Source organism: Quercus lobata, unplaced genomic scaffold, assembly GCF_001633185.2.
Source record: "Quercus lobata isolate SW786 unplaced genomic scaffold, ValleyOak3.0 Primary Assembly Scq3eQI_336, whole genome shotgun sequence".
NCBI classification, from domain to species: domain Eukaryota; kingdom Viridiplantae; phylum Streptophyta; class Magnoliopsida; order Fagales; family Fagaceae; genus Quercus; species Quercus lobata.
Window position 1 is genome coordinate 9,022 of NW_022154760.1, and position 72,089 is coordinate 81,110.

The 72,089-nt window shown below is 35.6% G+C and overlaps 4 protein-coding genes and 1 pseudogene across 4 annotated transcripts; all 5 read left to right on the forward strand.

Moving 5' to 3' along the window:
- Positions 1-12,334: 12,334 nt before the first annotated feature.
- Positions 12,335-13,952, forward strand: LOC115973270 (probable carboxylesterase 9). Its single transcript, XM_031093530.1, has 2 exons — positions 12,335-13,633; positions 13,724-13,952. The coding sequence occupies exons 1-2, from the start codon at positions 12,663-12,665 to the stop codon at positions 13,734-13,736; spliced, it is 984 nt and encodes a 327-aa protein (XP_030949390.1). The 5' UTR covers positions 12,335-12,662; the 3' UTR covers positions 13,737-13,952.
- Positions 13,953-24,716: 10,764 nt separating this feature from the next.
- Positions 24,717-25,519, forward strand: LOC115973272 (annotated as a pseudogene).
- Positions 25,520-37,787: 12,268 nt separating this feature from the next.
- LOC115973273 (probable carboxylesterase 9) lies at positions 37,788-38,756 on the forward strand. Its single transcript, XM_031093533.1, has one exon. It carries the CDS (start codon positions 37,788-37,790, stop codon positions 38,754-38,756), a length of 969 nt encoding a protein of 322 aa, XP_030949393.1.
- Positions 38,757-41,612: 2,856 nt separating this feature from the next.
- LOC115973274 (UTP:RNA uridylyltransferase 1-like) lies at positions 41,613-50,422 on the forward strand. The gene is made up of 6 exons (XM_031093534.1): positions 41,613-42,996; positions 43,526-43,894; positions 47,030-47,253; positions 48,096-48,159; positions 49,176-49,372; positions 49,902-50,422. Exons 1-6 carry the CDS (start codon positions 41,797-41,799, stop codon positions 50,110-50,112), a joined length of 2,265 nt encoding a protein of 754 aa, XP_030949394.1. The 5' UTR covers positions 41,613-41,796; the 3' UTR covers positions 50,113-50,422.
- Positions 50,423-60,453: 10,031 nt separating this feature from the next.
- On the forward strand, positions 60,454-63,787 carry LOC115973276 (glyoxylate/hydroxypyruvate reductase HPR3-like). Its single transcript, XM_031093535.1, has 2 exons — positions 60,454-60,950; positions 63,090-63,787. The coding sequence occupies exons 1-2, from the start codon at positions 60,489-60,491 to the stop codon at positions 63,612-63,614; spliced, it is 987 nt and encodes a 328-aa protein (XP_030949395.1). The 5' UTR covers positions 60,454-60,488; the 3' UTR covers positions 63,615-63,787.
- Positions 63,788-72,089: the final 8,302 nt, after the last annotated feature.

The window sequence follows — 72,089 nt, forward strand, 5'->3', positions numbered from 1 at the left end:
GTTGCCAGCGCAACATCATGACACCATGGAAGCAATTCTTTGGGTGAGTGAACAAGCATTGAATCCAAAGGGTGAGCAATGGATTAGAGATTACAGAGAAATTTCAAGGTGTTATCTACATGGAAGTGGTTGTGGTGGGAACATAGCTTTTTTCGCAGCATTAGAAGCAACGAGAATGGAGTTGGAGCCCTTGAAGATTGTTGGGAATATAATGAACGAACCCATGTTTGGTGGCATGGAAAGGAAGAAGTTAGAGCTGCAGAATCGTATGGACCCTGCCTTCCCATTTTGTGCATATGATTTGACGTGGGAGCTCTCATTGCGAAGGTGAAAATTGAGTCCATTGTTATTGTAATCCTATAGCGGAGGGCCCACACACAAGCGCCATCAGCAAGCTTTGTAGGTGTCTTGTGATTAGGTTTCATGGAGACTTGATGATTGATCTGCAACAAGAGTTTGTAACCATGTAGGTGAGGCATGGGGTCCAGATCGATGTGCTGTTCCACCATTCAGGGTTCCCTGCAATTGAGATGGTAGGCCCGGAATGGTCGAATGTTGTTGTGGAAATGATTAAAGACTTCATCGATGAAATGGAAAACAAACCATGGGCCAAAATGGCCAAATGGCCATAAAATCGTAAGTATATAGTTAGTAGACCCAGTTTACAAACATTATAACTTACTAGCATCTTGAATCTCAAAGACTCGATTTTGGGACTATAAATCGAGTCTTTGAGGCTCGATTTGTATGTTTGGATCAGTTCTGATGTGGCATTTTTTTTACGTGGGTGTCCACCTGAAAATCGAGTCTCTAAAACTCGATTTCTAACCCAAAATTTTTTTTAAAAATTTTAAGTCTGTACATGCCGAAATACCCAAAACAAATTTAAGAAACCTCACCGTTACGTAGATCAGATCAGATCAGAGGGAGAGAAAGAGAAACTCACTGCTACTCAGATCAGATCAGAGGGAGAGAAAGAGAGAACCTCACCGCTAAACCTCACTAGCGCGGCCTGGGGCTCGCGCGGGCCTAGGTCGCGCGCGGCATGGGGCTCGCGCGAGCCTGGGTCACTGGTCAGTTTCTGGTCATGCCGCGCGCGCCTGGGTCTCCGATCTCGATCTTCTCTCTCTTTCTGTTTCTGGTTTTCTTCTTTCTTTTTTTTTTTTTTTTTTTTTTTTTTTTTTGTTCTCTGGGTTTTTCCTCTGATGCTTTGGTGTTTGGTCTGAGTTGGTCCTATTTATAGGGCTTAGAAATCGAGTCTTAGAGACTCGATTTTTATGTGGTCCACGTGGAAAAATATGCCACACATAAGATGTAATTAGAGCATGGAAATCGAGTCTATGATGCTCGATTTATAGGCCAAAATCGAGTCTTTGAGACTCGAGATGCTAGTAAATTATAATATTTACAAACTGGGTCTACGAACTATATACTTACGATTTTATAGCCATTTGGCCATTTTGGCCCAAACCATGACTTCAATACTTTGTTATTAATGTGGTATTAATGTTACTAGAATTGTTACTAATGTGGTATTAATGTTAATAGAAGTAGTACATTTACAATATTTTCACTACAAATCATAAGTAGTAACTTGTTATTGGTTTTAATTTAAATTCATCACTTAAATTACTTTTTTTATTTATTTAATTATAATAGTTAGTAATAACTTATCACTTAAAATTTGTTGTAAAAGTGTCATGAAAAAATTATGAACATAGCATTTCCAGTTAAGTTTGTACAAAAGGTTGAGTAAAAAGAGGAAAATCCTCTAACCAAATTTGAGATCCCTTCGAAACATGATCAAACATTAGAAGGCTTGATTTGATTTGCTAATATATATATATATATATATATACTTGAATGTACCGCATTTTATCTGAATAGGAAAAATGTTTATGTGACAAATAAATTGCATTATTGGCAAGTCTAATATTAAAAAATCAAACTCAATGCTAATGAGTCTAAATTTTATTGGCCACTTCAGCACTTAGATGTAAAAAAGAAAAGAAAAAAGTCACATCAGCGTTATATGCCAGCTATGCAATAATTAAAATCCAAATTAGTTTTTGATTATTGTCTAATTTTGTGCCACATATCCATTTTAATTTTCTTAAATTTAGTACTAAGTGACATATTTATAATACTTAGAGCAAAAGTTGAGATGATCAACTCACTCACTTGAGCATTCACATTCAGATTTCTAAAAAATATCTATTTTACACTCTAAAATGCTATTTTATCTATTTTATCAACTCATTTAACAATATTCAATATCCCATTTCTTATTTTTACATAGACCATAATGTAATAATATAAAATGAGAGAGAGAGAGAGAGAGAGAGAGAGAGAGAGAGAGAGAGAGAGAGAGAGAGTTAGAGATCTCGATTTGGATCTTATGATCCTAAGATTTGATATCCCTAAACCATCCTAGATCTCATTAGAATCTCAACTAAAGTAAAATCCGTGTGGGATCCCGATCCGAATCTTAGGATTTTATAGGATCTTGATCTCATAGTGATACTAAAGATCCTCTGATATAAAGGAAATTTAAAAAAAAAATAATAATAAAAAAGGACTCCAAATGTTTCGAGTTGATAAAAAAAAATGTTATAAACAAATTAGCCCAGAAACCTTAGCCCAAATTGATTTAAAAAAAAAACATATATAAAAAAGGGAAAAAAAATAAAACCTTAAGGCTCACGGTAGTAATAAGTTGTCACCTTAACGACTTAACCTAAACATAAAACAAAAGATAAGTGAAGAGACTAGCAAGACTACTAGAGAGTTGAAAGCAAGTGCAAGAAGCTAAGAAATCTGATAGTGAGGCCACTGTGAGAGAAACCATCAACAACAACAGAGTTTTTTTTTTTTTTTTGTTAAAATAGTAATTCCGTTGTTAGTTGCTTTCTCATGATATATATTGGCTGTCAATTGCTTAAATTTTATTGTGATTAATAAAATTAGAATTGATATAATTTGGTACTACTTTTTATTAGTAATTTCAATTATTTGTGTCAAAATTTACTTTTTTTTTTCAATGCTTCTTTAATATATGTTATCAATTATAATTATGAGTATTTTTTAGTATTTTTTTAATTGGAAAGTAGGATCTCCTACAATTTGATTCCCAAACCCTCTCATAAATACCATGTAGGATCTTGATCTTGACAACTACAAAAGTGATAATAAAAATGAATAAAAAATAAATACAAACTTGCTACAATAGTTGCTATAAATACAAACTTACTGTTCACATTTGCTAAAAAGTTATTTTATTTATTTTATCTACTTGTTTAACAATAGCCAACATCCAATTTCTTATTTTTACATTGAATATAATTAAATAATATAAAATATGTGTGTGTGAGAGAGAGAGAGAGAGAGAGAGAGAGAGAGAGAGAGAGAGAATAAAAATGAATAAAATATAAATACAAACTTATTACAATAGTTGCTATAAATACAAAATTACTATTCACATTTGCTAAAATATTTTAGCAATACACACCTAGGTAAGGCTCAATTTGAGTGCATGTTTTGCTAAAATAACCATTTGGGGGTTTTATACCCCCAATGCTAACGCTCTTAAGTACTAGTTCAATGTTTTTATGTGTATAATATGTTACAACATATGAAAGTTTTAATGTAAAATTAGAATATGTTACATATGAAAGTTTTAATGTAAAATTAGAATATGTTACATATGAAAGTTTTAATGTAAAATTAGAAGTAACTTTAAATTTTCCTTTTTCAGGAAATTGAATCCTAAATTTTGATATTTCTTAGATGTGGTGCAAGGAATACTAAAATTTTTACTAGATAACCTTTATAAATTAAACTATCGTATTTTTTTTTTTTTTTTTTTATAAAAAAAAGTAATTCATACCTACATTTATTATGTTATAAAATTAGTCATACACATTTATTTTTATAGTAGTTTATAGAGATTATATATAATTTTGTAATAATTTTCTTAGGACAAAGTTTAGTTACAAAATTGGTTGTAGTTTAAGGTTACAATCTTACTCAATATCATTAACATTACTACATATTTTGAAAATCTAACTGTTGGATTGCATGTTCTTTATGCTCTTAATATATATGTCAAATTTTGTGACAATTGGATATTATTTACTATATGATCTATAAGATTATATTTTATGCATAATTTTAAACTACAAAAACTTGCAATTCAAACAATTTATTGATAACATAACTATTTATTTTTAATTTTCTAGAAATTTTGTAAGTATGAATAATATAAAAAGAAGATGTAATCAAATAGTGGATTTGTCAAAATTCATCTCCAATAAAAAGATATTGAGTAAGGTTGTGGACTTAGGCTACAACTAATTTTGTAGCTAAATTTTGTCATTTTTTTTTTATCCCTTGTATAGAAATGGGCCAACTAAGAGGAAGTAAAATAACTATGAGCTAAATTACTTGTTGGCTATTAGAAAACTATTTCGTTAATGATGCAAGATGAGATCAATGATCAAAGCAGGAACTCAAGGTTGAAATCACTATTTACTCCATATGTCATTACACCACATGTAGTTTCAGTATTATGTATTGTTAAACTTCAAGTAGCTTAGTGTATAGTCTTATTTATTTATTGAAAAATACTATGATTACATAAAGTGACAAGTTATGACAAAAGTTATGTATTTTTATGTAGTCCTAATATTGCTCTTATTGATTAGTTATAGCTTGAGTTTGAGACACATGTCTACGTCATTAGTTAATTAGTAGTGCCTTGTTGCAGTGGGATTTTGGTTATTACAAGGAGTTGGTTAAGTTTTTTTTTATTTATTATTTATTATTATTATTTTTTTTTTTGTAAATGACACTTGGAATTAAACTACTGAACAATAAGTCTGTTACAACAAACAAGGCGAGCTTTATCTCTAGCCAGTAACTCAGCCACCACATCTGGTGGGTTAAACAAAAAGTGAAAATATGTTACAACAAGTTCTTCTCCCATCCAAGCTTACCAGTCAGCACAGCCATTTGCTTCCCTAAACACGTGTGCCACCGAGGAATTAGGGAAGGTCTTTATCAAGTTCTTGCATTCAGTTAAAAGAAGTTCAAGCATTAGATTGACCACTGAAGGTCTTGAAACAAGCTGAACAATAAACTCAGCATCCATTTCAATACAAATGTTCTCAATTCCTAGTTGCTTTTCACGGTAAGTCCATCCTTAAGAGCCCATAGTTCTGCCATTGTGCTAGAAGTGTTACCAAGCTTCCTTGCAAACCTAACTATCCAATCGCCATTGCTGCATCTTAAAACACCACCTCCACTAGCCTTGATCGGATTCCCATACATAGTCCCATCCGTATTAAGTCTCACCCATACCCTAGAAGGCTTGGTCCATTTCACTTGGACTTGCACTCTGCTAGGTTTGGTAGGTCCATTAGGAACAACTGCATAAAACTCCACTCCCTTTTTTAGACAAAGAGCACTCATGCCCTCTTCCATTCTCCTAGTTTGGAATATTGCCTTATTTCTATGCAGCCAAATGGTCTAGATTGCTTGTGGAAATAAGATTTCCATGGCACACGGGGTCTTGGAACATTTTGGAAGTTCTGCAATACTTCTCTAGCCAAGCTTCCAAGTTCAAACCGAAAAAATCCTAGTTATCTTTCTCGAATCCCAAGTCCTTCCACATAGATTTAGCCACCCTACAATCCCTAAGGGTATGGAGAATGGATTTAAGCCCTTCATGACATAACTCACACGTCGGGTCAAGATTTAACCCTCTTGAATCAAGAACTTCCTTAGTAGGCACGCTGCGATGAGTGCACAGCCAAATAAAATTTTTATTCTAAGGGATGTGCAAACTTTCCACACCCATTGAAGAGGACTAGTGTCGAGGTTCAAGAGGTTAAACCCTTTAACTATGAGATAGGCTGATTTAAGGGAGAAGGAACCATCCTTAAAGAATGCCTAGATTAGGATGTCTTCTTGGATAGGATTTGCTGCAATGGGGATGCCTTTAATCTCTTGTAAAATTCTGTCTGGGAGGCTGAGTGAAATACTCTCCACATTGGCAAGCAAGCTTTTGGCCGAGAGTCTGTCTTCCCCTTCAACTAAAGGGCCTTCAATTTGATTCCCGAGGGGTCTAGAAGGAAGCCAGAAATCTTCCCAAGCACTCACACTCTCTCCATTAGCAATGGACCATTTTAAGCCTTTATTAAAGATAACCCCTCTCTCCTTACAAGCTTTCCAAATTCGAGAAGCTGGTTGTTTCCTAACTTCCCCCCTTAGCCGATGTGGGGTAAGGTATTTACAAGTAAGCATTTGAGCCCACAGCATATCTGGACTAAAGGCAATCCACCAACAAAGTTTAGCCAAAATTTCAGAATTCCTAGCTTTCATTTCAAAGATTCTGAGACCCCCCAAAATGATTGGGTAGGTGTCTTTGTTCCACCCAACTAAATGAATTTTCTTCTTTTCCACTGTAGATCCCCAAAGAAAATCCCTCGTCAATTTATTCACATCCTCGCAAACCTTGACAAGGAGTTTGTGACATTGCATAGCATACTCAAGTATTGAGGTCACCGCTGCCTTGATGAGCACTAATCTCCTCGCTGATGATAGACACTTAGATTTCCAACCAGCTAATTTTGCTTGAACTCTTTCCACAACAAATTGGAATTCATTACGTCTCCTCCCCTTGTGGATTATTGAAAATCCAAGGTATTTTCCGAGGTTGTGAGTTTCACAAATCACTGTTTGGTTCACTATCTCCATTTTTTATTCCACGGTGACATTAGGCGAGAAGAAAATTTTAGATTTCTCCTTGCTAATTTTTAGGCCTGTAAGCTTGCAAAATTCATCTAAAACTTCAACTACAACCTCGATGTTACTCTTGTCAGTTTTGGCAAATAAAAGGAGATTGTCAGTAAAAAAAAAAAAAGGGTGGGAAAATCTAGGTCCACTATGAAACGCCTTGATCCTCTTCCAACTCCCCTCCTCACACTTCAAGTCAATTAAGGTACTCAAGAATTCCATGCAAAGAATGAATATGTATAGGGAAATCAAATCCCCTTGCCTCAGACCACAAGATGGGAATATTTCTCCAAGCTGATCCTCATTAAAGAGCAAAGATGCCGTGGTAGTAGAGATGCAACTTAAAATTAATTCCACAGTATCTGAATGAAATCCCAAGCTTACTAGCATACTTCTCATAAAACTCCATTCTAATCGATCATAAGCCTTCTCAAGATTGACTTTGATTATCATGAAATCTTTCTTTCCTTTTTTCCTCTCAATTGTGTAAACCAACTCTTGAGCAATGATAACATTGTCAGTGCCTTTTCTTCTTGAAATGAAGGTTGTTTGGGAAGGGGAAACCAGGGTAGGCATAAGGTGTTTCATACGATGCACTAGGATCTTGGTCACAATTTTATAGATTGTGTTGCATAGGCTAATCGGCCTAAAATGGTTTATGGTTTCTGGTCCAAGTTGTTTTAGGATGAGGGCAATCAAAGTCCTATTGAGGTGTTCAAGAATTTTCTTTGTACAAAAGATTTTTTTGACTTCAAATTTTACAGACTCTCCCACAGTCAACCAAAACCTTTGGAAAAATCCAGCATGAAGTCCATCCAGCCTTGGAGCTTTAAACGCTTTCATGGAGTTTAAAGCAAATAGGATTTTGCGTCAGAAGGGGCCTCTACCAAGTTATGAGCTTCCGAATCAAATAAGCAATTCCCCCAAATAGGGATTCGGTTTGGGGCTTTGTGGCATACTACCTGTTCAGTTCTGTACAACCTCTCAAACCCATTAGTAAAAATATCTTTCAACCTCTCAATATCTTCTTGCCATTCACCATATGCATTCATTATTCAATTAATCTGATTATTGCTCCTTTGGATGAGGGTGGATAGGTGGAAGAAGGTAGTGTTTCTCTCCCCTTGGATTAACCAATCAGTCCTCACTTTAATCCCCCATAACTCTTCTTGCAAGGTCATAATCTTTTCAAGCTCCTCCGATAACCAAGAGTGCATGTTAATTAGTCTCTAACTTGGGTTTTGAGCCATGGCCTTCTCCACCCTTAATAGTCTAGCCATGAGGTTTCTTTTCTTCCAAAATGTGTTTCCAAACTCCTCACTTTCCAATTTCTAGCTTTATGGGTAAAGATGTTGATAGCACCTCTGATGTTTTGCTAATTCCCCTCCCAGGCTTCTTTGACAATAGGAGGAAACCCTTCGTGACTGAGCCATATCGATTGGAATCGAGAAGGCCTTTCACCGAATCTATTGGGAGGGTTATCCAAAGATAAGAGTAAAGGGCAATGATCAGAGTTAATATATGCTAAGTGTTTGACAAGAGCCTCAGGAAAGCAAGACTTACATTCCGGGTTCGTCCAGACCCTGTCCAATCTCCCTTGAATTAATCTAGGAAGGTCTCTTTTGTTAGTCTAGGTAAACTTAGGCCTCGTAAATCCCAAATCAATTAAGTTGCAGAAATTCATACAACTTGTATATTCCTCAACCCTCCTTCTACATATCCCATTACCTCCCATTTTCTCATCACCATAAACTACTTCATTGAAGTCTCCCATATACCTCTCCAATAGGACTTTTAAATTGCCCCACAATAAACATCTTTCTCTAAACCGTGGACTACCATAAATTGAACTTAAAAGCCAGGGTTGGGAAAGGGAGCTAACTTGGACAATGGCATGAATTTTTTGTTCCGTAGCTAGTAGAATGTCCATGGACACAAAATCTGATCACCACAGAAGCCATATCCTGCCAGCATAGCCAATGGTTTCCATGGAGTATGCTCCACCAAAAGGCAGCCTTCTAATGATCTCATCAACCTTAGGACCATCAATTCTAGTCTCCGTAATCACAAAAATAACTGGTTGGTGCCACTCTACCAGGTCCATCACAATCTTTCTGAATGTGGGCTTCATTGCCCCTTTACAATTCCATATTAAAATGTTCATGATCGGATTAGGGGAAATGCGAAAATCAAAGCATGTCAGGGATGGCTCCTCCCCTATCTCCTTTAATTTCCATGCTTGCCTCAATTTTTTCCTCTCCCTGAGTACACGTGGGAAGAGGTTCACAAAATGTTTTAGAATGCCAAATTGAGCTTGGTTGCTAAGGATGTCCAAAGTACATGCAATGGTCGGCATCGAGAATTGGAGAAGTTTGATTAGGGATAAGTTTCCCATTACCACCATCTCTATTGGCCGTTCCAGCAGAACTTTCCTTTGTACGATCACCGATTCCAGATGGATATTTTCCAAAGCACTTAAGAGATTTTTCGTAAAGGTGCATCTAGGATTACTTCCTAAGCTACGTAGACAGAATGCTTACTAGAGGCTGAAATTTTGACTTGTTCATGAGGAAGTGCCAATACGGATTTGGCATGGTGATCCAAGCTTCATCCTTCATTGGAAGATATCCCAATTGAGCACTCACCTCCGTTAGGGGAAAAATGTTTTTCCACGCCTCCATTGCTTCCTCCTCATACCAGCCTATGATGTTTGTTGGGTCTCTTTGAATCCCTTCTATTGTTTTGCCGCCTAATGGAATTACTTTCCCTCTGAGAAATATTGCCCATTTCTCCATTGCAGGTTCCATTCTCTTCAACTCTAGCACCAAACTAAAAATTTAGGCTTAATGGGGGCAAATTGCCTTCAGATGTGGTATTCATTGAGTTAGTGGGGCATGTGTCACTACCCCATCTCTTAGTGCTTGCGTTCTCACCATGGGTTACAGAACTTTTACTTTGGTATAGCTTCAGGGGCCCATATTTAAACAATACCAGCTCATTCTTTTTTTCCTTTTGTACTAGTTGGTTCCTATGGGACTGGCTTTGTTAGGAATGGACATGTCATTGCTCCCTCGGCCCATTCTCAGTGTACGCTTTTCTCTTCCCATCCCTTCCTATGTCAGATTTTGTGTCTCGAGATGCCCTTTGCGTGTGCCAATTAGCTACTTCCCCATTCCTACCCGTTACTCCAATAGAAGTATTAGGCTCACGTGAGCTTCCTTGGTTCCTATAAGGTCTATTCTTTCGTTTCACAACCATCCAATCACCATACTCCATCCCAGCCATCCCAGACTCCCCAACGTCTCTCTATCACTGCCTTGGGACATGATCATACTTGTGTTAAGGTTTTGCTATTGCTCGTTGCTATTAGGACTGTTTGGTGATGATTTCAGTTTTTTGATTATCGTAGGACAACCCTCTTTCCTATTACCTATGCGTTCGCATGCAAAGCATATATCATTTATACCTTCATATTGCACTGCTTGGATCATCTTGCCAGTCTTAGTAGATTTTATTAATGGTTTTTATATGTTAATTTGTACACAAATTCTAGCAAAACAACCCCTTTCCCCATGGATCATGTGGGAGTCAATCCAAAGCATAGGCCCAATGGTGCTTCCGATTTTCTTAAGAATAATGTGGTCATAAAACTCAATAGGTAATTTGGGTAGTCTTATCCATACTGCAATTGATGAACACGAAACCTTTGAGGCCTTGAATTCAGGTTCCCATTGTCTGATAGTTAAGAACTGTTGTCTAAAAAACCATGGCCCTCCTTTCAAGACATCATCAAGGTTAGACTTAAGATCAAACTTGCTCAGGAAAAAATCGTGCTCAAGATCAATGATGTCCATTCTGCCCACTGGTTTCCACATGACTCTCAGTCTAGATGACAAGTGCATGAAACCACATTCCTACCAAATGTGTTCACGATAATGGCCTGCCCCCAGGGTTCTCTGATCCTGCGTATTTCCTCCTTTGACAGCTTCAATGTAGTCATCCCCTCGCAAAGTACTTCCTCTACCTCATCAGACTCTATCTCCTCCTCCATTGACGTTTCGAATCCAAATGCTTGTTCATAGGCACCCGGAATGGATCCCACAAGCCGGTCTTTGTAGCTTCCACGATGGTAACCACTCCTATCATTCTTTTCAAAGCCATTCCTAGAGGCTTCGCCCATCGAGTGAACGTCTTTATACTTCTTGGTACTCCATTCCAGTGTATCTTCCTCTTCAGTGCTTCTCCCTCAAGTCATGTTTTTTTCCCCTCAATTAAAATTTATATTTTGTCTCTTGGTTAAGTTGTTAGTTCTCTATTTGTTTCGAAGTTAATGTTTTCTAGAAAATAAATCATTTTTCACATTTTATTTGTCTCGATGGAAAACCTTATGTGGAGATAGCTTTCCATATTTTCTCGTGTTTGGTAGTATAAAAACATAGGTCAAAGGAAAACTATCGCTTAACTTCCTTTATTTAACAATTGACATATGAGGCTGTTGTTTTCCAATAAAATCTTGTGGGAATGACTCTAATTCATGCAAAACTAAATAAGGAAAATAACTCTATTTTATACGAAACTAAATAAGAGATGTTAAAGATAGTTTACAACTCATTTTAAGGTCATTGCCAAATATATATATATATATATATAAAATAGTTCTGTAAAAAATTCATTTTCGAAAATAATTATTTTTTGAAAAATGTTAATATCAACACAAACAGGGTGTCAAAAAAAAAAAATTATATGTTTTTTTTTTCATTTTCCTATGTTTGTTAGTAACTTTAAATTAATTGAAAAACGATCTCCTCTTAACTTTCCTTATATAGTTTATCATGAGATAGAGTTTTTTTTTTTAAATATAATTATTTTTCTTTGACTTATTTTTTCTGATATTACCAAATATTAGAAACAGTGAAAAACTATTTTCACGGGAGATTTATCACTGAAACAAGCTGAACGAGGGAACGTTGACCAATGATTTTTTATTTCATTGTCTCATATAAACAAACAGTGTATAAATTATTTCATTCTAACGAGAATTTAGAATCAATTCGAGTCTCAATTCTATTCTTTCATCTCAGTTTTATCGTTGACCCATTAATTATTTCCTTTTTTATTATTCTATTTACTACTTTTAGAGAATGTCATTGAAACAAGCTGATCGAGGGAACGTTGACCCATGATTTTTTATTTCATTGTCTCATATAAACAAAGAGTGTATAAATTATTTCATTCTAACGAGAATTTAGGATCAATTCGAGTCTCAATTCTATTCTTTCATCTCAGTTTTATCGTTGACCCACCCATTATTTCCTTTTTTATTATTCTATTTACTACTTTTAGAGAATGTGTTGCTAACGTACAGGGAAGCATGTAGTCGGTGATTGGTTTGAACCTAACTCAAAACTCAGCTATCATTTCTTTTTTCTTTTTTTGCGATCATTCAACTGATTCTTATATCTTATTACTCAAACTCATCTATTCTCATATCTCATTTCTTCATCTTTACTTTTTCCATATCTTACTTTTGAAACTCAATTTTTTGACGAAGTAGTGGAGCTCACACACTGCTTGGTCACAATTAATGGTAACAAGAAGCACAATTCCCTCATATGCCCAGCAGAAACTCAATGGCATAGCTCAAACAAGAATCACAATATCCACATATTTTTCAGTATTGTGAATTAGATAGCAAAAAGGAAATTGAGAGAGAAAGAGAGCACAAAAAATCCAAAGCCTGGATTTGTGTTGTACCCAGATTCAGGATCAAAATTTTCATGCACCTAGAAATTTATTTGAAAACCCAAAATTCTTCTTCATCATCTACCACCAATTATTAAACAATCAAATCAGTATAATCCTAACAAATGTCGTCAGGTATAGATCCCTACGACCACCTTTGCATTTTTCTGAACCCTGATGGCACTCTCACTAGATTTTGGACGCTCCCAAAGAAAAAAGCAAACCCTATTGCCACTATTGGCGAGCCTGTGGTCTCCAAGGATCACACTCTCAATGCTGAAAAGAAAACGCACGTCCGAATCTACATGCCGACCATCAAATTGCCTCCCAATGATGACACAAGGATTCCGATCATAATTTTCTACCCCTTTTCGAATTGGTACTTTTCTATGTGGGACACTGAAAGCAACGACAGGATAGCCTCAGAGCTCGCATGCCAGGTTCCTGCTATTGTTGTCTCCGTTGACTACCGCCTTGCACCAGAGAATAGGTTGCCGGCGCAATACCATGATGGCGTGGACGCAATACTTTGGGTGAGGGAACAGGCATTGAATCCAAATGGTGAGCAATGGATTAAAGATTACGGAGATATTTCAAGGTGTTACCTGTATGGACATGGTACTGGTGGGAACATAGCATTTTTCGCTGCGTTAGAAGCAACGAGAATGGAGTTGGAGCCGTTGAAGATTGTTGGGAATATAATGAACCAACCCCTGTTTGGTGGCATTGTAAGGACAGACTCAGAGCTGCAACATTCTACGGACCCTCTCCACCCCTTGTGTGTACAAGATTTGATTTGGGAGCTCTCTTTGCCAATTGGTGAAAATCGGGACCATTGGTATTGTAATCCGATAGTGGAGGGCCCGCACACGAGCGCCATTAGCAAGCTTGGTAAGTGCCTTGTGATTGGGTTTGGTGAGGACTTCATGTTCGATCGGCACCAAGAGTTTATAACATTGTTGATGAGGCATGAAGTCCAAATTGAAGCACTGTTCCACGATTCTGGGTTCCATGCAATCGATCTGGCAGTCCCAGAATGGGCGGATGCTATTGTGGAATCGGTTAAAGACTTCATAGCAGAAGCCGAAAACAAACCGTGAGTTCTATACTTCAATTGTTGCTAATATATTTTTATTTTTACTTTTAGAGTTAAATTAACGACAGTGGTATTATCAACTCTTAACAGTTCAAAAGGTTGAAGAAAGGAGGACTATAAAACCTGATTTGAGGTCCCTCCCGAACATGAGCAGACTTCGCAAGGATTCAGATCCCCTCTATGTTGTAATTGTCAATTTGAAACTTTGAACTAGAGCAAGTCTCTGTTTCTTTCTTAAACTTTTTTGATAGCAAGTCTCTGTTTCTATTGTTCTGGAGCCGAAGTAAAATAAAATAAAATAAAATAAAAAATTATTCCTCTTGTCGTGCATTCATTTTTGTATTATTTTATGGTTGTCTTGTTTAAGTTTGTTAGGGCAATAGCATCGGTCTTTCTAAATTTTTCCTTCTTTTTTAACGTTGCAATCTAATTTTTCTATTTTATACAAGCACCTCGCAAAATCACTCATATTAATTTGTCTTTCTAATAATAATTTTTATCATTATTTCATATTCCTACACACACTCTCTCTCTCTTTTATTCCGAACATGGTCACTCATCACTCATTCATTTATGAAAAAAATTCTCTCTACCCAAATCTGAAAATTCTCTCCACCGGACTCCATGGATGAGCGCTCCTCTCCTTCACTCATCAGCACTTTCTCTCTCATGGCAGCGGTGAGCACTCCACCCAATCCTCCATGGCAGCAGCATCTTGGGTTTTGGGTTGATTTGGGTTTTCCAAATGGGTTTGCTGTTGGGTTTGCCGTTGGAGGTTTGTTTTGGTTGATTTCAGTTGGGTTTGGGATGGGTTTAAGTTGATTTCCATTGATTTTGGGTTGATTGTGTTTGGATTTTGATGATGTTGTAATGGATAAGTTTTGGTGGTGGTGGTTGGGTTGCAGTGGTGCTGGGCAGGGTGGTCTTTTTCCTGGCCATTGAAGAGATGAGACGAAGAGAGAAAATAATTTGTTTAGTAAGAGTGGAGAGAGAAAAATAAAATAAAATAATTATATAGAAAGCTATAATAGTTATGCATATATGTATGATTACTGTAACAATTTTGTATATAAAGTGTTTTAGACAAATTAATGTGGGTAGTTTTTAGTAAAAATGTGTAAAATTTGCAACTTTTTCTATTTTGGCCCGACTGGTGCAATAGCTCTTAAGGTAAACATTTGCTTAAGCATTGAATAGAAATGGCGGGGAGTTATTTGTTTAGGCATTCCAGCAATTTTGTCAATTAAAGAAGAGGTTAACTCTATAACCATATTTGGACTTGTGATCAAGCCATTGATACCGATAAAAAATAAATAGGCGCTCACATATAATGATCGAAACGTGTTTGGTGGCACGGAAAGGATGAAGTCAGAGTTACAAAATTGTATTGACCCTGCCTTGCCATTGTATGCATATGATTTGGTTTGAGAGCTCTCGTTGCCAGAAGGTGAAAATTGAGACCATTGGTATTGTAATCCTCTGGCGGAGGGCCCACACACAAGCGCCATCAGCAAGCTTCGTAGGTGTTGCGATTGGGTTTTATGGGGACTTGGTGATTGATCGGCATCAAAAGTTTGTAACCATGTTGATGAGGCATGGGGTCCAGATCGATGCACTGTTCCACCATTCAGGGTTCCATGCAATCAAGATTGTAGGATCAAAATAGTTGAGTGCTATTGTGGAAATGATTAAAGACTTCATCGTAGAAATAAAAAACAAACCATGACTTCAGTACTTCAATTGTTACTAATATGGTAATATTGTTATATTTTGTTTTGTGTTATAGAAAATGACAGTAGTGTTATTAAGTACTCGTTTGTTTCAGCGTTTGAAGCCCAAAACGCGCGTTTTCAAAAAAGCCAGCCCAAAAATAGTGTTTGGTAAGTATAAAACGCAACTTTTTGGAAAAAGTTGCGTTTTATATTTGTGAAGAAACGTGCGTTTGAGTTATGGAGCTCTTGAGGTCCATAAACAAAAAGCTCATGCGCATTTTGATTTTGATCCGTTGGGCTCTTCTAAAAATTACCAAATTACCCTTGATAAATCATCAGTTCTCATCTCATCTCTCTGCTCTCCCAACAAATTTCCAAATCCAAACACAAAAAAATCTATAACAAATTCCCAAATCAGCTAAGGAAAAAATAAAATCAATCCCTTGCAAATTAAGATTCCTCAAAATGCAAAACAAAAAAACATCAGAATATAGCAAAATGATAGAATTACAAGACAAAATCGAAGCCGAATGCGTCAACAACACCGAGCTCTGGGTTCGATCAAATTGGCGAACCCCTCCTAATCAAACCCTCCGACTCTGACTCCGACTCCAACTCCGTCCCCATTTTCGATCTCCAAGCCCTTCCCTCTCAGCCACTCGCCGTCTCCGAACTCCACCGCCTCATCTTCATCGTGCACTCTGATGGATTCTACGTCGCCAGAACCTGAGTGGGATGCTATCGATTTCGCCAAGAACCAACAAACGAAGTGCTAAGAGAGAAAAAAAAAAAAAAAAAAAAAAAAAAAAAAAAAAAAAAAAAAAAAAAAAAAAAAAAACGACGAAGAAGGAGAGCTCTGAATGTTCTAGAGTTTGGAGGAATGGCAGGGAAAAAAAAAGGAGAAAAGAAGGATAAAAAAGAAAAGAGAATGGGTACGTGTGTGGAGGAGAAATTTAGTGGGAAAAAAAAAAAAGGAAAAAAAAGAAGAAGAAGAAAGAAATGCCGTATGGAGGATAAAAAAAAAAAGAGGGGAAAAAAAAGGAAAAAAAGAATAATGAAATATTATCACAATTTTTTCACAATAAATTTTAAAGGGTCGGTTATTATTAGCTAATATTGGTGAAAAAAAAATAATTTTTTTAGAAAGAGAAAAAAATAATTTTAATAGTATGTTAAAATTAAAATTAGTATCAATTTTTATCACAATATTTTTACAATAAATCTTAAGTGATAGGTTATTATTAGTTAATATTGGTGAGAAAAAAATAATTTTTTTAGAAAGAGAAAAACATAATTTTAATTGCACGTTAAAATTAAAATCAGTATCAATTTTTATCACAATATTTTCACAATACTTTCACAATAAATCTTAAGTGATAGGTTATTATTAGCTAATATTGGTGAGAAAAAAATAATTTTTTTAGAAAGAGAAAAATTGATTTAAGTATGATGAAGTAGTTGATTTTTAAGTATGAACCAAACTCACATCCAAAAAAGAAGAAGTATGAAATAAACTCTTTTATATATACATTGTCCTTTTTGGTAATTTATCCCTCAAACTGTCACTTTCATAAGTGTTAGCCAAACACTCAGCTTTTTCAAAAAACACTTTTTAACAGTTTTTACCAAACACTCAGCTTTTTGAAAATGCATTTTTTCATTATGCACTTTTTGAAAACTCAACTTTTTCATTATGCACTTTTACAAAAAGCTAAACCAAACTCACCCTAAATCACCCGTTAAGTTTGTACAAAAGGTTAATGAAAAAGAGGAAAATCCTCTAACCAAATTTGAGATCCCTTCGGAATATGAGCAGATTTCGCGAGGGCTATACTTGATTTGCCAATGAGACAGAGAACGTGTATATATATGAATGTGTGATCAAATCATCATTTCCTTTTTACTTATTTGCCAATTAAATACTCTATACTTGCATGCACGTTTTATATGTAGGTAAACAAAATAGGTAGAAATACTTTCTCTTTCCTAAACTTTGTTGATACTTACAATTTGGTGTTAGACCTATTATGAGCTGTTTTTCATTTGATTTATTTGGATTTTTTATCCTAAAGCTGATATGGCATGTTTTAATATCAATTCATTTTTTAAAATATTATTTTATTAGGGACTTAGGTTTTAAGTTTGCCAACTATGGCAATTAGTCTCTTCCAAAAAAGAGAATTGTGCTATTAATTAGTTTGCAACAATTAGAATTCAAATTAGTTTTTAATTATTATCTAATTTTGTGCCACATATTCATATTAATTTTCTTAATTTTAGTGCTTAGAGCACTCACATTAGTGAGTGCATGATAGAAAAAGAGGTAAAATTTACACCATTTTGCCTAAAATCAACCCACATGGGCCACATCAGGTAGTGTATAAGTGTGCATACAAAATAGCTATAATAGTCATGTATATTTACACGTAGCTTTGTACCCTAATATTTTATTAATTTTTATATTATGTTCACTTTATTTTTCTTCTCTCTTTACACCGTGGCTCTCTCTCCCTTCTCAGCTCTCACTACTCATCCTCTCTCTCTTCTTCAACTTCCCTCACCAGTTGGTCTTCTCCTTCAAAGCAGTCAGATTGTCCTCCGACTAAGAACTCAGTTTCTTGGTGGTGCCGACTGATCTTGATCTTTGATGGGCAGTTTGATTTTCACTTTTGGGTTTGTGTATCTACTGGGCAACGCCGATCTTCTCCTCAAGGCAATGTTCTTCTTGAGCATTGATGGATTTGTACAACTCTGAGTTTGATTTTCAGTTTCAGTAGCCCTTTTTTTTTTATTGATTTATTGTTGTTGTTGTTGTTGTTTTTTTTTTTTTTTTTTTTTGGCTAGCTAAACAAATGGGGTTTACTATTGAAGATTGTAAAGAATTGGATATGACCGGGTTTGATAATGAAATGAGCATTGTTGATTTGGTTGTTCTGGTTGGATTTATTTGTTAATGTTGTTAGATGTTGTCTGTTGATTTTGTTTGGCAGAGAAGAAGGGAGAAGAAGGGAGAATATGGGAGAGAGAAAAAAATTGGCATAGATCAAAATATAATAAAAAGTATAATATTTTAATAAAATATTGTGTATAATACATAATTTGATGCAGGTTCTTTGGAAAGTGATCCTATAAAATAAAAAAAATAAGTTCTTATATTAAAATAAACATCTAATTTTACAAAAGTTAATGTAAATGCTCTAAGGGTCCGTTTGGATACAGCTAAAAACTGAAAACTGAAACTGAAAACTGAAAAGCACTGTAGCGAAATAATTTTTAAATGTGTGAATAGTATCGTGGGACCCATTTTTAATGAAAAAGTTGCTGAAAAGTGAAATTTGTAGGTCCGTGAACAGTACACGATGTGCTGTGATTGGTCCAAAAAAATTTGAAAAGTCAAAGTTTGCGGCTACTGCTCATTGAACAGTGCATGAACAGTAGCCGCAAACCCAAAACGCGTGAAAAAAAAAAAAAAAAAAAATGAAAAACGCAGACGCAGGATTGGGCGAAAACGCCCAATCCAAACGCACTCTAAGTGGCTTATTCATAGTACTCATAGTGAAAGTTAAGATGACCACCACACAAACCTAGGTAAAACTGGTGTTCAATGATTCCATGTGTGAGAACATGTTACAACATACTATAGTTGTACTGTAAAATTGAAAGTAATTTTAGCATTTTTCTTTTTTAGTAAATTGATTCCTAAATTTTGATTTATCTTAGAGGCATTTTTAAAAGTACTAAAAATTTTACTACATAACTTTTATAAACAAAACTATCATAAATTAAAAAAAAAAGGAGAAGAAAAAAAAAGTAATTCATTCCTATTTTCTAAATTGCGTGTTGGCTATTAGAGAACTATTTCATTAATGACGCAAGATGAGATTGGTGATCAAAGCTGGAACTCATGGTTGAGGTCACTGTTTACTTCATATGTTAAACGATAAGTGTAGTTTCAGTATTATGTATTGTTAAACTAAAAGTAGCTTAGTGTATAGTCTTATTTATTTATTAGTTATAGCCTGAGCTTGAGACACTACATCTCTGTAGTTGATTAGTAACTTCTTGTAGTGGGATTTTGATTATTACAATTTGTATATAAGCAAAAAGTGTATCAATTATTTCATTTCAATGAGAATTTGAATCAAGTCGAATCTCAATTCTAACCTTTAGGGTTCATTTGGATTGAGGTTATTTTTGCTGAAACTGAAAACTGAAACTGAAAACACTGTAACGAAATAATTTTTAAATGTGTAAATAGTGCTGTGAGACTCATTTTTAATGAAAAAGTTGCTGAAAAGTGTAATTTGTGGGATCCGTGAACAGTGCACGGGTGCACTATTCACAGTTGACTAACTATTGCGACCTGGAAAGGGAAAAAAAAAAAAAAAAACCGCAAACGCAACAATCATTTGAATCCAAACAGGTACTTAATCTCAGTTTTAACGCTGACCATAGTTTTTTTTGGGTTATTTTATTCACTACTTTTAGAGCATGAAGTAAAAGTTGTCTTTTTTTTTTTTTTTTTAGGAAAATGAAGTCAAAGTTGTCTCTTTTTTTTGGTAAATGAAGTTAAAGTTGTCGCAACCTATGGGCTCATTTGGTACGTGTTTAAAGAATAGTTTTCAGTTTTTTTAGAAATACGTGTGGGTGAAAAAGTTTGTGAAAATACGTATAATGTTGTTTAAAAACTGAAAACATATGTTTACACACATATACGAGCATTTCTGAAACTACCTAAAAATATGTTTGGAAACTTTTTTTTTTTTTTTCTGTTTTCAAAAATAATTTTCTATTTTTGAGACTAAAAAACTTGTTTGACAACCCAAAATTGACAAAAAACAAAAACTGTTCTCAAAACTTAATTTGTGAAGGAAACTGAAAACATGCAAAAGATTGTTTTCAGTTTCTAATTGTCAAAAGTCAATGAAAACATATATTTAATTTAATAAATCTGTCTCATTTAATGAGTTTGCATTAGAATTTAAATCCTATTAACAATATATTTTAATATTTTCTATTTTTTTTCTTCAAAAAAATATCTTTTTAATTTCAACTAACCAAACATGTTTTTTATTTCAAAAATACAAGAAAATTGTTTTTTTCTTTATATTTCCAAAAATAAGTTTTTGAAAATAGAAAATAAAAAATGTTAACGAACATAACTTTTAAATTTTCATGATTGCAAACCTGTATTTGTACTAGGGTTTGTGTTATACCCAGATTCAATATCAAAGTTTTCATGCACTTAGAAATTTACTAGTCGTTAACCCGTGCGATGCATGGGAAAGTTCTTAGAAATGCTAAATATTTTTTTTAATCAAATTAAATGCATTTTTAGTCTGGTTGAGAAAAATTTAGTTAACTTAAATGAACCTTTTCGCTTTGGATTTTAAGGAATAACTCACACAAAAAGGAATATACAAATTTCATTAGGATTTGAGCTGGACAACCAAGGTATGTGTGTGTGTCTAGATATATATATATATATATATATATATATATATATATTAATCTGCCAACAAAGCAAATTATTGCCCATTTGAAGCAATTTACAATGTTCATTTTAGGCAGAAGCTTACATACTTTTTGTTGTGATTTACAATTTAAGTAGATGAAAAATAATATGATGTTCTATCACTGGTTATTGCCTTCACAACAAAAAGGGTAAAATTTCAAATCAAAAGATTACATATCACATTTAAAAGAAACACTAACAGAAAGTAAAATATATGACATGCACTAATAACAAATTATCATAATATACAAAGAGTTTTGTAAATCAACAATAAAATCTTATTAAATTGCTGGGGGCAGCTTCACTAACTATATTTTATCAATAAAAATAACCTTCTTCATAAGACTTGTTTAAGTTACCATATTAAATATGAGAAAACAGGTGCAAGCATATTGTTGTTGACTCTACACTATATCAGAAAGAGTCTCTCTTGGATTGCTTCATTCTTTTCTCTGCTCTACAACTAAAGCCCCCCCCCCCCCCCCCCATCATAAGCTTCCTGCCTTGCAAAACTATCAACCATCAATAACACACCCAAAATGATAAAAATCTAAATAGATTAAAATGTTAGATTGAGAAAGAACTTAACTGTTTATTTATAAGTGCCAAAAATGTTTAAGGATTTCCAAAACTACTAAAGTTTGTCAAGGTTAACAAATTTTATACACCTATGGGAATCTAATTCTTTTCAATCCAGTCAAAGAATTAGATAAACAAACAAAAAGAATAGAAAGATATAATACAATAACCCACCTCTACCTCCACTTTCTCCACCACTCCTGCACCTTTTAAAATGCCAAAATAACCCAACGACGTCGTTTAATGCAATATCTTTTAAATTAAAGCATGAACACAATAAAATGAGTGAAAAAGGTCATAAATTTATGTAAACATTCAAAAATTTAGGAATTTAGATTTAGATTCTATAATAAGAACAAAACAGTCAGGTATATTATCTTAAAGGTGTTGTCTAACACAGAACAGATTGGGTTGCCGAGCTATTTGGTGCAATACGTGTATTAATAGCAAAGCAGTAAATGATCTGATTAATGGTTTTATATTGACTATTATATATAACTTTTATGCAACAAGAACTTTTTTTAAATTTTTTTTACAGAAATTGTTAACAAACCTTGAGTCGATGTAGTTAAGTATGCAGCTCTTTATCCAAAAATGAAAGTAGAACCTGCAAAATAAGTATTTTTTTTAGTTTTTTTAATTAAAATAATTTGTAAAAAACAGAATAACAAAGATCAATAATAGTGTAGTAAATGACCACCTAAATCAAGTTAATACCTACTCACAAAAACAACAGCAAGAGAATTAACTCCTACATCCTTTGCAACTCCAAGCATGCAAAAAAGAAAGTAACATAATATATATTTCTAAACCTAGACATGAATTAATATATGTCTGTTTGTGTGTAGTACCAAAATGTTCAGTTTCTCAGAGAAAAGAATTACTGGCTTTACAATCTTTAATAGTCAAAAACTGATTCACATGCTCAGGTGCATTATAATTATAGAGGTATAGAACTACAGAGATTGCAATCTTTAGGACGCAGCAAAAAAATGTGCAAGATCTGGAAGACAGCATCGAAAACAGGTCATTCTAAGCTTTAGTAGTTGGAAATAGATTCACATGCTCAGTAGCTAATGTGATATTAGAACTAAAATCAAAGTCATATCAATAGAGAAACAAAAAAGAAAAAAAAAAAAAAAAAACAGTTCTTGACAATATCTGAGGACCTTAAACAATCATATATTATGAACATTCTTTGTTAACAAAATGAATTTTTCTTTCAAAAAATCACATGCCTAAACATAAGCCTAAATTTTTGATAAATCTAAACATAAGCCTAAATTAAAACAAATTCAAATAAAACGATATTAAAAACTCCAGCAACCCAAAACTAAAACAAACCACAGTAGCAACGCAAAACTAAAACAAACCCCCAACAACTGTAGGAACCAAGCCTAGCAAATAGACATGCTAACTATAAACTAATTGACTCCTTGAAAAATATGCTAGAGTTCCAAAGATTGGTCATTTAGTTGCATCAATGATTCAGATAAAATAAATAAATAAATAAATAAAAAGAAAAAGAAAAGAGAAGAACAAATAATCTATGGAAGAGTATAAAAGAGAAGAAAAAGAAGTTGTCCAGTACCAAAACAATCTCATAGACAAAACATTCGGCTCCATGCTTCCTTCGGTTATGTCAGATCAGCAATTAATGCAGCAATCTCTTCATCAATATCTGCAACTAATTAAGAATCAAACAAAACCAAATTTTATAAATAAAATTTCAAAGTATTTAATAAAGCCACAAATTTCAAAGCACATTGCACATCAAATAGTGTATTATAACCACCACATTGAAATCTGCTGTCAATTCATTCAAGTAAAAAAAAAAGGGTTGACTCTCCAAACTGTTAATTTTTTTAATTTCAAAAACCTCCAAATATAAGAAAGACATTTAATGAAATTAATCATTCACAATTGAGACAATGCATAACCCACATATAAATTTAGGGTAGTACAAACATTAAAGGGTTTTTGAGCTAACCATAACATCACTCTCAAAATAAACTTAAAAATCTTTTGCTAATGTCCATATCATAGTAAAACAGAAAACCTTCAAAACCCAAAACCACTGTCACATTCACTTCACAATAAAAACATTCTAGTTGACAATGAATTAGCAGTTTATGAAAACAATACATGAGGTAGTATAAAATATAGCCCAATCATGAAACCATAAATCCCAGATAGGCAAAAAAAAAAAAAAAAAAAATGGAACTAAAAAAGTGAAAGCAAAACCTATAGGATTGGGAGGCTAAGATCAAAACTGAATATTGCCACCAAGTATATATAATTAACCACAAATCCACATGAGGCTAAAATAATTCAATAATCTACAACAGAAAGTTAATTATTCAATAACTAGATTAATATACTTGCATTTGTATATAAACCCAGAAACTTAAATTAAATCCAATCACAAACAAATGGATTTTCTCGTTGCCAATAATTGAAATTAATAAAACCCACTACGGGCTCCAAACCCATCAATCTAAACTAATCATTCAAAAGAAACACTCCCAAACGAAACCCTAAATCAAATTTAAAAACCAAAAACGAAACCCTAAATTATATTTAAAAACCAAAATTATAGAACAAAATAAAAAACTTACCACTAATGTTTGCGGAGAGAATCTGGTCTGGAAAAGAAAAAAAAAAAAGATATTAAGGATGAAACCCAGATTGTGCGAAGGGTTTGGTTCAGTTGAATCCACCATTAGAAACTTATGAGAGAAACGAATTAGTGAGAGGTTAAAGGGGAAGGTCTGTGTTTAGATGAGAACGAAGAGATAGAGGAGGAATTGTCGAATGGTTAGGAAGGAAGAGACGTTGTGAGAAGAGAGAGTTATAGAAAAAGTATTATCGGGTTTTGTTTTAAGTGGCAGAGAATTTTTTTTTCCGGTTTTATATTAAAATTATAATTTTCTTTTATTTATTTATTTAAGTAATGCTGACATGGAAAAATGTGGGAGTTTCAAAAGTTTTGGTTTTATATATATATATATATATATATATAGATTAGAAAACCCAAAATTCGTCCACACCATCTACCACAAATTATTAAACAAGCAAATCAAAATAACAATAACTTATGTCGTCAGATACAGACCCCTACGACCACCTTAACATTGCTCTAAACTCTGATGGCACTCTCACTAGATTTATCAATTTTCCAAAGAAAAAAGCAAACCCCATAGCTTGTAATGGCGACCTTGTGGTCTCCAAGGATCACACTCTCAATGCCGAAAAGAAAACTCGAATCTGAATCTACATGCCGACCATCAAATCGCCTCCCAATGGGGCCACAAGGTTTCCCATCATAATTTCCTACCCCTTCTCGAATTGGTACAGTTCTTTATGGGAGTCTGAAATCAACTACATTCTAACCTCAAAGCTCGCATGCCAGGTTCCTGCTATTGTGGTCTCCGTTGACTATCGTGTTGCTCCAGAAAATAGGCTCCCGGCGCAATACCATGATGGTGTGGACGCAATTCTTTGGGTGAGGGAACAGACATTGAATCCAAACAGTGAGCAATGGATTAAAGATTACAGAGATATTTCAAGGTGTTAACTGTATGGACATGGTAGTGGTGGGAACAGAGCATTTTTCGCTACGTTAGAAGCAACGGGAATGGAGTTGGAGCCCTTGAAGATTGTTGGGAATATAATGAACCAACCCTGTTTGGTGGCATTGTAAGGACAAACTCAGAGCTGCAAAATTCTACAGACCCTTTACTCCCCTTGTGTGCACAAGATTTGGTTTGGGAGTTCTGTTTGCCAAAAGGTGAAAATCGAGACCATTGGTATTGTAATCCCATATTGGAGGGGCCAAACACGAGCGCCGTCAGCAAGCTTGGCAGGTGCCTTGTGATTGGGTTCTGTGGGGACTTCATGTTCGATCGGCAGCAAGAGTTTATAAAATTGTTGATGAGGCATGGGGTCCAGATTGAAGCGCTAATCCACGATTTTGGGTTCCATTCTATCGATCTGGTAGATATGGGATGGGCGAATACTATAATGGCAATGACAGCGCCACGTGCAGCTCAGGGTGTTTCTCGGAACACCCTGAGCTGAAAAAAAAAAATTATATATGATAATTAAATTTTTTTTATATTTGCTCTGTATTAGGAACACTCTTAATCACAAAATTAGGAACATCCTCAAATTTTTTTTAAAATATATATATATATATATATATTTGTTCTACTTTCAAAGAAAAAAAAAGCCAAAAAAAAAATTGTAACAAAACCAAGTCCATGGCAAGCCCAACAGATTACAGAAGTAGCAAATCAAAAAAAAAAAAAAAAAAAAGCCAAACCCCAATACAGAGCAAATCACTAAATTAGATCCAAAACTTTGGTCCTTATCATCCGCTGTAGCCTCCAATCAATGACCGACGATCAGATTTCTCCAAATCAATGCACAGTGGCACTAAGACTCTTTCTCCCTTTCTCCTTACTCAGACTGTTGTGTTTTCTTTTCTTTGCTGAAATTTCTTTAGGTTGATGAAGTCTTTTTCTGTTTGGTAAAGGTGTTTTTTTTTTTTCCTCCACAGTATTTCTTCAAAACTTTCAACCAGAGACTAATTACTGTTCGCTACGAGTGGGCCTATAGCGGGGTAAATTGCTGGCCCAATGAGTTTTTTTAAAGTGCTGGTGCCCGGACTTGAACTAGGGAGTTTCTAGTTAAACCCAAGACAACCACTTTGAGACCAAGTGCCTAACTATTCGGCCAATCCCACTGGGTTAAAGGCGTTTATAGCTTAGTAAATAATGCCAGTCAAGTCTATCTTTTCGCCCACTGTATACCACTGTACCAATCTCTATTTTAGCCACATAATTTGTTTATAGCTAGTGTAACAGTCAAATCTCTTTCTTTTAATTTAATTTATTATATTTAATTTTTAACTTGGTTGATATATGTGTATTACAGTAACACTGTACCACTACTGCCACAGTAGGCTGTAGCTTTAAGAGCTTTAGGCTTCATCAAGTCTCTTTTTTAAAGTCTTAATAATATTTTATATTAGGTTTAAATTTGAAAACAATGGTTTTCTATTTAGTTACTTTTTTTTGAATTATCTACTTATTTTTTTATTTAGTTATTTCAGTAATGATCTTAGCAAATTAACTAATTTTTATAATAAGTAAATCAACTATGATATTGTTATTCCAAAAAAAAAAAAAAAAACTAATATAATATTGCTATATACTTATATATATTGTTTATTTATTGTGTTTGCTTAAAATTTAATATTTCTTATTTATTTTATGAAAACTATAATATGAAAAAAACTTTTTTTACAAATTTAATATATTTATTTATATTTAATTAATTATTAAAGTAATTATGACATCATTGCGGTTCGACCTCGGTTCAAACTCAGTCCAACTTTAAAAACCTTGAACCTTTTTCTTTTCTAATTCTATGAACGATCCAAGTTTTAAAACCATGGTTAGTGTTGGTGTAAGGTGTTGGTGAGATTACTAATTGTCTTTCAGTGTTGGTGTCTTTTGGTGAGATACAATAAATTGGCTTCATCTGATTCAATGTGTGCTAGTGCTAGTGCAAGTGTGCAACTAATAATTAATAAATATGGTTGTGTGCTATGTGCTAGTTGATTAGTTCAACTAATGGTCATAAAATATGTAATAAATCACTCTTTTTTAGACTTGGACTTAAGCTATACGGCCTATATATTTTTGTGTTGCACAATTTATTGACTTTTCTTTTTTTTTGTTAAGTAATAGTGTGATATTCCAAGTATCAAACAACCATAGTAATTAGTTGAACTAATTAATTTTGTTTGTTTGGGATATTAATTAACTAATAATTAATTGAAAAAAGCAACTAATAAACAATAATTAATAATTTAATTAACCAATACATTATAAAAGACAAACAAATTAAATTATATTAGGCTAAACAACAGTTAATAATTTTATACCACCGCACACCCTTAGTGCGATGGTCACTCTACAAGTATAAGGGTACGTTTGGTACGCTGTAATAGCTCCTGTAATGGAATAGTTATTCATATGTAATATCAATTTGGTCATTTGGTTGCATCTTTATTACATGGATTAGTTATTACATTGGAATAACTATTCTTTAAATTGAAGAATAGTTATTCCTCTTTAAAATGGATGTAAGAGCATCCACAGCAGTGGAGCTAAAAATTTAGCTTTTTAGCTCCACCAAAAGTTACTTCATCTATTTTACCTTCATACATGCTGTAGCAATGGATCTATTTTTAGCTTTCAACACAATAAAATAATATAAATATCACAATAAAATAATATAACCACTATAATAAAATAATATATCCTACTAAAAAAAAACATACACAGAACCGGTCACAACCACCTCTACCATCAGCCATACCCACAACCACCACCAACACCACCACCAGCAGTACACAGCAGGCAAAAAAAAAAAAAAAAAAAAAAACCCCAAATCTCCAATTTTTTTCCTCAACCCAGACCAAACAAAATAAAAAAATCACTAGAAACCCACCCGATTGGAGAGCAAGCACACCGATCGGCGGCGTGGGTCTGGTGAAGCAGCACTGATCGGCGAGTAAGCATTGAGGCAATCTGAGAGAGATGGGCGGCTGGGACGGCGTCGGTCTGAGGCGATCAGCGGCTGGGACGGCGTCGGTTAAAGGCAATCGACAGCTGGGACGGCTAGTGGGTCTGAGGCGATTGGCAGCTGGGATGACAGTAGGTCGAGCTTCGACTGGGACGGCGTCGGTCTGAGAGCTTGAGCTTGAGAGATGGTGAGTTTCAGGTGAGATGGTGAGAGTGAGCTTGAGAGTTTCAGAGATGTGAGAGCTTGAGAGATGAGAGCTTGAGAGAAATTTCAGATGGGAGCTTGAGAGTGACACTGAGAGAGAGGACGGTGAGATGAGAATAAAAGAAATGAAAAAAAATAAACAAAGCAGTATTATTTTAATCCGAGGGGGTGAATAAAAAATTAATTTTTTTTTTAGATGTCTGCTACAGTGCACATCTATCTATTATACCTATGCCTCCACTGCTGCATGGCCCTTTTTGGTATTTTGGTGGAGCTAAAATAGCATTATAGCTATTTAGTTTCACTGCTATAAATGCTCTAATAGCTATTCCTTAATGTATATAATATGTTTTAAAATTAATATATTTCCAAAAATATAAAATTTCCTTATACATCATCTTTTACAAGTTTTTAATATGTAACAACCAAACTTATTAATAGCAATAGTTATTCAATTACAATGTCTTCTATTCCCAGTAATAAAGATTACTATTCCTAATATAATCTACATTTAGTGTACCAAATGTACCCTAAGTGCCTTTGGGGTGTGAGGGGCAAGAGTCGGGGTTCAAGTGTCCAGGAGGGAGATTCACACACATATATACTTAGATTAGGTTATAATAGAAATTCTATCTTGTATAAAATATATATATATATATATATATATATATATAATTAATGAAACAACAATATAACAAATTATAGTTTATAAAAGACAAACAAATTAATAAAACAACTAAACAACAATACATTTGGGAAAAATTCCTGAAGCCACCACTGGAAAAAATTATACTTCTTAAAGAATACCCTAGAGAAAATTCCTAGAGCCGCCACTGTATAATGGAATCAATTGAAGGCTTCATAGCAGGAGCCAAAAACAAATCATGACTTCAATACTTCAATTGTTGCTAATGTTTTTTTTTTTTTTTGGAATTAAATTAACGACAGCGGTATTATCAAGTCACCAACTCAGTTTGTTCAAAAAGGTTGAAGAAAGGAGGACGATCTAACCAGATTTGAGGTCCCTCCTAAACATGAGCAGACTTCACAAGGATTCGGATCCCCTCTATGTTGTAATTGCCGGTTTGAAACTTTGAATTAGAGCAAGTCTCTGTTTCTTTCTTATTCTTTTTTTTTTTAATAGGAAATCTCTATTTTTATTGTTTTGGATCCGTCGGTAAAAAAAAAAAATCATTCCTCTTGTTGTGCATTTATTTTCCTATTATTTTATGGTTTGGTTAATTAAGTTTGTTAAAGGTAACCATTTGCTTAAGCATTGAATAGAAATGGCTAGGACTTATCTGTTTAGGCATTCGAACAATTTTGTCAATTGAAGCAGAGGTTAACACTATAACCATATTTGGACTCATGATCAAGTCATAGTTACCAATAGAAAATAAACAAGTACTCACAAGTCACAAGAAGTACATGTTTGAGCATCATTGAATATAGCATATTTGGCAGCGTTAGAAGCAACGAGAATTGAGTTGCAGGCCTTGAAGATTGTTGGGAATATAATGAACAAACCCATGTTTGGTGGCATGGAAAGGACGAAGTTAGAGTTGCAAAATCATATGGTTCCTTCCATGCCATTGTGTGCATATGATTTGATTTGGGAGTTCTCGTTGCTAGAAGATGAAAATCGAGACCATTGGTATTGTAATCCTATGGTTAGGGGCCGCACACAAGCGCCATCAGCATGCTTTATAGGTGTCTTGTGATTGGGTTTTATGGGGACTTGGTGATCGATTGGCAGTAGGAGTTTGTAACCATGTTGATAAGGTCCAAATCGATGCGCTGTTCCACTATTCAGGGTTCCATGCAATCGAGATTGTAGGACCAGAATTGTCGAATGCTATTGTAAAAATGATTAAAAATTTCATCGCGGAAATAAAAAACAAATCTGACTTCAATTCCTGAATTGTTACTAATATGGTAATATTATTATTTTGTTTTGAGTTATAGAAAATGACGGTAGTGTTATTAAATCACTAGTTAAGTTTGTACAAAAGGTTGAAGAAAAGGAGGAAAATCCTCTAACCAAATTTGAGATCCTTCTGGAATATGAGCTGATTTTGCGAGGGCTTGACTTGATTTGCCAATAAAAGAGAGAATGTGTATATATATGAATGTGTGATTAGATCATCATTTCCATTTTGCATATTTGCTAATTACATACTCTATAATTGTATGCACTATGCACACATTTTATATGTAGGTAAACAAAATAGGCAGAAATACTTTCTCTTTCCTAAATTTTGGAGATACTTTCAATTTGGTGTTAGACATATTATGAGCTTTTTTCATTTTATTTATTTGGATTATTGCCTGAGCTTGAGACAAGTGGCATGCTTTAATAGGCATAAATGCTAATGTGGGTAAACAAAATAGGCAGAAATGCTAATATGACATGTTTTAATATAAATTAATTTGTGAGTTCCAGTTAACTCAACTAATAAAGTTTCTAATGGTTGAATAAAAGATTTGAAGTTCAATCCTCATCTACACCAAAAACCGATTGGTGCCTTGGTCTGATAATAAAAAGCTATCATCAGGAGCGGACGCCATAAGTTGAAATTATCTATAAAAAAATAATTAATTTTTTTTAAATATTATTTTATTAGGAACTTAGGTTTTAAGTGTGCCATTGATGCAAATAGTTTCTTCTTAAAAAAAACTATGCAATTAGTTTGCCACAATTAGAATCCAAATTAGTTTCTAATTATTGTCTAATTTTATGCCACATATCCATTTTAATTTTCTTAATTTTAGTGCTAAGAGTAAGCACACCAATGAGTGCATAATAGGAAAAGATATAAAATTTACACAATTTTGCCTAAAATACTCTAGCTTTGTATCCTAATATTTTAATAATTTTTATATTTTTTCACATCTCTCTCTCTCTCTCTCTCTCTCTCTCTCTCTCTCTCTCTCTCTCTCTCTCTCTCTCTCTCTCTCTCTCTGCCAGCTATCAGATTAGGAACTCAATATGTTTTTTTCTTGGCGGCGCGGACCGGGCTAGATCTTTGATGGGCGGTTTGATTTTCGCTTTTGGGTATGTGTATCTATTGGGCAGTGCTGATCTTCTCCTCAAGGTGATGCTCTCCTTATCTTTGTGTCTCTACTAGGCAGCGTTGATGGATTTATACAACTTTGAGTCTAAATTTCAATTTGACTAGCACCCTTTTTTATTGATTTATTGTTGTGAATTTTTTTTTTTTTTTGGTTAGCTAAACAAATGGGGTTTGCTATTGGAGATTCTAAAGAATTAGATATGGCCGGGTGTGATATGAAATGGGCATTGTTGATTTGGTTGGATTTATTTCCTGATGATGTTATATGTTATTTGCTGATGTTGTTTGGCGGCGGGGAAGGTAGAATATGGGAAGGGAGAAAAAAAATGGGATAGATTAAAATATAATACAAATATAACATTTTTATAAAATATGGTGTATAATATGTAATTTGATGGAAGTGTTTTGGAAAAGTGGTTGTGTGAAATAAAAAAACGTAAGTTTTTATACTGAAATAGACAACAATTTTTATATTAGTTGATGTGAATGCTTTAAGTGACCTATTCATAATATTTAGAATGAAAGTTGAGATGACCACCTCACTCACCTAGGTAAAAACTACCTCATTATTACTAGCGTTCAATGATTCCATGTGTAAAAACATGTTACAACATACTATAGTTGTATTGTTAAATTGGAAGTAGCTTTAGCGTTTTTTTTTTTTTTTTTTTCCCTTAAAAATTGATTACATTAATCAAATGTGGGGGCTATGGCCCAAAGTAACGAGTTGAGCCTTGGGCCCGTCCGAGGACACTAGCGAGTCCGAGGAGACAACGTGACTTAGATGACCTATGTTATAAGCCTTATCATGGGAGACAAAGAAAGAGGGTCCGAGGAGGAGCTCCTTCTCGGACACTGAAAATCCAGAGCAGAGGTATGTTCAAACCGCTGAAGCGTACCCCCCAAACACATAAAAAGAAAGAAAACCCAAAATATCTAAGCAAAAGCTGCCACCACCACATTAAATGCACTGCAACTACTTTCCTGGCCACATTAATGTAGAGAAGACCCCTGAACAGTGTTACCTTAACTACCGCAACTCACAAAGGACTGAAAGGGCTTTTTGGACCAGGATTCCATACAGTGTGGGCTTCGCAAGGATTCAGATGCCCTACATTTTGTAATTGCTGCATGTTTGAAACTTTGAATTAAAGCAAGTCTCCAGGAGAGAGACTCAAACACATATACACTGGTTAGGCTAGAGTAGAATTTTTATCTTATATAAAAAATAAAAAAAAAACTTTATCAACTGTCATCAACTGAAGCAGATGTTAACAATGGGTAGTTTTCTATAATCATACTTCGACTTGTGATCATGCCATAGATATCGATAGAAAATAAATAGGCACTCACAACAAATACATGTTCAAGCATTATTGAACAACTCTATCAATTTGGATTCCTTTGAAGATGAAAAACAATTTAATGGGTTCAATTAACTAGCTAGAATATTAAAAAAGTATAGAACATGAGAATATTTTAGTATTGGTAATAGAACGAATAAAGGAATTTCTATTTTAGACAAAAAATTTCTTCAAATAAAATGAAGTGGATGTGATAGCATAGAATAAATTTGAATTTGGATTTTTCTTATTAATATTTTGAAGGATTTATTATTGACAAGCCACATCGGTTCAATATTGAATGAAGTTGTTTAAGCATGGATGGCAATTTTGCCTCATCCCGCTTGACCTGCCTCGCCCCGCCTCGCAAAGGTGGTGGGACAGGAATAGAGTAAGATTTTAGTCCTGCACCACAAGGTAGGGTGGGGATGAGTTTAGACTTTTAGACTCACCTTGCCCTCTCCCGCTCTTGTTGATATCGTATTTTGTCTGCCCTCGATTTGCGTGCCGAACCTCGAAAAATCCAAAAATGTTGTTTTCTCTCCATGGGGCTACGTGAACATCCAGAATGACGTGACACAACCCGTTTAGACACTAGAGCACCCAAAGTGCCTTTTTCAACTAAAATGACCAAAATGCCCCTAGTCAACCCTAGATTGACTGATAGTCAAACAAAGTCAAAATCCCTTCAAAATAGCACATTTCATAGTTCTACATCAAACTTGAGCTTTTCGGAGATTTTTGGCAACTTTGACCAAGTTTGACCCGGAGTTGACTCTCGATAGGCCCTAGAAACCCTAATTTTGATCTAGCCATCAGAATGAGTTGAAACAACGCCATTGCGAAGATTATCAAAATTTCAGTCCAACGACTATTCATGAGTCAAATTGGAGTTAGAACGGCCGAGATATCATGAAAATCGGGTTAACGCACTTATGGATTCACCACTAATTTCTGGGATCCATAACTTTTGATCTGACCATTAGATTTTCAAGTTCTATACCTTTTTAGAAATAGGAAGTCAAGATCTTTCTAGAGGCCTAGCCATTGTTTGTCATCCATAACTTTTGGTTCGGACCCGATCTAGACCATATGGTCTTTATCATCGTCCATACACCAAGGCCCACATAAAAGGGTTTAGATTGTCCTATTTGCATGTCTATACTTGCTTGTTTTTATGCTTTATACTTGTGCTAGCCTCTCTTGTTATAGGCTTTGCCATGTTTAACGCCCTTCGCAGGCTTGATCTTGTTTGGTTACATCCGATGCCCATGAGGCCTTGTTTGGACGTCAGATGTGACCATTTGGAAAGCATCTCCAGATGCCGGGTTGCTTCGTACATACCCTTCCCTTTCCACTCCGTGCAATGCTATGCTTACCATGTTTGTTCGCGCCATCCATTGGCTTTCTATGCATCTATACAAGCTTGCTCACATGTCCATGCATGAGTCTTGCTTGCTAGTGTGTCGTCCATGCTTCAACACAATGAAGTTATAGACATTCGATCCAAACCTACATTTGTCCCCCGCGAACACCACCTTTTGTTTGCTTTCTTGCTTGTTTGCCTTCTCGCTTGTTTACTTGCTTTCTTGTTTCTTTGCTTGCCATGTCTATCATGCTTATTTACTTTATGCCTCTTTCATATTCTCTTTGCACCTTTTCCTTCCATTGTTTGTCTGCTGGTTTCTTGTCTTTGCCTTTGCATGTACAAACATGGAGCGAGGACTCATGGAGCTAAGGCATGGTCTCCTAGGCGCAAGCAAAAATGGCGAGGATGCGAGCATCTGGATATAAGCCAAGCAGCTGTAGATTTAAGGGTCTAGCCTCTCCCATTTGGTTATGTACTCTTTTAAACCCCCTTCCTTCCTCCTTCCTTTCTCTCTTAGATGGGTTGTAATAGGTATATCATGCAATGTACCATTCATCCTCATCCCTACAGTATGGCAACCCCTGTTTACTTTCCTGCACCTATATTTTGGGTCATACTCTAAGGATGTAGGCATTTACTTTTTTGCTTTGTGTGCTTGCATTGTGCATGATGTATGTGTGTGTATATATATATACCTACTCACCCCTTCCGGTGTGATTGTCACAGTCCATGTCACCTAAGATAAAGCAATGCCTAATTTCCGCCACAAAAGTAAGGTGACATGTCATAGGATTTTCGCTATGGAAATCTGGTACTTTGCTCAAATGCCTTAGGAAAGCATAGATTACCTCACCCATTCAAAAGCCAAATCTCAAAGCCCCCCATGCATGCAAAACCCCGAATGCCAATCTTAGAAAATTAAGGCTTTATCAAAATAAAGGACTGTCCTTGGACAAACGTTGTAGGGTGCTTAACACCTTCCTTACATGTAATCAAACTTCCGAATTTTGCTATAATTCCTAACAAGAATAATTGCAAAATAGTCACCACTTAACAGGTTCTATCCAACAACAATAGGTAAACCAGCAAGAGCAGACCACCATTCCTAAGTCATAAATTTGAATTTGTCCTATTTAAACATTTGGGTGACCGATGTGACAAAAATATCCACTTAACAGGTATTGATATAGAAAATTTTGGCTATTGCAAGGTACGATTAGGGGGGGTGGGGGGAATGAACGCTAAATATGTATGATCATGTAAATTATGTAGATGTCATTGGAAAAGTGTCAGTCATTTCCCCTTTGTATGGAAAGACATAAATGGAGAGCAATTGAAGAGAAGGATCATTGAGATTTAGGACAAAAGGTTAATTGAACTTAATTCTTTTTAATACTTAGAATGGAAAATTTTCAAATATTGAAAAAAAAAATGCCAAATATGCAGGAATCATAAAGTTTATGTTACATTGTAAAAAGACCTTCTAGAAAATATTACAGAAGATGTATGCATGGAAGGATCGAAATCAACTATTTTAATTATTACTTCAAGAGCTATGAAATTATTCATGAGTAAGAATTTATGTGACAAAACTTAGTTCGCTATACTATTTATAAGGTTTAATACTAACTTTTAATTTTTTTTTTTACGACCAACTTTCACTGTCCTCCACCTCGGCAACAAAGGTTTAAATCAATTTGGATAATACAGAGATGATAGAATTAAGAAAAATATAAGTATACGATTAGCAGATACAAGTCTTATATATTAAACTACAATATATTAAAATTAATTATATTTATTACTTTTGACATCCTTACCTAATTAAATACTTTCTTTTCTCTTCTTATTTATTGCTTTCCAAATTCCTCCTCGTTAAAGGGCACATTTTGAATGTGTTTTTTTTTTAATGAAAATCTTAGAATTTGTTAAAATCTTTAACATATTGAGAGAGAGAGAGAGAGAAACTTCAAACTCATCTTCTCTACTTATCAAAATATCTTCCTTAGTGTTAGTGATTAGAGTTTGTTTTTAATTCAAACTCATCTTCTCTACTTATTGGTTTCTCAAAAAAAAAAAAAAAATCTTTTCTACATATTGATTCTAATATTTTCATTATTAAAAAAAAAAAAAACATGTTATTGAATAATTTTCTCTCTCTAAACAAGTAAACATGATTGTAATAAATAAGGTATAGATAGTGAAAAAAGGATTGAGATAAGGTAGTGCACCATGTAATTACACCACTTCCTTTACAAATATTTTTACATTTTTAACTTTAACTTCTTTTTAATATTTTTTTATTTAATGGTTGAGATTGAAAGTTACTTTTTGCAACTTTCAATCTCAACCGTTCATTGCTATTGCACCCGATGCAATACCTAGATCCGTGAAAAAAGAACTTTTAAATTAATTTAGATGGTGTGGCAATCAATAAAAATGATTAATGATGACATAAATTGCTGACTCTTTTTTTAACCGTTAGACCTTATAAAAAATTACAGTCGAAAATGGTATGACTCTTGTGAAGTTACACCATTTGTAACTTGATGACATATATATCAGATGAGTTCAAGTTATACCCATCAAAATCTTATAAAAATTCACTAATCAAAATCTTATTAAAATTTACCAATCACATTGGTTTGCTATATTGGTTTATAAAGGTTATATAGAAATTTATAATATCTTTCTCATCCCTTGGCCTTGTATGACAACGAGCCCAAGAGGAAGTAAAAAAACTATGAGCTAAATTGCTGTTGGTTATTATTAGAGAACTGTTTTATTAATGATGCAAGATGAGATCAGTGATCAAAGCTGGAGCTCATGGTTGAAGTAATTGTTTACTCCATATGTCATTACACGACATGTAGTTTTAGTATCACATATTGCTAAACTACAAGTAGCTTAGTGTATGATCGATATATATATATATATATATATATATATTCTTTTTGGGATACAAAATAAAATTTTACTCTAACCTAATTTAAGTGTATATGTATATTTTTATATAAAAAAAAATGCATATGTGTATGAAACTTCCTTTCGAAGACTTGAACTCCAGTGAGAAGTGCTACGTCCACAACATTTTCACAACAAATCACAGGTGGTTAGTTGTTATTGGTTCAAATTTAAATTTAGCACTGTGATTACTTTTTTAACCCAACAATAACAACCAATAACAATCTACCACTTAAGATTTATTGTAAAATTGTTGTGGACATATTATTTCTTCAACTCCAACTCCAACCATGTCTCTTTACACCCCATAAACACGTGTCAGTAGTTGGTTAGTGCCTTGATGCAGTGGGGTCCCTGTTATTACTGTTTTGTAGGTGTTAGGAGATTGTTAAGTTGTTGGTATTAGTTGCTTACTCTGTTTGTGCATAAACAAACAGTGCATCAATTACTTCTTTGTTAATTTAATATGCTACTTTTAGAAATTGTTGTTGCTAACGTATATATATGGAAGCATGAAATCAAAGTTGTTGCAAATTAACCAAAAACCAATGCGAATTAACAAAAAACAAAGAAACAAAATGACATTTTTATCTTATCCACAAGGTGGGGGAAATCTCACCGTGTATCTATGGAACTACCTTATATTCCAGATTCCAGAGCCTGGATTTGTACCTGGGTTCATCATCAAAATTTACATGCACCTAGAAATTTATAACACCCAGTAGAAAACTCAAAATTCTTCTACATAATCTACCACATATTATTAAACAAGCAAATTATTGATATCATCATAACTTATGACGTCAGATATAGATCCCTACGAACACCTTCACATTGCTCTGAACTCTGATGGCACTCTCACTCGATTTGTGAAGTTACCAAAGGCAAACACCGTGGCCTCTCCTGACGACCCCGTGGTTTTCAAGGATCACACCCTCAATGCTGAAAAGAAAACCCGCGTCCGAATCCACATGCCAACAATCAAATTGCCTCCCAATGATGGCACAAGGATTCCCATCATAATTTACTACCCCCGTTCGATTTGGTTCCTTTCCTTCTGGGACTCTGACAAGACCTATATACTAACCTCGAAGCTCGCATGCCAAGTTCCTGCTATTGTTGTTTCCGTTGAGTACCGCCTTGCTCCAGAAAATAAGCTCCCAGAGCAATACCATGATGCCATGGACGCGATTCTTTGGGTGAGGGAACAAGCACTCAATCCAAACGGTGAGCATTGGATAAAAGATTACGGAGATATTTCAAGGTGTTTTCTGCATGGATGTGGTTGTGGTGGGAACATAGCATTTTTCACTGCGTTAGAAGCAGCGAGAATGGAGTTGGAGCCCTTGAAGATTGTCGGGAATATAATGAACCAACCCATGTTTGGTGGCATGGAAAGGACGAGCTCAGAGCTGCAAAATTGTGCGGACCCTGCCTTCCCCTTGAGTGCACAAGATTTGGTTTGGGAGTTCTCGTTGCCTAAAGGTGAAAATCGGGACCATTGGTATTGTAATCCGACAGTGGAGGGCCCGCACACGAGCGCCATCAACAAGCTTTGTAGGTGCCTTGTGATTGGGTTCTATGGGGACGCCATGTTAGATCGGCAGCAGGAATTTGTAACCATGTTAATGAGGCATGAGGTCCAGATCGACGCGATGTTCCACGATTCAGGGTTCCATGCGATGGAGATTGTAGACCAGGAATGGATGAATTATATTGTGGAAATTATTAGACACTTCATCGTAGATACTGAAAACAAACCGTGAGTTCAATACTTCAATTGTTGCTAATGTATTTTTATTTTTGGTGTTAAACGACAGTGGTATTTTTTTGGACTTGTTAATTTTTTTTAGATTTTAGATCGATAAATTTTTTTTATAGTCTTTTAAGGGGGGCAAATGTAATTTATTAAACAAAATTTCTATATAAGAGAAGTAGGGGGGTGGGGGGGGGGGGGTTGGGGGAGTAAAAAAATAACATAGTAGCATGGAGGCTAGAGCAATTTATGAATGTTCGTGGTGGGCTAATTTATTTCTCTGATGTCATGATAAGCTTGCTATATGATTCACTAATGTTTACATAGAATTTTTTTTTTTTTTTTTTTCCTTTTCACCTTTTGTGATTATTTCTTTCAAAAATATTTGCATCATAGAGTTTCGGAAACGACTAAAGAAGCTTGATAGCAATGGATATACAGACATTTTTTTTAAATGTTTATTGTTGTGTTTGGTTACTAAGAAAGTAAGAAAAAAGAAAATAAAATCTTGATTCTTTTTTTCATTTTATTTATTTGAATTTTTTCCAAATGTTGATGTGGCATGTTTTGATAGTAATTGAATTCTTTTAATATTATTTTATTAGTCACATAGGTTTCAAGTGTGTCAACTATGCAGTCAGAATCCAAATTAATTTCTAATGTCTAATTTTGTGCTACGCGTCTATTTTAATTTTCTTAATTTTAGTGCCAAGTGACTTATTCATAATACTCAAAGTGAAAGTTGAAATGACCAGCTCACTCACCTAGGTAGTATCACTATCACCTCCTCATCATCACTAGTGTTCAATGTTTTCATATGTAAGAACAGGTATTGTAAAATTCGTAGTAATTTTAGCTTTAAAAAAAAAAATTGATTCCTAAATTTTGACATGTTTTAGAGCGGTGTTAAGAATACTACAATTTTTACTAAATAACCTTTATAAATTAATGAAATTATCATAAATTACCAAAAAAAAAAGAAAAGAAAGTAAATTAGAGTTTTAGACCTACATTTATTATGTTATAAAAACAATCACAATAATTGTTATATTAGTTTATATAGAAATTTGTAATATCATGATTTCTTGCCAGACCGGCTTATTGGGCTTTCCTTCCTTTCTTTCTTCCTCGTTAGTTTTTGTGGCCCGTTGGCTTCCACCTTATTTTTTATCTTTTATTGTGCCTGTTGGTTTACTTGTTGCCATTTCTTGCCATGCTGGCTCACTAGGCTTTATTTATTTCTTTCTTTTCTCTTTGGGCTTTTATGACCCATTTGTTTTTATTTTGCTTTACTTTTACTTCTTCTTCTTCATTTTTTGCTTGCTATTGGGCATTTTTGCTGTTGGACCTTTTTTTTTTTCAAAAATGGGTATCAACAAGAGGAAATCCAATGGTTTGAGAGACTACACAAAATGCACCCCTACTAAACATAGAGATTTTCATGCATTGGCTTAATTTTGTGCTTAATTAATACCACAAAATAGTTATTATTAACCTAAATTATTAGTATTTGGGGCTTTGAGTCACATTAAAATATGTGAAGCCATTGCCAAGCATAAATTAAAAATGTAACAATAGTAAATTACGTAGGACACATGCATTGGGATAAATAGTAAACAGTGTATTAATAATTTCAATTTTGACATAAACCAGATCTTCTTCTTCTTTCCTTTCAAAACTATCGTGGCAAATAGTGAGAAAGTCACAATTTTACAATTAAAATGTAACAAGTTTTTACTTTTTAACAGAAATATCAATATTTTTATTAAATCCTTTGCATTGTAAAAAAAAAAAAAAAAAAGAGGTGAAATTGAATTAGTTTGACTCGACCCTATGTACTACGTTTTTACATGTGAAGAAATACAGGTCAATAGTCAGGTAAAGGCAATGAGAGGTTCACAAGGGAAAAATTACAAACTAACACCAATTTCCATAAAATTTCGTTAGTTAGTAATGTTTCCAAATTATTTTTGAAACTAACATCTCAAGTCTAAAAATCTCAATTTTGCTATTAGAACTCGAGCCTAAGCGACTCAATTTACTTGAAACAAACACGATAACACCTAAAACACCAAAACCAGAACGAAGCAAGCAAACCAAAACAAAGCAAGAAGCAAACTAGAAAACTAAAGACAACAACCCAGAAAGACAAAAAACCCAGATCTACAACCCCACGAGCCTAGATCCCTCCGTTCGGACTGTGGTGAAGGCTCCGACAATCATCACCACCATCAGCGGTGGCCCGATCTCAACTTCCATGGTCACCATGCTCTCTGAACTTCCATAGCCGAGCCTTTAAGTTTGGGTACGTATATTATAAATCCTTGATTTGGTCTGGAAAAAGAAAAAAGAAGGAAGAATGGGAACATGTCTTTTTGCAAGAACTGGAACTCAAGCCTTTAAAACTCGAGTTTCACCCCAAACTCAAGTATTAGAGAATCGATTTGCTATATAAACTCGAGTTTATTAGACTTAATATGCTAGTTTACTAAATAGTTTGGAAGCCTTATTAATTAACAAAATTGTTTCAAAAATATGGGTTATTTTGAAAAAAAATCAGGTTCACAAGGATTTTATAACCCGTTTGGGAGGATTTTTTTTTTTTTATATCCAAATTATTTTTTAGAGAAATTTTTATATCCAAATTCAATCTAACCCGAACCTAATAAATCCAACCCGTTTGTCAGGTCTAAATGGGTATTAGAAACAGCAACCAACAAGTTTCCAATTAGAACACTTACACCCCACATGGGATCGGAATACTTACACCAAAGATTCCCCTACGATTTTTTTAATAATTGCAAATCTATTAATTCATTGGAAATCACCGTTCATGTTAAAGACTTCTTTGCTAAGGGAAGAAGAAAAAAAAAAACCTTCAAAGTACAACTCGAAAAAGTTTTAGCAAAAAAAAAAAAAAACAACTCGAAAAAACAAAAGTATTCCATTTCTTAATAAACTCTCTCTCAATCTTCGAAGTCTCTACTCTGGTCTCTCTTTTCTCTTTCTCTCTGTGTCCAGTGTAGAGGCTTCACTAAAGTCCACGCGCAATGTCCAGCGCTGGAGGTGACGCGCCGCCTCCTCCGGCAGCGAACGGCGGTGAATTCCTACTCTCCCTCCTCCAAAAGCAGCACAACCACATCACCCAACAACAACAGCAACCCCAAGCTCCGCCACAGCAGCAGCAAAGGTCTCTGACCGTTGATCCGGCCGTGGCAGCGGTGGGTCCCACCCTCCCTTTGGCGCCACCATCATGGCCGTCGAATTCCAACGGTCCCGATCTTCCGTATCCTCTTCCACCACCTTGGCCCCACTCTTTCTCTCCTCCTCCTCCCCAACCTTTCCTCTCGAACTTCCCAGGGTTCGCACAAAACCCATTCCCTCCTCCTCGAAATCAGTTTCCCGGAAACCACAATCTCTTCGGCGACGATTCCAGAAGATTAGGAATCGAGAATTTCATTCTCCACCAGCACCAGCAACAGCAACAGCAACAACAGAATCAGCAAGAACCCAAGCTCAAGTTTGGTACTTTGCCCAGCGATATTCTAAGCCCTGAGGGTTTATTATTATCTGGGAATTCTCAGAATTTTTTCCATAATTCAAAGCTCACTGCTTTCAACGACCGGGAACCGGGTTTGGGGACCAGGACCTATAATGGGTTGGAAAGGAATTGGCAATTCGAGCCCCGGGTGAATTCCAATCCAAATTCGAGTTCTTTTCGGCTTGGGAATCATGATGCTCGAGGGGGTGAGTTGGGAAAGCAGTTCCAGAGTGGGAACTATAGGTCTACGCCTCCACCGGGGTTTCCAAGCAATCCGAGGGGAAAAGGGAATTGGGATTCAGGGAATAGGATGAGAGAGGTAGAGTTAGAGCACAATGTGGGTAAGGAAAGGGCTAATCACAGTGATATGAGTAGTAGTGATCTTTCTTTAGAAGCTAATAATGAGAGAATAAGGACATTGTCATTTGAAGAATTGGGGATCAGTAGACAGCTTGATCACCCGGGGCCGCCAACGGGGAGTAAGCTTCATTCTGTATCTGTTTCGGATATTGAAGAGTCCATGTCCAATTTGCATAGTGAGATTGGTGAATTTAGGGAGGGCAATAGTTATCGGGGTCGAAATAAGTTGAAGGAGGAGGGAAGTCATGAAGTTGACGATTTTGGCGAAAAGCTTGTGGATTCTTTGTTGCTTGAGGATGAATCTGATGACAAGAATGAATCAACCCCACTTCGCAGTTCTCGTGAGAAGGTTGACTATTTGTTTTTCCATCTGTATCTTTCTATTGATAATATAGGTTTTAAGATTTTGTGGAATTTACAGGTTAAGTTTGAAGAAATTGATATTTGAATAGAGATCAATGATATAAATAATGTGTATGAATGATTAAGGTTTTGAAATTTTAGCTTCCATTAACTTCTGTGGAATTTTTATTGTTGTGCAAATTAGCAATTTTTAGTGACAAAAATTGTAAATCATAGCATATTTCATTGTAAATCATTGTATATTTGAAGAAACTGATATTTGAATAGAGATCAATGATATAAACATGGTTTATGAATGATTAAGGTTTTGAATTTTTGGCTTCCATATAACTTTGTTCTGCAAGTTAGCAACTGCTAGTGATAAAAATGTAAATCATTGCATATTTCACATGAGACATCTTTAAGGGAAAAGAAGTTGAAGTTGTTAGTGCCTGAAAATTACATTTTGTGTGGGAAGTTGATTAAAAGAATTAAAGGGTTTAAATGTGGAATTGACTTGCAGTTTTTTTTATCAGGATGTCAGGTCAGATAGCAGAGGTCAACGGCTACTTAGCCAAAGGATGAGAATATTAAAAAGACAGATGCTATGTCGTAATGACATAGACAGATTAAATGCTCCTTTTCTTGCAATTTATGACTCGCTAATACCTGCAGAGGAAGAGAAGGCAAAGCAGAAGCAATTGTTAACGTTATTGGAGAAATTAGTTTGCAAAGAATGGCCTAAAGCTCGCCTCTATCTTTATGGATCATGTGCAAACTCATTTGGAGTTTCTAAAAGTGATATTGATGTGTGTCTTGCAATTGAGGATGCAGATATTAACAAGTCCGAGATCTTATTAAGGTTGGCAGATATTTTGCAGTCAGATAATCTCCAGAATGTGCAGGTATTTCAGATTGCTGTCTTTCTGATTATTAAAGAATAGGGGCTTTTAAGATTTACATAACGGAAACTATTTTGCAGTGTGTTTGTCATTGTATATGGTGTTACATTTGTAGCCCAGTTTATAGGTAACTTAGTTAAATTAGTTTGCTACATAGGCCTTGATTTTTAACTTAGATGATGAAAATGCTCTTCGGGCGTGGTAAAAGAACCTGAATTTAATATCTACTTCTAAAGTAAAATTCTTCATACCCTATTTTCATTGTTCATTTCTTGCTGGGCGAAAATGAATAAAGTATATCTTTTTAGTGCTTTCTTATATTAGAATTGATTAATTCTGATGACCAATTCACTCTTCTTGGACCTTTGGCAATTACGTCATGAATATTGTTTGGCCATTCAACTCCTTGGTGGACTTGATAAACGCAAGTGTGAAAATTAGATATAGATTTGTAGCCTTTTTTTGGATAGATTTTATTTGCTACATGAGCTGTGACTCTTAAGATACATATGCTACTTTTGGATTTCCTTGCACGTCTAAACTTTTGCATTTCTGTGTACAAATTTGAATGTTTAGAATAAGTACATAGTTGCTGTAATTACTTACTTCTAGAGTTTTGAATGGTGTTTCAAGTTTTTTCTTTTGAATATATGTAATAAAATTTTATATAATTTAATGCACACTAAAAGTCATGTACTATATACTAAAAGTTGGTGTAAAAACCCTTTCCTTGCATATGTGGTTGAATGTAAATATTACACATCATACTTTCGCCATGTAGCACGCTATTAGTTACATTAAAATTATTAAAATTGTTTAATCTAAGTTACTTATCAAAAAAAAAAATGTTTAATCTAAGTTAATACTACCAACTCAGTTTCGAAAAGTTTCAAGAAATTATAAACAAGTTTCATTATTTATTTTAAAGTATTTATGCATTATAACTTTCAGTTTTGATAAAAGTTCAATCTTACATTATTTGCTTTCGCAACATAACTTAACTGGGGGCAATGGTCTTATACTCTTGGTGGTCAATAATAATCATGACAATGTTTCCATAGTAGCTGCAACTTGCTTGACTCCGACTTGACCAACTTGCTTAAAGAAACTTTTTTCTGGCTGTGAGTGATTTAGTTTTTTAAAATTTCAACTCATTCCGCCTGCCCTTAAGGCTTTTAAATTCCATAAAATGCTTATTTCGGTATTGTTTCATAGACATGACAACTTTGTTACTTTCATACTTGACCAATCTTGGGACTTTTCCCTTTATTCTCTTGGCTGCACTTGATTTTGATTTTTGTTTGGTAACTGCTGCTGCTTTTTGGGAATTGAGTTTTCTATGTGATTGTTTCAGGGAATAGAATGCTAAAGCAAGGATTAAAAGATCCCTTTGAGGAACTAAAAGATCCAAAGGGATTGTTATATCCAATCCTAATGGTCATGCCGAACAATGGATATGTATAATTCTATCCAACCTAGACTCTATATGCAGTGCCCAAACACAAGCCATATGTAGCTTCTCAAAGTAACTCATAATTTCCAAGGCCAACTGTGGAAACGTCTACAAGACATGTAGATGTTTTTGTCATATCTTAATGAACACAGTTTATCTTGATGTGGAAACATCTACAAGACATGTAGATGCTTGGGGAGAAAACTGGTTATAGTGATGAGCTAAGTGATGGCTGAACTCTGAATATATAAACTGCCATAAGGTGTTGGTGGCATGAAATGTTGAAGATGCTGCTATTATGACGCAGGACAACCAAAAACATTGAACAGTAAAGTTGAAAGACAAAGAAAAATAAAAGGATAGGAACCTAAGGAGTTAGCACTAAGCGAGGAAAACCATTAATAGTCAACATGTTAGGAACCCATGGGTAGAACTCACCCTTGAAAACCGGCTTGCAAGGGGAGGGTGTCTAAGTGCTTATAAACACATGGTCAAGTTTATACTTAATCCATGTAGGACACTAGGATCATAATATACCACCATGCTTGGCAACCGACGTCCACGACGGCTCACTCTAACGACACTGACCCGACGGTAGCCCTTTCTCTTTTTTGGGTGGCTCCACTCACCTATCAGTAATTTTAATCTAGCTTCTCGGTGATGTGGTGGTTGGCTCTGATACTAAATGTTAGGATCATAACACAACACTAAGCGAAGAAAACCACTAGGAGTCAGCACTTAGGGTTGGCTGGAGTCTGGAGTTGGCACCAAACCAAAGATACCAGAAGGCAACTTCTCATTCATCTCTAATTCATCTCCCAAAGGAGCACAATAGTTTGCTTATATAGAAAAACTGAACCCTAGTTCTAATTGGCATAGGAAACCCTAATTGCCTTACTACAATATTAACCTTGCTTCCAAATATTAAAATACTAATAGCCTAATAAACTACTAGGACCTAAAACATAAAAATACAATTGACTTGGAAAAATGAATAATACTAAATTAAAATAAAAATCTGTCTCCCGCATCATTTCATTATTGGGAATCTTTATTGCATTGAGGCGTTGATAAAATACCACATTGGCCATTCGGGTTAGGTTGCATCAATCAATTTTTCTTCAATTTTTGATGTTTTTAGATGAGCCCATTAGGCATTGACACTATATGCAGATGCAAGGTGCATTAGAATATATGGGCTTTGGCTCACCAATGAAGTGACTCTTTAATGCCCTGTGTCACTCATTGTCTAGTTTTTCTTGTTTATTCTACAAAATTGTTTAGTTTTTGGTTTCAAGCCTACATCCTATTGTGTCATTAAGATAAGATTCATTTTCATCTTTTCAGTTATGGTAGTGTAAACACAATAGTATGTAAACTGTTTTATGCTATATTTCCTTAAAAAATTCCTCTTCTTTGGCATGGTCTTGTCCATCAAAATCTTTTTTTATTTTTTTTTTATTTTATGATTTTTCCAAAAAAACTCTAGCTTGGACAGTACCACTGATTGAGATTAGCTAATACAAAATGGACTAGAAAAGCAGATTATAACAATATATTTGTCTCAAGAGCAGGGTGGCTGGTGAAATCAAATTTAATATATTATTTGTTGGAATCATGATCTCATTTGTTTTCAATTTAAAGCAAATATCTTTGTGGGTGCTTAATTCAGGTTTTGTTTACAGGCACTGACCCGTGCTAGGGTCCCCATAGTAAAGCTTATGGATCCAGTGACTGGAATTTCCTGTGACATATGCATTAACAACATTTTGGCTGTCATAAATACTAAACTTCTTCGAGATTACGCTCAAATAGATGTGAGATTACGGCAGTTGGCTTTTATTGTGAAACATTGGGCAAAGTCAAGGGGAGTCAATGAAACGTACCAAGGAACCCTATCTAGCTATGCGTAAGTTAGCTGTAAGATTTACATGTATTTCTGAAATTTACCACTTAAAAATTGAGCAACTATTGTGTTGTGAGTGCAAGTGTGGGTGTGGGTGTTGATTCCCACAAGGTAAAGTAAAGAGACTAATTGATATTCAAAGTTGGGGCCAAACCCATTAGATTAAGCTTTTGGGTTGGTGTAATGTCCCAACATGTATATCAACAGATTCTTGGTGGACTTTCTGGTGATCTCTCTCTCCTAACAAATTGGTATTAGAATTTATGGTTCATCTTCATGTTCCACAAGTGTCTTGGTCCTGACACGTTTGGGCAGTTACAGCACGTTGCCTTTATTGGCCTTGCATTTGGTGCAACTCTTGATTGTGTCAAGGACTCTTGTGCAAAGGGGGGAGTAGAAACTCACATGTGAGTAAGGGATTTGTTGTGGGCGCACTTGAGTGTTGAGTCCCACATCAAGGAAGTTTTAAAGTGAGTAGTTGATATACATAGTTGTATCAAAACCCATTGGTTTAAGCTTTTGTGTTGGAATAGTGCCCCACATGTATATCAGCTCTTGGTGGATTCCCTAAGCTTTTCTCCACCTCAATCAGTTTTATTATTCTTTTTTTTTAGTGGGTAGATATATACATAGATGGTTCCAAGCCCATTGGTCATTGTGAGACTACTCGGCCCTCTTTTAGTATGATGAAAAGCACAAGAACTTACCTATTTAGGTAGGATCTAGATCACATTTTCTTTTTTAAATCACAGTCAATAGACCCAGCTGTGATGAAAATTATTCTTATTTTTATGTGCCCTTTGCTAAATTTTTAAAGAAAAACTCTTATGCTGTTTTCATTTCAGGTATGTCGTAATGTGCATTCATTTCTTACAACAGCGCAGGCCTGCTATCCTTCCCTGCTTACAGGTGTGTATTCTTAATTACTTCAAGTACTCAACGCATATGTTGTACCATATTTATTTACTGACTTGTTTCTATTAGCGTGCTTTATGTTTTAAGAATTTATTATCATGTTACCAAATAATAAACATAAACTGATTCTTTTTGGTTTCTTTGTCATTCTATAATTAGTTTTTGGACTTCAGTGGAGGTTTTACTTACAAATGTTGCCAATCATTTGCTAAACTCCTTGTTTGGCCTTATCATGTGTTGATGATTCAATCTTAATACAAGAAAAAGGAGACTTTGACTGCTTAGCAACAAATGTAATTATGAGAAACTAAACCACATGATGTCAAGTAGAGGCTGAAACCTGTGAACCTTCTCAACTCATACTACTGTGTTCTGTTCAGACAATCTTCTATGTTTGCGGGACATTGCTTCCATGTAATGAACAATCCCCTGTAAAGATTGTCTTGTGCAAAATAAAGTTTTTGCTATATATGAGCTTATGCTTCTCTGTTTTAAATAATAATTGCTTTTCTATCTGGTATACCACTGTTATTTTATATTCAATTACATTGCTAAAATAATGTCTTTTTGTTTTTTACTCAAACCGAAAGAATTTTACTTTAGACTAAGTTTTTGTCAGAATTTTCAAACATGAAACCTTTATTATCATGCCACAGAAAACAAAAGCTCCCCTCATGTGCATTTCTTTGTGCAATCGGTGGTTGCTGCATCGTTTTGTATATTTTGTTGTATTGCATTTCTTTGAAATATTTTAGGCTTCCATATGACCAAATAGGGTATCCGAGAACTGGTTTTGAACATTTTTGTTGCTCATTTGTAACTTGCTACAACCATTTTTTGTTCAATAACTTGCTACAACCTTAAATTCCAGTAAACCATAAGGTAGCTACAAAAAGGGACATAAACTATATGGTATTTGACATGTTGGCTCCTCCTATGTCAAAAGTACTTTCTATTGTGGACTCAGTCACCCAATTCTCTAATTTGTTGCTTGGTTTATACACTTTCAGGAAATGGAGACTACATACTCTGCAATCGTAGATGATATTGAATGTGCTTTCTTTGATCAAGTTGAAGTACTACGCAATTTTGGATCTTGTAACAAGGAAACTATTTCTCAGCTGGTGTGGGCGTTTTTTAATTATTGGGCATATCGTCATGATTATGCAAATTCTGTCATATCTGTTCGTACAGGAAGCATACTCAGGTTAGATCTTGTATATTTTATTTTTATTTTTTTATTATTATTTTTTTAATCTTGTTGTGGCTCTGTGTTTATAAACAAGAATCATTACATATATTCCTCCACCATTTCCCAAAAGCTCTTGTAGCATGTTGCCCTTAAATTTAATTCTTTCCTCGAGTTCTTTCTTTTTGTGAAGGTGTGATTCATATATATGCTTTTGAGTGTTTAGCTATGATATATATACTATTGATTGCTTTTGCAGTCACTCAATTAACGTTGGAAAAGTATACTTGATATGTTAAGGAATTAAGTTTCAGTTTTTGCCATTTTGGCATTAATGATGCTGGTCCAGTTACTGTCAATGGGGTGGTTTGTATATAAAGATAACTGATAGGTTTTTCAAAGGCTGAACATTTTGAAATGGCTTGTTAATAGCTGTCTAAATTTATTGAATCTAACATCATGTCTAATTTCATTGAAGTTAAAAAACTTTAGTTGGGACTGTTCCTCTGACTCACCAAGTGCTCTTTCACTATGTAAATGTGTTCAGCAAGCATGCAAAAGACTGGACAAGGAGGATTGGGAACGATCGTCATTTGATATGCATAGAGGATCCCTTTCAGACATCTCACGACCTGGGTCGAGTGGTGGATAAGCACAGCATAAAAGTTCTGAGAGAGGAGTTTGAACGTGCTGCCTACATTATGCAGTATGATCCAAATCCGTGTGTGAAGCTCTTTGAACCCTATGTTTCAAGTTGATTTGTCTTGTTTGATCATAATTTAGATGTAATTATGGTAAAACAAACAGTGTAAAGTCCCTGTCTTTTTCCTTATCTTTCTCATTTTAGTCCCTGCGTTATTTTCTTAGAATGTATTTAGTTTGTCAGGCTTTTATTTAAATGTAAAGAACTTTCTGTCAATAGACCTCTGGTCTTTGCTCTTCCTTTTCAAGATCAGAGGTCATTGAGTGAACCCACTGTAACTTCATTTCCCTTTTGGGGCTGAGTTGCAACGTGCATGTGGTGTGTGGAGTTTTGAAGAAAGTGGGTGGGATTGTTGATTTCAAAAATAGTGTACATGAATTGGAACTTGGAAGTATACATGAAAGAAATTAAATTTTTTTATTTAGAAGAAAGACTTTTAAGACTTCTATTAAGAAAGACTGGCTACATCAGCCTAAAAAAATACATTGGAATTGTAGCAGAACGTCTTCCATTCACTCCATAAGGTTTGGGATATTTACTAAAAAAAATTAATAGATAGCTCCGTTTGATCAAACAAGATGAAATCAAGTAATGTAATATTAGAAAAAATTATTATGAGCAATTAAATAGTTGTCAAAATTGAATAGTGTTATGAATCAATTTATTATTATTATTATTTTAATGTCATGTATCTTATTGTATCATATTATATATTGTAAGGTATACAAATTAAGGATTAAGTTAGCTGAAGACTGTTTCTCCAAACAAACAAACAAAAAAAAACAAAAAAAAAATGTTAGCTGAAGATAGCCACAAAATCGAATATATTTATATATGTCAATGCACAGTACTTGAAGATACGGTTTGTGGAGTGGCTGAAAGATCATGAGGGATGTGGCCCATGTGGGGTGTTCGTGTTCTCAAATATCATTTTAGGAATTGATCAGAAATTAGGACAGTGCTTTAGATCTATCCAGCTTTATGGATTAAGATGTGCAATACCAAATGGGGAAACAGAGATATTGATTGTTATGTACGAAAATGTGGAAGAATGTAAGGAAGGGAATAGAGAAATGGGAAAGCGCAGAAGAGAGTACTGATTCCAGCCAAAAAAAAAAGGAAAAGGGAGTACTGGTTCAGCCAAAAAAAAAAAAAAAGGAAAAGAGAGTACTGAGTAATTCCAAGCACACTTTTCTTATTCCAAAATTGGGCTTATATACAATAACAATCCATTACATTTTAGTAACTACCCATTGTAACTATCTATTAACTATCTCTAACAATTTCCTAACTGTCACTAACAGCTCATCTTAACTGCACATGCCTCGGCACATGCCTCTGTGTAGCACCACTGCACGCACACCTCATCACCTCAATAGGCACACCTCATCACACTGTAGACACGCCACACACAGCTGTTAGGCACATGCACACACCAGCCTAGCACATCAGCTACAGTATTACTAAGCCCACACACCTAAGCCAGCACCACAGTATCTTAACAAAGTTAACTTTTTGATATCATTGAATTAAAGACCTCAAAAAAAAAAAAATTGAGTCGAAAAAAAGTTTATAATTTTGAAACGGATTCCAATCCCTTTCACATATGAGGTGGTAGAGGATTGAGATCTAGGCAATACCTCTCTACCTTCTACAAAACTTTTTTACATTTTCAATTTTTTACTTCTTTTTTATTCTTTATTTATTTTTATTCAATAGTAAGATCTAAGGTTTTTTTTTTTTTTTTTTTCAATTTTCAATCTTGGGCATTTTTTTCAACTCTCAATTTTAGCCATTGAATACTAAGAATATTGCATCAAGTGCAATCCTTAGAATATTGCACATGATCTTAATTCCAAACAAGCACATTACTCCTATAATTTTATTGAGAGGAGATAAATTCAGTTAGTCTTGAGCCACATAGGAATCAATTATATTAGCATATTGAGTCCAAAAAATAATAAAAGAAGAAGAAAGAGTAAACATCAATAGGTTTATAATATAAAAAAATGTCAAATTTACACATTTTCATTCAAAAATCACCCATATCAAATAAGCTAAAATTATTTAAATATGGAAAAAAAGAAAAGGGCAAACATCAGAAGGTTTATAATTAAAAAAATTGTCAAATTTACATATTTTTATCTGAAAATTACCCATATCAAATAAGTTAAAATTGGGTAAATAGGCATTGTTGCTACTTGTAAATTTACACTAATATTATTTGTGGGGCCAGAGAACTCACAACTCGGCCTACTTCCCATTAGGACCCAGGGCCCTTGTCAAGGATAGGGGTTGCTGAGGATAAATAGTGAAAGACCAAATGACCCATAGACGCAGCCGAGGATAGCCCTGTCCTCAGCTTCCCAGGACTTCAAAAGAAAGATCGGTATATCGTCAAAGGCAACCTCCAGAGCGCCCTCAGAAAAGAAGACGAGCAGAATGGGACTCATACAGGAATAAAGAGTGTAAATGGTTCAAGGAGAAGACGTCACCTCCGCATTGAATGCGCCCACAAACGTACTAACCATATTAATGGGAAAAGACTCCTGAACAGTGTAGTTTCGGTCAGTGCAACTAACAAAAAGTAGGGTGAAGCGGCTGATAGGACAGGTACTCGAATAGGTAGCTGCCTGATCAACGGATGGAAGGTAAGGATCGACTGAGAAGGTCTATATAACGAAAAGGCTGATGCGCCAAAAAAGGGGGGGACAATTCGTCTCCCAAACCATGGAGTCTTAGAAAAAAGAAGGATAATAAGAGCACAAAGCTCCACAAACTCCTTGGACAAGATTTACTAACCGAAGCCACTCAAACCACTGTCCGGTGACCAAAGTTTAGCCTTTTAAACTCACGCTCTACAAATTATATTGTTTGGGCCCTTTACGTACAAGCCCAATATCACATTGGGGTCGTTACGAATTGAGTCCTTACAATTGGCGCCGTCTGTGGGGAAGGCTTATGCGTTGGCCCAGGCGGTGGAACGAGCAGTCCTCCCATCACTTCCAGCAGCCCGTTGCCGTGTCCTAAAGTAAAGTTCCACTAGGGGCTGGGTTTCGAAACGTTAGTAACGCGGACGATCCTCTAAGTAAAGTTCCACTAGGGGCTGGGTTTCGAAACGTTAGTAACGCGGACGGTTCTAGGGGCTTCCAACGTCGGATCAACGTCTCATACCTTGACTGAGGGGCTAATCCCCCAAGGGGCTAACCCCCCCATACTTAAAAAACTAAGTTTTGGACAGAACCAAGGTATTGCATGGTCCTCGGACTCAAACCTATGGGGAAACCAAATACTTAAAAAACTAAGTTTTGGACAGAACTAAGGTATTGTATGGTCCTCGGACTCAAACCTATGGGGAAACCAATTACTTAAAAAATCTAAGTTTTGGACAGAACTAAGGTATTGCATGGTCCTTGAACTCAAACCTATGGGGAAATCAACTACTTTAAAAAACTAAGTTTTGGACAGAACCAAGGTATTGCATGGTCCTCGGACTCAAACCTATGGGGAAGCCAACTACTTAAAAAATCTAAGTTTTGGACAGAACCAAGGTATTGCATAGTCCTCGGACTTAAACCTATGGGGAAACCAAATACTTAAAAAACTAAGTTTTGAACAGAATCAAGGTATTGCATGGTCCTCAGACTCAAACCTATGGGGAAACCAACTACTTAAAAAATCTAAATTTTGGACAGAAACAAGGTATTGCATGGTCCTCGGACTCAAACTTATAGGGAAACCAAATACTTAAAAAAACTAAGTTTTGAACAGAACCAAGGTATTGCATGGTCCTCAGACTTAAACCTATGAGGAAACCAAATACTTAAAAAACAAAGTTTTGGACAGAACTAAGGTATTGTATGGTCATCGGACTCAAACCTATGGGGAAACCAATTACTTAAAAAATCTAAGTTTTGGACAGAACTAAGGTATTGCATGGTCCTCGGACTCAAACCTATGGGGAAATCAACTACTTTAAAAAACTAAGTTTTGGACAGAACCAAGGTATTGCATGGTCCTCGGACTCAAACCTATGGGGAAGCCAACTACTTAAAAAATCTAAGTTTTGGACAGAACCAAGGTATTGCATAGTCCTCGGACTTAAACCTATGGGGAAACCAAATACTTAAAAAACTAAGTTTTGAACAGAATCAAGGTATTGCATGGTCCTCAGACTCAAACCTATGGGGAAACCAACTACTTAAAAAATCTAAATTTTGGACAGAAACAAGGTATTGCATGGTCCTCGGACTCAAACTTATAGGGAAACCAAATACTTAAAAAAACTAAGTTTTGAACAGAACCAAGGTATTGCATGGTCCTCAGACTTAAACCTATGAGGAAACCAAATACTTAAAAAACAAAGTTTTGGACAGAACTAAGGTATTGTATGGTCATCGGACTCAAACCTATGGGGAAACCAATTACTTAAAAAATCTAAGTTTTGGACAGAACTAAGGTATTGCATGGTCCTCGGACTCAAACCTATGGGGAAATCAACTACTTTAAAAAACTAAGTTTTGGACAGAACCAAGGTATTGCATGGTCCTCGGACTCAAACCTATGGGGAAGCCAACTACTTAAAAAATCTAAGTTTTGGACAGAACCAAGGTATTGTATAGTCCTCGGACTCAAACCTATGGGGAAACCAAATACTTAAAAAACTAAATTTTGGACAGAATCAAGGTATTGCATGGTCCTCGGACTCAAACCTATGGGGAAACCAACTACTTAAAAAATCTAAGTTTTGGACAGAACCAAGGTATTGCATGGTCCTCGGACTCAAACTTATAGGGAAACCAAATACTTAAAAAAACTAAGTTTTGAATAGAACCAAGGTATTGCATAGTCCTCGAACTCAAACCTATGGGGAAACCAACTACTTAAAAATCTAAGTTTTGGACAGAACCAAAGTATTGCATAGTCCTCGGACTCAAACCTATGGGGAAACCAACTACTTAAAAAATCTAAATTTTAGACAGAACCAAGGTATTGCATGGTCCTCAGACTCAAACCTATGGGGAAACCAACTACTTAAAAATCTAAGTTTTGGACAGAACCAAGGTATTGCATGGTTCTCAGACTCAAACCTATGGGGAAACCAACTACTTAAAAAAATCTAAGTTTTGGACAGAACCAAGGTATTGCATGGTCTTCGGACTCAAACCTATGGGGAAACCAACTACTTAAAAAACTAAGTTTTGGACAGAACCAAGGTATTACATGATCCTCGGATTCAAACCTATGGGGAAACCAACTACTTAAAAAAATCTAAGTTTTGAACAGAACCAGGGTATTGCATGGTCCTCAGACTTAAACCTATGGGGAAACCAACTACTTAAAAAAACTAAATTTTGGACAAAACCAAGGTATTGCATGATTCTCGGACTCAAACTTATGAGGAAACCAACTACTTAAAAAAACTAAGTTTTGGACAGAATTAAGGTATTACATGATCTTCGGACTCAAACCTATAGGGAAACCCAACTACTTAAAGGAAATCTAGGTACCAAATTGGGCCTAGCAATACACATGACATCCTGGATGATGCCCATATCTCCATTGAAGTATGCTCAGACATCAGTTCAGTGCCCTATGGGCACGGGTAAGTTAGAATGCCGGGATAAGATCCCAAATGTATCATATGCACAACCATTCATACATATTAAGATAGATAGTTCATAAAAATAAAAAATAAAAATCATCATGAGATCTGCAACAATAGTGAGTATCGGCAAGGGCAGTTGACATGTAGTTTAAAAGAAAAAAAGGAAGAAAAGAGTTTCATACATGTGTTCAATGAGTTTAACTATGAGCAAAATATAAAGTTTTCAAAACAAAAGGGAAACGAGTTAAGTAATTAAATTAGAAAAAAATACAAAGGTCGGCTAGGGCTGCCACTTCTTCGATGTCGTCTTGTCCACGTCCTCGGAAGGCAGAGCAGGACTAGCCTTGGGGCCCATGGAGACATCCCCTTTTTGGGAAGACTGAGCGGGGTCGGTTTCGATGCTCTTGGGGACCTCAGTAAGGGGAATTGCCTGTAGGGGCAGAGCAAGGATGGCTGGCTCTTCGGAATCGGGGATCTGAGCTCTGACCGTATGCTTGGCACCCTCCTTGGGCATCTTGGGATTCATATCTCCAGGTGCTTCCATCGCATCATGAGGCTTTCCTCCTTCAAGCGACTCGCCATGAGGGACGATGATCTGTGCAGCTTCTGACTGAGTAACCCATTCCTTGTGTTGATCGCTCACAGCCGCGGAGCTGGCGGAGGCGGTCTCACAGATGGCTGGAGGATAAAATATGCTCTCCGCCTTCCACAAATTAGACTAAGCATCCACCCCAGCTCGTTTTAAGGCCTCTTACCAAACCTGGGAGCAGTATAGTCTGCATACTTCAGGAATTTGGGCTTTAAGGGAGGCTTGGGTTTCAGTTATCCCCATCTTGTAGCCCTCCTCCTCAGCCTTGTCCCTAGCAGCTTCGGCTTCGTTTCTGGCAAACTCAGCCGCCTGGTTGGCCCTCACGGCTTCGTCCCGGGCATACTCCGCCACGCCCTTAGCGTTGTCTGCCATGATCAGCTTCTTCTTCAAATCACTAATCTACTCCTTAGCTATCTGCAGCTGGTTCTCGGCGACGAGTAACCGCTTTGTCTGCTTCTCGGCTTGTGTTTGGGTGCCCTTTAAACCCGCTAAGGCATTATCCCTATCTCAGGTAGCATTCTTCAAGTCCTCCTTAGCCTTCGCGAGGTCATCCTCGGAAGCTTTAAGGGTCCGCGCAGCATCTATGCGTTTGGCGCGTTCACCCTCGATGGCCTTGCTCTGCTTATTAACTTCCTCCTCTATCCTATAGGTGGTCTGGAGGGCCTGTCAAGTGAGATAAATACATCGTAAGTGAAAGTCAGGGAGCAAGAGTTAATAGAATTTTAGTTTTCCAGAGTTTTACCATGCCCAAGTACCTCCTTGTGCTGAGGAAAACCTTCTGCATCCTCATGTTCTTCAACTCTTCCACATCGGTGGGGAGCAACATGGTTCTCCCTAATGCGTAGGCCACATAGCCGCCCTCACCGTCTCTAAGATCCCTCATGGATGCGGTTTCCAGCAATGGCTCCCCGTGGAGCATGGGGGCGAGAAGCCAAGCACTCGGCGCAGATTGGGCCTCAATCCCTTTCCCCTTGCCTTGGGTGGATTGGGCCTCGGTCCCTTTCCCCTTGCTTTGGTGCCCAATCTTTAGCTGTTTCTGGGCTCGTGGGGCCTCATCCCTCTCTTGAGAAGATCGGGACTTTCCCCCTTCCATGGGCTCCTTCCCCTTAAGACTCCTCTTTCTCTTTGAGTCGAAGGGCTCCGACCGAGGAGGTAGAACTGATTGAGAAGGGGAAAGAAGTTGGGGACGAGGAGATTGTGGCTGGGACTTGGTAGAAGAGGACCTAGTTTGGATGGGCTGAGGCTGAGGCGGGGGAGTTGGAACACTGGACTGTGGTTTGCCCTGTGCATCCTTCCTCGGTTGACCCTCGATGAGGTCGAGTAAGCTGGTCGGGGGCCTTCTCTTCAGACCCATTTTGGCTCGGAAGGATGTTCCCACTGATGCCAATTCCGCTTCAGACAAGGCTGGGTCACCCAGGTCACTGGAGGGATCCTCGGATGAGTCGGCTTGGTTAAAAGCCTCAAATTCCTCCTCGGACAGACCTAACTCAACTTTGTCCTCCGCTGCTTGGGAAGAGGGGGATGACTCCACCAATGGGATGCCCTCTGGGACAAGAGATCTTTCGGAGATCAAAAACCCTTACTCGACTACGGTAATTTTCGGAAGCCAAGGACGGTTAGCGCTAATCACGTGCTTCGCGTCGGCAAATAACTTCTGAAGGGGATCGTACCCTAAAATTTTGTGGGCGGCTCTAACTTGACCATCCTAGTCGTTTACAAAAACGGCCGCTTGTAGAACAGTCTCCAAGTCTGCCTGGTTAACCAGATGAAAGTGTCAATGAAAGGCGTTTGGATCTGTAAACAAAAGAAAAAAGTGTACATGGTTAGTAACCGAACTATATCAAATCGAAATGGCGCAAAGGATTGACACTCTTCTGCTCTTTATACCGCACTTGGTTCTCCCTCCACCATTGGGCATGGAACGCCATCATGCCATTCCCCAGATACGATAAAGAAGTCCTTGTTCAACCCTTTGTTAGAGTTGGGGAGGTACTGAATCAACCAAACCCTTTCATCTCTCGTCTTCACGTAGTAGGTTTTGCCTTCTAATTTTTGGAGATTATAGCACCAGTTCACGTTATGATGGGTTAGTCTTAGCCCCATTTTTTCGTTTAAGGCGTCCACACAACCCAGAATCCTAAACATATTGGCAGCGCACTGGGTGGCAGCCAATCGGAAATACCTAAGGTAATTCTTCATTACCGACCCTATGGGAATTCTCATACCCCCCCTCTACGAAGGCGAGAATAGGGATTACTACCTCGCCCGTCCTTCTCAGAAGATGCCACTCCCCCATCTTACAGTGCCTCAAACTAACGCTAGGGGGAATCTTATAGTCGGCGATGAACTTTTCCATCGCCTCTTCAGTATCAACCAATTTTCTCAATTTTCTCAATTTAACTATCTCTAAGAGCTACTAAACAAACTCAGTGGATGATAGGAGAAGTAGAGGAACCAGAGAAAAATAAAACCAGAAAAGAAAAAACACGAATTAGTAAAGGCAGAGAACTTACAGAAAAGAGAAAGGGTGCCTCGGACAGGCTTTTTGTGCTGAAGATAGACTCGGATTTGGATGAAAGATTGGATGAACCCAGGAAATATGCGCTAGAACTCTTAAGTGCGAAAGTGAAGAAACGAACCGGTTCCAAAAATCATTTATACCTCCCATCGAAAGTAACTGCCCAAATTTTCCCGCCCATAAAGGCAAAGGATTCTCCATCGTTAGATCATCATCGCACCGTTGAACGTGGAGAGCACAGAGCCGCCCGCATTTAATGAAGACATGTTTCACCTTCCAAAGGCTCCCAGAACGTGTCTCGGGCAGATGAAGAGTCTCGGGAACCGATAGGTGACAAGGATTGACAAGCCTTGACAGAAGCCTGATGTCATCAAAACCCTCCTATCTGTCCAAGGAGCTGGACAGCAAGATTTTGAAGGGCTATTATGGGACCAGAGAACTCACAACTCGGCCCACTTCCCATTAGGACCTAGGACCCGTGCCGAGGATAGGGGTTGCCGAGGACAAATAGTGAAAGACCAAATGGCCCATAGACGCAGCTGAGGATAGCCTTATCCTCGGCTTCCTAGGACTTCAAAAGAAAGATTAGTATATCGTCAAAGGCAACCTCCAGAGCGCCTTCAGAAAAGAAGGCGAGCAGAATGGAACTCATACGGGAATAAAGAGTGTAAATGGTTCAAGGAGAAGACGTCATCTCCGCATTGAATGCGCCCACAAACGTACTAACCATATTAATGGGAAAAGACTCCTGAACAGTGTGATTTCAGTCAGTGCAACTAACAAAAAGTAGGGTGAAGTGGCTGATAGGACAGGTACTCGAGTAGGTACCTGCCTGATCAACGGATGGAAGGTCAGGATCGACTGAGAAGGTCTCTATAACGAAAAGGCTGATGTGCCAAAAGGGGGGGACAATCCGTCTCCCAAACCATGCAGTCCTAGAAAAAAGAAGGATAATGAGAGCGCAAAACTCCACAAACTCTTCGGACGAGATTCACTGACCAGAGCCACCCAAACCACTGTCCGGTGACCAAAGCCTAGCATTTTAAACCCACACTCTACAAATTATATTGTTTGGACCTTTTACATACGAGCCCAATATTACCTTGGGGTCGTTACGAATTGAGTCCTTACATTATTCATTTTATATTTTTATTTTAATTATTAAAAATGAAGAAAGTAGAAGCTATATATTGTGATGAGACAACACTTGGTAAAATAATTATAATTATAACAGCGACCCTTTATCCTCTTATGGAAGAAAAATTAGGAAAAATGCTAATGTAACAAAAAATATTACAACTTTTGTAATAATTCGCTATAGAGAGAGTTGTGAATGATGGAAATATAAACCTATTATATTATTTTGGGTCCGGTTAATCATTTATTTTATGAAACTTTATATAAAAAATTGAAAAAAATTGTCAAATTAGTTTTTTTTTTCATAAAAAATTTCTTAAAATGGTATACTTTTACAACTCTACTATTTATTGTCCACCACCGACAATTTCTAAAAAAAAAAAAAAAAAAAAAAAGATTGAAAAGAAATTCGGAAAAAACAAAAAAAAAAAGGACAAAAACGTCGTTGTAGTGCAATTATGTAGCTCAGAAAGAACACGTACTTTTTATTTCCAATGAAAAGAAGAAATAAAAAAACACGTACTTTTTATTTCCGATTCTTCTTTTCATTCTTTCCTATCTCAAAGCTCTAAACCGCCAATGGCTCATGGAATTATTCATAGTCACCTCCCACAAGTCTTGGTTGTTCATCCACCGGAATCTTTTTCTGTTTACCAATCACAATACTCACACAAGTTCCATTTCTTGAAAGCATGGGAGTCACCACTCCCACTAGACCAATTCTTGAGCACCCACGCACGTAATGTGCAAGCCATGCTAAGCTCTGGCATTTCCCCTATCAAAGCTGACCTCCTCTGCCACCTTCCCTCACTGCGCCTTGTTGTCACCCCCAGTACCGGCCTCAACCACATTGACTTGTCCGAGTGTCGCCGCCGGGGAGTTGCGGTGGCCAATGCCGGGAGCGTGGCTTCTTGCGACGTCGCCGATTTGGCTGTTGGATTGCTCATTGACGTGCTTAGGAAAATTTCAGTTGCTGATCGATATGTTAAGCAAGGGCTTTGGGCTAGCAAAACAAGTTATCCTATTCCTCTCGGTTCTAAGATGTTCATTTGTCTCTATTTGATCTCTATATTTTAAGATGTCACAATTTTGATGCTCGTTTTATGATTTCTCCAGCTTTAGTGATATGGCAAAAATTAAATTCGAACTTGATTCGATGGCTTAAGACATCTATCTAATTCGTAGTGCTTTACGTGTGCAAGGGTTTCTCTATTTGTATTAGTGATATATATATATATATATAAACACACGTGTGTATACATTACATGTGCAAGGGTTTCTCTATTTGTATTAGTGATATATATATAAACACACGTGTGTATACATATGCAGAGTTTGTTTGATATTAGATATATAGTCATTTTGAAAACTTTTATAAATATATAATAGTTGTCTAGTTAGTTTGATATTAAATATGTACAAAAATATCAAAAAATAACTTTTTTTTCTCTTAAAAAAAGCTATAACTTGGTAATGATATTTCTTAGAGTAAATTTTAGCTATTTTCATGCATATTTGGTATGAAATTATTAAAAATTTCATTTTCAAAAAAAAAAAAAAAACCACAATGAAATCAATGAAGTTTTCAAAACAAAAATGATCCAAAATTTTATCAAATATAAGAACGAATTTTACAAATAAATAAATAAATAAATAAATAAAATAAAGAAATAAAGTAAACAAAAACATGTTCATGGGACTTTTTTTTTTTGGGGGGGGGGGGGGGGGTGGCGGCGGGGGTTTTTTTTTTTCTTTTAGCCATTTATCACTTAAGCCGAAAAAGTGCTAGGTCAAAGCAGGTTGAAGAACACAAAAACACTTGTAGGCTTTTCACTCCAACCCCCCCTATCTTGGAACTTCAGGGGTCTCAACGACCCTTTGAAAAATAGGAGAGGTCAAGAAGCTAATCTCAAAACACAAGCTGTTCTTTAATTTATTAACTGTTCATATTTGAATGCATGGAACTTGTAATTAATAAAGTAACTAAGCATTTGTTAACTAACTCGAAAGTGAGTGAAGTGACCAATGGGACTGTCTAAAGATAAGTGGTGGCATGTTGTTTGGTATAAAAGTCATAGGTTTTGAACTTTGAAAATACCTATAAATTTTTGGTGTTAGTGAATTTTGAAAGTTAAATATCTTATTCAATTAACAAGAGACTTTATGATATTGAGTTAAATGTAATTCACACATTTTATACTTAAAATAGAATTACTGACAATAGAAATTTTATTTTTATAAAAAATAATAACACCCTCTAAACTCTCTTTTAATGTAGAAAAATAATAACACCCTCTAAACTCTCTTTTAATGTAGTTGAAGAGGCTAGTACTGCAATTAATCTGATAGAAGGACTATATTTTATTTCTTATTATGTCTATAATACAAACAAATCATGAAAAGATCACATTGGAAACCATCATTTCTTATGATTTCCACTTGTAACATGCCAGTGTTAGGGATGTTGGTGTGGGAATGTATTCCAAACACTTTTATTATTATTTATTTTCTAGCTATTAGGCAATAAGATAAAATAGTCATTGCGCAATTATAGTTAAAGTAACGGTTGAGACTTTATGGGTTATTAGTAACCAATAACTATAGACCATTGTTGTTATGAATAGCCTATATTACAACACTCTTTCCTATAAGTCATTTGTTTTATTTTATATTTTCCAAATATACAATTTATATTATCTTCTCTCTCGCATATTTTTCTATAGTTTTATTTGTTTCAAGGAAATGCAATATTATTTATTTATATATATATATATATAAAGGAAAAAAAAAAAAAAAAAAAAAAAAAGGAAAGGCAATAGTAGAAGGTTGTTCTTGAACCTCCATAAGTGGAAGTACGTCCATCATAAAGATTGATGCTATAGCCTAATTCTAGAGGATTGTCTGGCCAAGAGTAAGAGTCGCATTGAGTTTTACTTTGGGTGGCACGAATCAACCTTTAAAGACAATACTTTCACAACGTAATTCTATAGTATTGTGAGATCATTCTAAAATTCTTTTTTATTCTATGTTTTTTTATAAATTATTCAAGTTATTATTTGTTGTATAAACTTATTCACTAAAACATTTCCAAAAGGGGATGTGCATGGTATAATGTCAATCACCTTTCCGTTTATTGTTATATATAGACTAATGCAAGAATAAATGCGCTGATGATTACAGTTAAAAGGCAAGCGAATTGGGATTATTGGACTAGGAAGCATTGGCCAAGAAGTTGCTACAAGGCTTGAGGCTTTTGGCTGCAGTATCTCGTACAACTCAAGAAAGCAGAAACCGTCATTTTCATACCCTTTCTATTCCAGTGTTTTTGAACTTGCAACTAACAGCGATGCCCTTGTCATTTGCTGTGGTTTAAGTGATCAAACCCACCACCTAATTAACAAGGACGTCTTATTGGCATTGGGAAAAGAGGGAGTCATCATCAATGTTGGGCGAGGAGCCATTATTGATGAGAAGGAAATGGTGCAGTGTTTGGTGCAAGGCGACATAGGAGGTGCTGGTTTGGATGTGTTTGAGAACGAGCCTAATGTTCCTAAAGAGCTCTTTGCCTTGGATAATGTTGTACTGACGCCACATAGAGCTGCATTTACTCATGAGACTCGCGCAAGTATGCGTGAACTTGCGGTAGGGAATTTGGAAGCATTCTTCTTGAACAAACCCTTACTCTCTCAAGTCATGGATAATTAAATAATCAGTAATTATTCTCACATACAATGGCTATAGTGTCCACATTTTTATGATGTTCACATTTAAATTATAAAATAAGTGATATTTATGTAATGTACAATACAGGGTGTATACACTTAAATAATTATGTTTCATTGTAGCCTATCTATAGTAGGCATTTTTTTAGATGTTTTTGTTGCTAGTTGGCTTTGTAAATATATTTATTTTGTTCGGCAAGTATGTGAGATTTTAATTTTATTAAAGGGGGCTCGAAGGAGGCAGAAGCCTAAGGAGAACCGGGCCATTAACATCATAAAAAAACATAGGAAGGGAGAGATGAAATGGATGATTACTAAGAGGCCAAGTCATACAAAAAAAAAAAAAAAAAAAAAAGGCCTAGTAGCAGTGGCGGAGTCAGGAAATTTTCTTAGGGGGGGGCAAGTTAGTTATGCCTATATTGTATTAATGGGTTAAGTCTATGTTAGTTCAGCCTACATTGGCTCAAAATGCAAAAAACTCAAGTTAATTTGGCCCAAATTGTGACAAAAAATAAATTACTTTATTTCATAAACTATTAAGTAAACTTGTGCCTACATTTTTTTCACTGTACTAAATTATTTGTACTTAAGTTTGAACTTACCTTTTTACATTTTAGAGCTTTTTTAAGGAGTTACATCTAATGTTTTAGCATTTAGGATAAAAAATTGATTAATAGGTATGAAATTTTGAAGATTTATACAATAATTTTTGTTAAAAAAAAAAGTGTGAACAATGAAGTGCAAATTACTATTTAAGTCCAATTAGATCAAATCAAACAATTAAATAATTATTTGTCCTCCTACTATTATCAGATATAAATAGATAATCTAATATTCTAATATAAACCACCTTATTATTATTATTATTATTATTATTAATTGTAGGGTACTGTGTAAAGAACATTAAATCATCAGAACAAAACTAATATATCTTATTATAATAATAAAAAATAAAGAAAGTTAAAAGTATTATATGTGAAATGTTGTACAGCTGTACAGCACTTCATTACTCGATCTAGAAGTTTACTAGTCGGTCAAAGCGAATGCTTCACAGCAATGTTGAGCAGTTATTACCAAATATAACAGCAGTATTGAGCAAACAAACGACAAAGTAGCAAGAGAGAAAGAGGTGTATTGGTGTTGTCGTCGAGGAGTGGCGTTACAGACTCCCAGCAAGAACACTGGCGTCGTGGTTAACTGGCCATGGCAAGCGGCGCAATTGGGGCAGTACACAGTAAACTTTTTTTTTTTTTTTTTTTTTTGAGTTTATATGTGTTGCAAATTTGGAATTTATAAAAGGTGAATGAGGGGTTTTGGAGGAACGTGGGCTGATTATTGGGCCAAATGGTGGATTTTGTTTGTTTGCTTATTTTTAATTTTTTGGGTTAAATTTTTGCTGGATTAGCTTAAAAATTTGAGTATCCCATTCTAAAATTTTAAGCTATTTCTTTATTTTAAAATTTTTTCAAAACTTTTGGGGGGCCCGGTCCTTAAGTGGCTTCGCCACTGGGGGGAAGTAATCCTGAAATCCTATACTAAAGAGGCTTGGGAGGAGGGTCGGGGGGGGGGGGCCCCCCCCTCGCCCCCCCTTGGCTCCGCCCCTGCCTAGTAGTCAACGTTACGGAGGCTTTGTTAACAAAATACAACGTTGTATTTTGATTGATTTTTTTTCTTTTTGAGAATCTTGTTGTATTTTAATTGAATGATTTTATGAATATAAGTTTTTATTTTTTTAGTATTTTTATTTTTGGGTTCTCTAAAGTAAAAGCTAAGTGAAATTTAATTATTACTGCTTATAATTCTTTTATCTATTAGTTTATGCCTTTACTCTTTACAATTTTTAATAATAATTCAATTTAACTTTAGCAACTATTGGTTTTTGTAATTGTATTAAAAAAATTATTGTGTTAGCATTTGCTTTTGTCTTCACTTAATCACTCCCCTATCCCACGTGCCTTGTCTATTTATTTATTTATTTATAGAATCATCCGTTATCTAAATATTATTTAATTGTCTTTGAATGTTAACATCTGCTATCCATTGATTGACTAGCCCAAGCCCCCTCACTTAACAAATAAATAATTAAAAGCAAATTTAAATTCTGCTACACCACTCACAAATTTAGTAATAAATTATAAATTAATTATAATTTTATCCATAAGAATAGATTGTTAAAGAGGGTCATATTCAAGCTCATTTTAGTTAGACTTAAAAAAAAAAGTTTAGATGTTCAAAATTTTTTTTTTTTTGCAAGACGTCAAAACTTTAAATATATATATATATATATTTTTATATATTATATATTTAAAAAAAATGCCAACTCAAGGTTCATTTAAGCACAGGATTAACACTGTTTGGTTTGAGATGAAGATGATCGAGAGAAAGAAAGAGAAATTAAATTTTTTTCTGCTGCTCTACCTAGTAATTTAGATGTTGTATTTCAATCAAATTTAGTTCAATAAAATTAACTTACTTTTTTCTATAAAAAAAAAAAAATCCGCTATTTAGATAGCTTGAGAAAAAAAAAAAATTAATTTTTTTTAAAAACTTATTACGTGAGCCGACATTTTTCCTTTCCCTCTACCCTTTTTCTCTTCTCTTCCGTTCCCTACCCTTAAACCAAACATACGGTAAAAGGTAGCCGCCCCACTAAGTCTTGACTCTTGAGTCATATAGGAATCGATCATATTGGCAAACTGAGCCCCCCCAGAAAAAAAGACTAATGCTAGGGAATCAATTATGATAACACAAGACTTCACTACAAAAAAATGGGTCTAAAGCTGCGTTTGAAAAACGCAGCTTAAGACCCCAAAAACGCGGCTATAGGCTTTGAGCCGCGTTTCCTATGGCCGCGTTTATAACGCGGCTTAAAGACCGCAGCTCAAAGACTATAGCCGCGTTTTTGAAAAACGCGGCTAAAGGTCTGACCTATAGCCGCGTTTTCTAACCACGGCCATAGGATTCGGCCTATAGCCGCGTTTTTGGAAACGCGGCTATAGACCAGCTTTAAGCCGCGTCTGAAACGCGGCTATAGGTTTTTTAAAAAACAAAAAAAAAAAGAAAAAAATTCTGGGTTTTTTTTCCCCAGAAAATTCAAAATTCCAATAAAAAAATTCAAAATTGAACAAATAAAAAAAATTCAAAATCAAACACACACCCAGAAAATTCAAAATCAAACACAACATACTCAAAATACAAACACACTCAAAAAATTCAAAATTAAACACAACATTCTCACAATACAAACATACCCAGAAAATTCAAAATATGCGGGCTATCCACTTCATCAAAATTTTCAACATCTCCTCCATTTTCTTATAACTAAACATAAAATAAGAAAAAAAAAAAAAAAAAAAAAAAAAAAAACTAGATCTGTAGACAAATCAGTGTGCTTGAGATGAAGAAAAAAAAAAGTACGTAGCTGGAAAGAATCAAAGAAAAAAAAAGAGTTGTGCTAGAGTGAATAACGGAGAAAAAAAAAAAGAAAGAGGAAAAAAAGAAGCAGTAGCTCCAAAGAATCAAAGAAAAAAAAAAGAGTTACACAGATGTAAAGAAAGAAAGAAAGAAAGAAAAACAAAAAAACAAAAAAAAAGAGTTACCTAGATGTGAAGAAGGAAGAAAGAATAAGGGAAAAAAAAAAGTGCTACCCAAATGTGAAGAAGGAAGGAAAAAAAAAAAAAAAAAAGAGAGAAGAAGAACCTGAAGAGTGAAGACGGTGGAGTGAGTGAAGAATGAAGAAAGAAAATGAAAGAAAGAGTAAAGAAATAAAAGATGAAAGTGGGGTAGGTGGGGATGTAGGTGTGAAAGGGTTGGCACGTGGGGAGTTGCAGAAAAACCCTTTTTTTTTTTTTTTGGCTGTTACATATAGCCGCGTTTTCTAAAAACGCGGCTATTGGCAACCGTTTTAAAAATTTACTACAACTGGACCTATAGCCGCGTTTTTTAAAACGAAGCTATAGGTTCCTCTAAAAATTATTTGCTTGAACCTATAGCCGCGTTTTTCTAAAAAACGCAGCTATAGAAAACCTTTTGCTGCGTTTTAAAGTTAGCTATAGCCACGTTTTTGGAAAAACGCAGCTATAGGTCACTCTGTAAAAAATTTATTTGACTGGATCTATAGCCGCGTTTTTAAAACGCAGCTATAGGTTAGCTATGGCCGCGTTTTTGGAAAACGCGGCTATAGCTTGAGGCTTTAGCGGCGTTTCTTGGAAACGCAGCTATAGGTAAGCTATAGCCGCGTTTTTTGTAAACGCGGCTAAAAAAAACGCGGCTATAGCCCGCGTTTTTTGTAGTGCTTGGTAAAAAATTTTAATTATGACAGATACTTTTTCTCCTTATGGAAGAAAAATTACTTATTGAAGTGACAACTATTTATTTTTTAATAAAAGCTGATTGAATTGAAATTCCAATAACAAATGATTAAGAGCATTCACAGTCAGGAAGTCATATAATATACCTTTTAATAATTTAAAAGGTAATTTTATTTATGATGAAAATACTATTTTGGTCTTATATTTTAGAGTCATAATTAATTTGGTCTCTACATTTTAAAAATTTGATCTTTATTATTTTCAACTTACAATTAATTTGGTTCCTACCATTAAATCACTAATGAAAAATGTCAACATTAACAGAAAAATGCCAAAGTAACAAACTGTTAACACAATTGACAAGTCTAATATTAAAAAATTAAATGAAATACTAGCATGTCTTAATTTCAACAGCCAACTCAACTTAGTTGGCAAATAAAACCCACATCAATGCTTATTTTTTTTTTCTTTTATTGTATGAATTCCTTTCCTTGGAAATTATAATACGCCACATCCCATCTAAGCTTATCTTGTTTTTCCTTCATACATTTTTCTTTTCTCTTGATTTTCCTTCATCTCATCTCTAAGCTTATCTCTCTCTCATTAATCTTTTGTTCTCTTCGATTCATGGCTGAAGAAGCTAAATCCCATATTCATACAAAACCCGAAATCTAGATCCACTAGGCCCAGCTTCTCCAAACCCAAATTCAACACAAATCGACCACGACTTCTCCGACGTCTCCAATCAGTGGTCTCAATATGGGTTTTGAGCTCCACGCCATGTGAAGGCAATTGGTTGGTGAACCATTCTGTGGTCGGGTTCAAAAAGCTAAAGGGATTGGGTAAGTTTTTTGAGCTCAGAGTCTACGTTGCTATCTTCTTCTTCGATGACCCCTCCACTTCCATGGCTATGTGGGTTTGCTTTTCAAATCTTTCTCATTATGTCTATGTCTTTGGGTCTCCATTACACTACAATGGCTTGACTTTAGGTTTGTTTGTGTTGAGTGATCAAAGTTGTAAAATGGGTATTTTTAACATGCACTTGCAAGCTATCATAGTGGCATTTGAGCTCTATAGTGGATTTGTGGTGCTAGACGATTTGGTTGTAGTAAATCTGGGTCTATGATTTTTGGACTAGATTAGTGTTCGGTTACCAAGAAATTGCAAGAAGGGAATTAAAAGGAAATTCTATTTGGTTAGCAATTGTAAAAGGAAAAATAAAATTGAGAAAATAAAAATAAAATTCTGATTGGTTAAAAAAATTGTAAGAATATTAAAGGCCAAAATAAAGAAAGGAAAGAAATTCGTACAATAAAAGAAAAGTATTTTTAAACATTGACTTGGCTTTTGTTTGCCAACTAAGTGCTGAGTTGGTTGTTGAAATTAAGGCACATCAGTATTTCATTTAATTTTTTAATATTAGACATGCCAACTGTGTTAACGGTTTGTCACGTAGGCATTTTCCGTTAGTGATTTAATGGCAGAGACCAAATTGATTGTAAGTTGAAAATAACAGGGACCTTAAAATGTATAGACCAAATTGATTGTGACCACAAAATGTAGGAACCAAAACAGTATTTTCGCCTTTATTTATTTTAACAACACAAACCCAACAAAAAAGACTCTATTTTGACAGTCATTTCATTAAAATAATATAAACAACTTATTAAAATAAATTAAAACTTCCTACACAAATATTCAAAGCAACCAGCCACCACAGCCCTTCCACCGCCACCATCACCGTGGCAGCACAACCCACAGCAAAAAAAAAAAAAAAAAAAAGTTCCACCATTACAACCACAACGACAACCACGTTATCAACAACCCACCACAAAAAACCCAGCAAAAAAACCCAAACCGTTGAGACCCACCGAGACAAAACCCAGCAACCTACTGTTGCTGAAATAAACCATTGAGACAAAATCCTCCATTAAAACCAACACCACCGATACAAACACAACCAAAACCCACTAGCACCGAGCCACAATCAAGCCACAATTAGACCCACAATCGAGCCACAATCAAGCCATCAGAGCACGGCCAACCCAAACCCATGAATCCGAGCACAACAACACCTCACAAATCACAAAATAGGCAACCCAAACCCACGAATCCGATCTCCACGCTGATGCCACCTTAACGCCAATGTCCACAATCCGATTTCACATGGGCCGAGGTCGGAGCTGAGAGGAGAGAGTAGAGGAGAAGTGACAGAGGAGAAAGAAAAAGAAAAAAGAGAAAACAAACCTATGCGTGTGTGAAGTGCTTTGTGAGCATGTGGGGAATAAAAAAATAGTTTTTGTTATACCATCCAGCTACAGTGAGCTGCTAGAGATAGCAGCCCACCGTAGCAATCACTCAAAATTTTTTAGCTTTAGCTTCTTTACTGTAGTGTGTGTTTTTGGTGTTTTGGTTGCTAAAATGACTATTTATCAACCTTATTGTGAGTGCTCTAAGATGACTCGCAAATTTCTTACTACGCTGTTGGCTTTCTGACTAAGAGTTTACACCAAAGTAAAAAAAACCTGTCGTTACTCCACGGACCCAAACCTCACCGATCTGACTTTCCATTTATACTTTTCATTTACTCTTTCTTTACTTCCTCCTCTGAACAAATCTTCATTTGCATCTGAAGAACCAAACACATGCCCTTTGTGAGTTATGAGAAAAATAGAGATAGAAATGGATTAGAGTTTAGAGGGATGAGAAATGAATATTGAGAACTGAAATTTGAGTTATCTCTAAACCAAACACCGTCTTATTATTTCTTTTTCTTTATTCCCTAACTCAAAGCTTTAGACCACCAATTAATGGCACATGGAATTATTTATAATCACCTGATTCACCTCGATCTCCCACAAGTCTTGGTTGTTCGTCCACCAGATTCTTTCTCTCTTTACCAATCCCAATACTCACACAAGTTCCATTTCTTGAAAGCATGGAGTCACCACTCCCACTAGACCGATTCTTGAGCGCCCATGCACGTAACGTACAAACCATGCTAAGCTGTGGCCGTTTCCCTATCAACGTTGACCTCCTCTGCCTCCTTCCCTCACTGCGCCTTGTTGTCACCCCCACTGCCGGCCTCAACCACATTGACTTGTCCGAGTGTCGCAGCTGGGGAGTTGCGGTGGCCAATGTCGGAAGTGTGGCTTCTTGCGACGTCGCCGATTTGGCTGTTGGATTGTTCATTGACGTGCTTAGGAAAATTTCCGCTGCTGATCGATATGTTATGCAAGGACTTTGGGCTAGCAAAACAAGTTATCCTCTCGGTTCTAAGGTGTTCGCTGTCTCTATTTGATCTCTAATTCTCTATATATGATTAGTCTTAATTTTTTTCTCTTTCTTCTACTAGAAAATATTTTTTGGTTATATATATATATATATATATATATATCTTCTTTATTAGTGCTAGTAAATGAAAAAAAAAAAAAAAACTATATATGCTCGTCTTATGGTTTCTCTATTTGTCTTTCTTCTTTCGGAAGTGTGGTGATTGATCAATTAACTGATCAACTATGATTAGTTTGTTTTAAAGTAAAATATTTATATATAAAAAAAGTTACATGTAAAACATTTTTAGTAAAATATTTTCAAGAGTGCCTAGTATGATAAGTAAAATTTTTTAAGTAAACCACCAAAATTGGTGGCTCAGCCATCAAATATGTTAGTGTTGGAGGTTTGATGACCAAAGGAACAATTGCTCTAGTGACAAGCACTAAAGTGGTGTCTCCGACCACTAGATTGCCAACACGGGTGGCTGGAGCAATGGCTTCGGTTATTGAACCTTTGGCATTGATTGCTAAAAACAGTGTCTCTGTGACCAAACCCTCAACACAAGTCGTCGGAGTGGTGGCTCTAACCACTGAACTGCCAGCACTGGCTTCCCAGCTCACCAGATCAGTGACCTAGCCATCTAATAGGGTGAGGGAATTCAGGGAAGCCTCTGTATATTTTTGTATGTAAAATATTTTATCAAAATTTTAAAGGTAAATGTAAGGACACGATTTCGTAACGAACCGTAGCAGTGATGGGTTCGCACGTAAAAAGGCCCAAACAATATCATTTGTAGAGCGTGGGTTTGAAAGGCTAGACCTTGGTCACCAGGCGGTGGGTTTTTCGTGATATCCATACATGGTTAAGTTATC

What these genes read in the sequence shown, in the direction of transcription:
- LOC115973273 (XM_031093533.1), top strand. Translation starts at nt 37,788, where the DNA reads ATGACGTCAGATATAGATCCCTACGAACACCTTCACATTGCTCTGAAC.
- LOC115973276 (XM_031093535.1), top strand. Translation starts at nt 60,489, where the DNA reads ATGGCTCATGGAATTATTCATAGTCACCTCCCACAAGTCTTGGTTGTT. An exon ending in CTATTCCTCTCGGTTCTAAG is followed by an intron (nt 60,951 to 63,089) that starts ATGTTCATTTGT and finishes TGATGATTACAG; the next exon opens with TTAAAAGGCAAGCGAATTGG.
- LOC115973274 (XM_031093534.1), top strand. Translation starts at nt 41,797, where the DNA reads ATGTCCAGCGCTGGAGGTGACGCGCCGCCTCCTCCGGCAGCGAACGGC. An exon ending in ATAATCTCCAGAATGTGCAG is followed by an intron (nt 43,895 to 47,029) that starts GTATTTCAGATT and finishes TTTTGTTTACAG; the next exon opens with GCACTGACCCGTGCTAGGGT. An exon ending in GGAACCCTATCTAGCTATGC is followed by an intron (nt 47,254 to 48,095) that starts GTAAGTTAGCTG and finishes TTTTCATTTCAG; the next exon opens with GTATGTCGTAATGTGCATTC.
- LOC115973270 (XM_031093530.1), top strand. Translation starts at nt 12,663, where the DNA reads ATGTCGTCAGGTATAGATCCCTACGACCACCTTTGCATTTTTCTGAAC.